A 72,089-nucleotide genomic window follows, 5' to 3' on the forward strand; every position below is an offset into this window, starting at 1 on the left:
TACCCGGCTATCCTCAGTATTGATTTACTAAGATGGCCTTCTATTTTTAATTTTTTCCTTCCCAATCACATTTAGCTATGAAGGTTAAGGTCATTCACAAGGGTTTATACATTTTCACCGTCTTCAAAAGTCATCAATACCCTGAGAGAGCATTTGTCCAAACTAGGACCTGTCCTTCCTGGAGAAGAGAATTTACAAAGAAGCTCTTTAAGATTATCTTAGACAATTAAGAGAAATCATTACTAACAAATCATTGAAAACTGGTTATTGAACAAATGCTTATCACCAGTCTTTTGAAAACAATATTTTGCTTCCTTTCTAATCTACTCTTAAACCTGAGTAAATTCTGAAGCAGCATGTCCCATGAACTCCATGGAGAATTAGGAGATACTATGTGTATGTAGAAATCTGTGGACAAATAAGTTTGGGAAATACTGCAGAAATTTGTTTGATTAAACAGGTAGAGTCCTTAGTGCATCTAACAGGAAATGGATCCTTTTACTCTCCATAAATGAAACTAAAACATAGTTTTCCCAGAATTGTTCAATCACAGAACAGATTTGTTTTTAATTGAGTAGGGTGAAAGTCAAGCATTTGTAAAGTACCTTGGGGGAAATAAAAGGTGCTTTGGGGTTCCTGATTTGAATGAATTCCTTTTTCAGCCCATAGGACCATTGGCATAATCTGGTGTCCTAGAACAAATCTGATGGATATTGTTGACTGAACACATTCTCTTCATAATCCAGCAAGTTGCCAATTGGCAATGAATTTCAGTAGGCAAGTGCAAAGTGAATTATATTGGTATTTTTCTTCAGTTTAATAAAAACTTTCAACAGGCTTTTGGTCTGAAGGCCAGTCATTATTTAAGCTTTCTGGACACCATGCAGGAAAGCACCAAGAAATGCCACATGCAGCCATCAATACATGGTCTCCCTGGCCTGCTCACTTTTATTGAAAAATTATTTAAAAGTTATTAAATAATATTCTCAATGAAATCCATTTGGAAGACACAGGAAAGAAAAAAAAGCACCAATCATTCTGATACTCTAATATAGACATCATTAGCCTTTTGATTTATTTTGGCTGTTCTATTTTCCCTATAAGTAAAAAATGTTAAGTATATAATTTTGTTTCTTAGTCTCTATGTAATAGTATATCACATTTTCCACTGAGTAGAGGTGAGATTGCCTCTATTTCACTTATTTGGTTTTTATTTCGTGTTGTTACACAAGCTTTTTTCTTTCTTTCAGAATAATCTTGGAATCTGTTTCCAGATGCAAAATAACTAGCAAGTCATTTTTGAGTGTGAGTAAACAATTCCTTAGAACTAATTAGAGCTGTCATTCATTCTGCAAAAATCTGTGTCCGAGTCATTTAATTAATCACTGAATCATTCAATGATCTAAGTCACCATAATTAATACTGTGCATGCCTCCTGATGAAAATCAAATTGGTTATGGGTACATAATATATAAATATATACAGTATATCTAATATGTCTATATCTGTAATTTATATGTAAGTAAAAATAAAAACTACATCCACATATATAAATACATATACATCCACATTTTAGATAATGAAACGAATAAATTAGATCAAAAGCATATATGATAGTTTCAGCTTAGAACATAAATTACTTTAAATTATCCCATTTAAAAAGTCATTAAGGAGTGAAATCCACTAAACTGAAGAAGTGCTTATTAATATGGATTAGCTTGATATTAAATGTCATTAAATTTAAAAGAATAAGCCATATTCTTATAGTGGCACCTGAATGAATTGAATTTTCCTCGCCTTTTTTATTCATGCACAGAATCCTTATTTTATTTTAATGTTTCAAAAGTCAAAAGTGTAAAAAATATAATGAAATCTCTCTCTCAATCTTATTGTTCCCTTACAATGCCCCAACACTAAAAAGGTATCTTTTCTATTTATTGTGTCTTTTCAGAATGCTTTATTAAAACAATGACAAATAAAAATTCTCAACACCTTTTTACATAAAAGGTAACACATTTTACACCTGACTCAACACCTGTTTTTTTTCCCCACTAACAATATATCCTGGTTATATTTTCCTGATGATACATGAGCAGCATCCTCTTTTTTTCAGTTTCATAATATTACACTGTATTGATTATACTGTGATTTATTTAACCAGATTTATATTGATTGATATTTTGGTTATTTTCAATGTTTTACTCTTGCAAACATACTGCACTGAGTATATTACACATATGGAATACCCAGAATTGTAGTGGATGAATTCAAAGACATCTGCATCTGTATTTTGTTATAGAAATTGCTCTCAGTAATGACTCTACCCATGTACACTGTCATCATAAATAAAATGCAGCAATTTTAACTTGTTTGGGCATGCTTCTTATTATTTGAGAACATGTAGAAAGCATTGCTTAATTTCTTTCTTTTGTCTAATTGCTCTGCCTAGAGTTTCAAGGACGATGTGGAATAGAAGTGGTGAAAGAGGACATCCTTGTCTTGTTCCAGTTTTTAGTGAGAATGCTTTCAGTTTTTCTCCATTTAGAATGATGTTGGCCGTGGGTTTAGCATATACAACTTTTACAATGTTGAGGTATGTTCCTACTATCCCTAATTTTTCTAGTGTTTTGAACATGAAGGTGTGCTGTATTTTGTCAAATGCTTTTTCTGCATCTATTGAGATGATCACATGTTTTTTAAGTCTATTAATATGATGAATTATGTTTATTGATTTCTGTATGTTGAAGCAATCCTGCATCCCTGGGGTGAATCCCACTTGATCTTGGTGCACTATCTTTTTAATATGTTTTTGTATATGATTTGCCAGAATTTTATTGAGAATTTTTGCATCTATGTTCATCAGGGTTATTGGTCTGAAGTTTTCTTTTCTTGATGTGTCTTTGTCTGGTTTTGGTATCAGGGTGATATTAACCTCATAGAATGAGTTTAGAAGGGTTCCCTCCTTTTCTATTTCATGGAATACTTTGAGGAGTATTGGTGTTAATTCTTCTTTGAAAGTCTTGTAGAACTCGGCTGAGAATCCATCTGATCCTGGGCTTTTCTTGATTGGTAGGCTTTTGATGGCATTTTCTATTTCATTACTTGAAATTGATCTATTTAAATCATGTATGACCTCCTCATTCAGTATGGGTAGGTCATATGTCTCTAAAAATTTTTCACTGTCTTCAATATTTTCTATTTTATTAGAGTATACATTTTTTAAATAGTTTCTAATTATCTTCTGCATTTAAGACATGTCTGTTGTGATATTTCCTTCTTCATCTTGTATTTTAGTAATTTTTCTCTCTTTTTCTCTTTGTTAGCATGGCCAGAGATTTATCAACTTATTTTCTCAAAGAACCAACTTTTTGTTTTGTCAATTTTTTCAATTGTTTCAATTTCATTGATTTTTAACTCTGATTTTAATTACTTCCTGTCTTCTACTGCTTTTGGTGTTGATTTGCTCTTCTTTCTCTAGGGCTTTGAGATGTAGTGTTAGGTCATTTATTTGTTGATTTTTTATTATTTTAATGAATGCACTCAATGCAATAAACTTTCCTCTTAGTACTGCCTTCATAGTGTCCCAGAGATTTTGATATGTTGTACCAGTGTTCTCATTTACCTTTAAATTTTTTTTTATTTCATCCTTGATTTCTTCTACTATCCATTAGGTAGAGGGAAGTGATGGAAGGGGAGGGGAGGGGATGTGGGGATAGGAAAGACAGTAGAATGAAACAGACATTATTACTGTATGTATATATGTGAATACATGACCAATATGATTCTACAACTTGTGCACTCAGAGAAATGAGAAATTATATCCCATCTATGTATGATATACCAAAACGCATAAATGTACTTTTAAACTCAAAGTGTTTTAACTAATTAAAACAATTTTTTAAAAAAAGAAAGCATTTCTTAACAAGGGCAGGATTTATATTTTTTATTTTTCAGTTTTCAGTGGACACAATATCTTTATTTTATTTTTTTATTATTATTTTTTTAATATTTATTTTTCAGTTCTCGGTGGACACAACATCTTTGTTGGTATGTGGTGCTGAGGATCGAACCCGGGCCGCACGCATGCCAGGCGAGCGCACTACCGCTTGAGCCACATCCTCAGCCCTTTATTTTATTTTTTTATGTGGTGCTGAGGATCGAACCTAGTGCCCCGCGCATTCCAAGCGAGTGCGTTACCACTTGAGCCACATCCCCAGCCCCCAGGATTTATATTTTGATGAGGTTCTGTATTTCTATCAATAGATGTAAAATATCCTTTAATTTGTTCAAGTCAGCTTTTGTTTCCAACAGGAATATTTTTAAACATTCTTCACATACCTCTTACACAATTTTTGCTAAGTTTATTTGTAGTTATCTTATTGTTTTGCTGTTATTATAAATGGTATTATAATGTAATTTTTCTTTTATTTTGTATCAAGGTATGTCAACTTGAAAGTTATTGCTTCTGACAGAATAAGTTTACATCCAACTATTTTTGAATTATCTTTTTGTTGACAGTATTTCACTTAATAGTCTTGGTTGTTCTGGAATCATCTAGAAATAGAAGCATTCTCCTCTCCATCCCAATTTTTATAACTAATTTACTTCTCTTATGTACTTGTATTGCTTGCCATATTAATTGTTATTTTTTTCCTTTGATCCTAATTACCACAAAATGTTGCAACTTAAAAAAATGCACTTATTATCTTACGGTTCCTGTGTATAAGTTCATTTATTATTTTTGTATCAGTTTCACACTAGGAATCTGGATATGGTATGTCTGGATTCCTAGCTGCGCCCTTTGGTTCAGGATTTCTTGTGGAGTTGCAATCACCATATTGGGGTGAGGAAGGCCCTGATGTCCTATGTGATGGATAGACCAGGGAAAGATTCACTTCCAAGCTCACTCTCATGATTGTAGGCAGGAGACAGCTATTCAAGGGCTGTTGGAGTGAGGGCCTCCGGAGCTTGAAGGTTGTTGATCTTTGCCACAAGTGTCTCCCCAGTAGGGCAGCATACTTATCCAAGAAGGTGAATTATTACAGGAAAGACCTCAGGTTACCCTTATTCCTATCACAGGAATATGTATATATAGTGGAATAGTGTCCAAAGTGCAACCTAGAGTTATAAAATGTTGGCAAATGTCACCAAAATGTAAGTCTTTTCTGAAGTTCTGCCACTTTCCCGTTTTTCTCTTCCACCTGTGCATAGAAGAGGCAGAAGTCATTTCCCACGCTGTCATTTTCTATTACTTGGTTTGTATTATTGCTTGTATCATTTACTTTCTTTATGGCCACCTTCCATAGAAAACTTTAATAATAAACAGTAAAGCAAAGAACGATCAATATGTAAAAATCGAGTCCAGGAAAATGCAGAAGAGCCCACTGAAGAAGAGTTAAACATGCACGTGCACACTATATCTTATCAAAAACGAAGAGTGACAGAAGGAGTGTGTTGTGCACCAAAATTGGCTTTCCTTCTTCTTGGGCACACAGCTAGGTTCTGTACTCCCCTCCCAGGCCTCCTTGCATTTAGAGGTCCTTTGTTAGAACCTCAGCCAATAGGATCCGAGCAGAACTCACTACTACTGCTTCTGACTGTGACCCATAAATACTTCCTGTGTGCATCCTCAAGACTCTTTTCTCCTTCTTCTTGACTGAGAAAGGCATGACAAGGATGATATTGGAAGCTCTGTACCCTGGGGTGGCAGATGCTCAGTCATTATAGATCCTTCAATGACTATTTGGAGAAGAGGTGCCCAGCAAACCCCACACAACTGTCCAGGACAGTCATCTGACTAGTTACAAATGTAGATTGTGTTTGACCCATTAATCAATTTGGGTGTATTTATAACTTCAGGCTAGCATCACCTAATGCATGTGATTGACACAAAGCATAATGAACCCAGATTTTATATTTGGATTTCATCGGGTCTTTTAACAGGTGAGAAATGGTCTACACAGACATTCACTCAGGAAATAGCAACTAAAGGTATGCCTGACTTCAGAACTGAAATAGTGCTCACTTTCAACATTGGAATGGGGCTCATCTGGAACAAGGAGTTGGTTCCTTTTTCCAAAGGGTTAAGCTCTGAACATTGGGTGGTGTTGCCAGTGAACCTCGGGAAACTTCTGGGGCAGGAGATGCCCAGCTGAAGGGTGTCATCAGCTCAAAAAATACAAGACTGTACCTTGAAGTTGAGAAGCCAACATTGCCTGTGAGTCACTGAGTTGAAACAGGAAGAAGAGTTTTGATCAGCGTCTAGAGTCAGTTAAATTGTCAAGATCAAGAACCTGAGGGTTCTTGCAGGTCAATATGGACGTCAAAAAACACAGTGACTCAAGTTGCTGGATTCAAACCCCGCTTTACTTCTTACCAGCTATGAAATTTGGGGCAACTTATTAATGCTCATGGCTAATTTATTTCTTCTATTATAAAACCTCAACAATAAAAGCTGCATAACTCAAAGTTGTGAAGATTAAGTAGATGTAAAGGTCTTAGTTCGGTGCCTGGCACTTGGAAGCATCGTTGGTTCTGATTTAACACTACATGGTGTGCCATGTGTGGGGCGGGGAGAGTTGGTTTGTGCTGTAAAGTACCTGTAAGAGCCTCTGAGCAAGTGCACACTCCACCCAATAGGACCTCTTTGGATCATTATTCTCTAAGGAGTGCTTGTCTCCCATTTATTAATATTCATGGTCAATTTACTTATTCTTCCCATTTATTAATATTCATGGTTAATTTACTTATTCTTCCATAAAACCCGAATAATAAAACTATATGTCTCAAATTTGTGAATATGAAATAAAGGGCTTAGTTCTGTTTCTGGCACATTGTAAACACTCAATAACTGGTGGCCAATTTAATTAAGATGAATGATAAGGATAATGGAGTAAATCCAGGGGAAATCATGATCCAGCATAAACCAGGAGTCTGGCTAGAAAGGGGTGGAGAACCAGGGATTTCAGAAATTCCCATCTGAAGCTATGGTCTTACCCCACCTGGATGTGCAAGGTCCAGGTGTGGAGTTGATGCCACTTTCCCTACCACCTCCTGTGATGTACCACCAACGGTCATCATGACCACGTGGCATGTGGGATCATCCTGACGATTTACAATGTGGAGAAGATAGCGACATCAGAAATCAGCCATCCCTGGGACCAGGCACCTCTAAGACCTGCCAGCTCCGCAGGGGACTACCAGGAAGTCTAAATTTATTGTATTTATTAATAAATTAAGGCTGAGGACTGGAGTTTGCATGGGTGTCAGAATCTCATGCCCTCTAAATATCAGCTGTGTGATTCTTAGATAGTCTCTAAACCCTTTTTTTCCTCCTCTATAAAATACCATATTTATGGGGCTGGGGATGTGGCTCAAGCAGTAGCGCGCTTGCCTGGCATGCGTGCGACCCGGGTTCGATCCTCAGCACCACATACCAACAAAGATGTTGTGTCCGCCGAAAACTAAAAATAAAAAAATATTAAAATACCATATTTAAGAGCGACATTATCACCAAATAAGGTAACATGTTATCTTATTAAATACCTAATAGGACAAAGCAATTTTTTTTATAGTGCTGGGAATTGAACCCAGGGCCTAAAGCAAGCTAGATAGCACTCTACCATTAAGCTATATCCCCAGCCCTAAATCTTTTATTTTCATTTTTTATTTTTTTATTTATAGATGATAGAAGAATGCATGACAATTCTTATTACACATATAGAGCACAATTTTTCATATCTCTGGTTGTATACATAGTATATTCACACCAATTCGTGTCTTCATACATGTACTTTGGGAATAATGATCATCATTAATAACCATCATTAATAACCCCATGCTCCCTCCCTTCCCCTCCCACCCCTCTGCCCTATCTAGAGTTTATCTATTCCTCCCATGCTCCCTCTCCTTATCCCACTATGAACAGCCTCCTTATATCAAAGAAAACATTCGGCATTTGGTTTTTGGGAATTGGCTAACTTCACTTAGCATTATCTTCTCTAACTCCCTCCATTTGCCTGCAAATGCCATAATTTTATTCTCTTTTATTGCTGAGTAATATTCAATTGTGTATATATGCCATATTTTTTAATCCATTCATCTATTGAAGGGCATCTAGGTTGGTTCTACAATTTAGCTATTGTGGATTTATTTACAATGTGTTTATTGCTGCTATAAACATTGATGTGGCCGTGTCCCTGTAGTATGCTGTTTTTAAGTCCTTTGGGTATAGACTGAGGAGAGGGATAGCTGGGTCAAATGGTGGTTCCATTCCCAATTTTCCAAGAAATCTCCATACTGCTTCCCATATTGGCTGCACCAATTTTCAATCCCATCAGCAATGTATGAGTGTACCTTTCTTCCCACATCCTCGTCAACACTTATTGTTGTTTGTATGCATAATAGCTGCCATTCTGACTGGAGTGAGATGAAATCATAGAGTGGTTTTGATTTGCATTTTTCTAATTGCTAGAGATGTTGAACATTTTTTTCAGGTATTTGTTGATTGATTGTACATCATCTTCTGAAAAGTGTCTCTTCAGGTCCTTGGCCCATTTACTGATTGGGTGATTTATATTTTTGGTGTTTAGCTTTTTGAGATTAGTGCTGGAGATTAGTGCTCTATCTGATGTGTGTGGGGTAAAGATATGCTCCCAAGATGTAGGCTCTCTGTTCACCCCACAGATTGTTTCTTTTGCTGAGAAGAAACTTTTTAGTTTGAGTTCATCCCATTTATGGATTCTTGATTTTAATTCTTGTGCCACAGGAGTCCTATTAAGGAAGTTAGGCCTAATCTCACATGATGGAGATTAGGCCCAGCCCAAAAATCTTTAATGCATGTCAGTGGAAGGGGAGAAATGGTATTTATATGATCTGTGTTGATGGGCTAAGGGGCTGGACTGGGCATGGGAACAATCCAGTTTATTCCAAGAACCACTCTTTTTTTTTCTTTTTTTTTATTGATTGTTCAAAACATTACAGAGCTCATGATATATCATTTTTCGTACATTTGACTCAATTGGGTTTTGAACTCCCATTTTTACCCCAAATACAGATTGCAGAATCACATCTGTTACATACTCACATTTTCACATAATGGCATATTAGTGACTGTTGTATTCTGCTACCTTTCCTATCCCCTGCTATCCCCCCTCCCCTCCCCTCCCCCCCCATCTTCCCTCTCTACCTCCTCTGCTGTTGTTCAATTCTCTCCCCTTTTTTTCCCTCCCCCTTGCCCCTCATAACCTCTTATAATTTTGTGTGTCATTGAAGGTCTCCTACCATTTCCATATGCTTTCCCTTCTCTCTCCCTTTCCAAGAACCACTCTTGGAAGCACCATTGGTTGAGACTAAACACTGAATGTTGTCCCATGGAGGGGTGTTGGTTCCAGTGCTGCGAAGTGCCTGTAAGAGCCGGTGAGCAAGTTGCAGTCCATTCAGCTAGGCCACCTTTGGAGCCATCATGCCCTAGAGTCTTTTCCCAGAGTGTGTTTCTCCTAATTCCACAGCATTAACCTTGTGTTTCCAGAAGGCTACTGCTCAGCCACAATTTAGGAAACCTGGCTCCTCTCTGCTCCAGGTGTCACCTCATAGCCTCTATCAGAGATCACCATTGCTCCATCTTGCCCTGGCTCCTGGTTCACAGGCCAAACCCATGGGTAGTTGTGCCTGTACCTTTTCAGGTGCTGGGAATCCCCTACCATATCCCTCCTACCTTCTGTCCTTGATGAACCATTTAGAGACCCCTTTCATGCCTCTGTATAACCTTATATAACATTCCCTCAGTTGGGAATGTCTGTTCCCTGAGAAGTAAAGGGATGAGGTAGTTGAGTCATGCTGTCATTTGAAGGTGAGGGAATCAATACAAAATCCAAAAGATGAAGATCTACTCCTTCAACAATTAGAGTCCATTCGCTCATCAACTCTTTCCAGGACTTTTACAACAGCCTTCCAGATATTTTTCCTGACAGCCTCTCCCCACTCAAATCTATCCTCACAGCCTCCATTACTAAACTGTCCTTCATGATAGAAAGTATGGCGAATCATTTATCCTCAGGACTCAGTATCTTCATGGGTCCATGAGAATGTGTTAGGTTATATAAACTCTCATTTCTGAGTTTGCTCTTCAGGTCTGTGATTCTAAGGGATCTTTTAATAACCTTCACCATCTTATGGACTCAGGTGATGCCTATGGGGACATTTCCCTGTCCCCCATTTCTCCTGATCTTAGGAGAAACTATGGATTATATCCTATATACAACTAATGTCAATGAATAATTAATTAATGCTCTTGATGCGTAGGAGAATAGACAGAGGTTGACCACAAGAGGAGAGAGATGATGAATATTCTGTGCTTGTACTTCAGAATGGAAGTATTTGAAGGACTAGAATTTAGAGCAGGAAAGCCTCTAGCAGGAGTGGCCCAAAAGAAGCCACTGCCTACCACCTACAGGGAGAGAGGGGGCTGAGCTACTTTATACTTCAAATAGTAGTGGCAATAGCCAGGAAGAAGCAGTGCAGTATCAGACATTACATGATAAAAATCCATCAAGTCTGAATGAGAAAGCAAGGGGTCGGGGGTAGGAGAGTGAGTCACAGGTATGAGTGAACTATATGCAGAATGTAATTTTGACTATGGGCTCCCCAGCCTGTGACTATAGAAATTCGATGGCATTTAGATATGACTTCAGGTTCCAACTGTAACAGGAGGTATTTGAACTTCACAAAATATCCCTGAAGTTTTTTCGGGGGGGTATGGGTCTGATCAGCCAGCCTTCCCCAGGAACTACCACTGAAGTCTGCTTTCTATTGTCCTCGGGATGACATTCACCATCTAGTAAAGCAAGAAGCCTCCAAGGCCTCTGTTTCTCTGGCTCATTTAAGATCTAGACATAGAGCATTCTGGTTTTTTTTTAATTTACATCTCTGCAAAAGGTATTCAACAGGGTCCAGGGCAGGATCTCCCCCCAAACCCCCAAATTAGGTTTCAGTGATTCTGAGAACCAGGAGAGGAAGGATGCTCCTGTGTCGACAGCCAGGATCCTCTCTCCCGGGGTCCCATCTTTTCTTCACAGATGCAGGAACAAGGATGATGTGTGTGGAGCCCTGGGCTGTCTCCATCACTCACATCCAGTTCAACTTGTAAGCCTCAGGGCAACGAGTGATGACATCATCAGCTCATGATGTCACAGGAGAGCAGCAGAGACTGAGCCAACAAACCTGCCAGTCCCAAGTAATGAACACTGATTCCTTGTGCTCAGACCTGCCAAACATCTCTCCAGGATCCATGTATTAATGAAGCACCAATCCCTCCTTCTGGGTTCCTCCTGTGATCCCACTCACATCCCCACAGACCTCTACCACATCACACCCGGGAGAGGCCCACAGTGCTGCCCACTGCCCTGCCCACGTGTGGCCGCCACTGCCTTTTCCTTTGCAGAAAGTGGCTTTGCCTCCTAGTTGCACATGTTTGACACTGTGATATCCTTTTTGATGATAAACCTCTCATTAGTTGGACTTTTTCCAATTTTATGTAAACCATACTGAGAATCCGTGATACGGATTTTGAAAACAACCAGATATTTTTATAGGCACCAATGAGGGATAAGCTGAACATTTTCTCATCTGATCACACATTTAGTTCTTAAAGACATAATTTTTCTTTATATCAACCTGTTTTTCCATTTGATTTTTGTGCTTTGGGTTGCTCACAGTGTAAGCATTTTTTTTCCATGTGTGTTCATGGGCAAACTTCCTCCTCCTCATTTTACCTTTCTTCACTTGTTGCCTGTGCTTTCTTACTTTAAAAAAAAATCTCTTTAGGAGAAACTCAGTTAAAATTAATATTTTATGGCCTATTTTCCCTTTTAGTTTTTAAAGTAGCTCTGATGCTTTTCTTTTGCCAACATACTATTTTTCCCCCCATTGGATGTGATTCACTCCATATTTTCTGCTCATTATTATCATTGATATTTTCTGACGTCTAGATTTCCTCTCCTTGTAGACAGTCACAGTGTGCTCCACAATGGTAGAAAAGATGGTTCTGATTTGTCATCTGAAGCACAGAGACATTTGGTAATAAAAATAGTACAGAATGAGGATGCTGAGTCCCTGCACAGAGTAAGTCATTGTTGGAGAGGTGACCCCAACAACATAACATAGCTTACAATGGTGCACCTATGCTGGTGGTTGATAAAATTCAGCCTGGTCTCAGGGGGTGGGAGGCAAATGCTACTGAGAGTACTCAGGAAGGATCATCATTTACTGCTGGTAAGACAAGAGAAATAACACTTCGAGGTCATTCTTGGCATTGCCCCAAATCCCGATTCTCTTCAATCTGCTTGTATCCTTTTCTATCAAATAAACCACACTTCACAAAGATCTTTTGAACTGTGACAGTGTCCTGTGATACCCTTTTCTGACCATGTTGGGCTACGGGTTTGTCTCCTTATAGGAAGAAAACCGTCCTGCATTTTCAAGCAGTCACTTGTAAAAATGTAAGCATAGACCTCACATAATCTGAGCTATCATTATGTATCCTTTTCAGTAAAATGATTTCGGAAATTCGGGTTTCAAGCAATTCCATTGTATCATCTTTTTTGCATCATTATGAACTTGCAATTCTCTGATGCCCTAACGCAGCCCTGTTTCTTTCCGTCTAGAATTCACAGACTAATTCTGATTCTTTTCCTTGTCCTGAGATGTGGAATCAGCTGTCCTCCCGAGGGACGCTGGTTCCTTTTATCAGAGAATCACTTTAGAAGCCACAGGCACTAGGGCTACAAATAGCTTGTTCCACATTCCAACTGGCAGGATGACAGCAAAATACCCAACGGCACAAATCACTGTAAGCATAAAACATCCCTTTAAGAAACATCCATGGAGTCTTATTGACATTTCCAATTCACCTTTAGTTTAATAAGTTCTTTCACCTTACTCTAATTAGAAAGTTTATTAATCTGTTTTTTTTTCAACTCTTGGACAACTTATTTTTCTCCTTTTCATTAATGTTAACAACCATAAAAAAGTTATATATTGTTATACCAAATCATGGGTCTAAATTTCAATGCTGCCTCCCCCAAATTCAGGAGACTCCACATCGTTTCTTCTTTCTTGACCCTCAGCTCAGCCATTCTGAAGCTGGCTTCACAGTGTGCAGGTCCCATCGATTCTTTGGTCAACATCACTTTAGCACCAATATCAAAGGAAAAGAGTCCCAGCCTCCATCTAGGGAACCCCAAAGAAACTAAGAGTTCAGAACACTTGATATGATGCATAGATATCCTGTTTGCTTAAAAATAATAATAATCAAATTCTCAATTTAAAAAAAAATCCTCTATCAATTTTCTCCATGTGAGTTCCCCAATTTGAAAATACATATTTTATAAATTTTTCTTTTAGCACTGCCTTTGTATATTTATGGATCACAGTTTACAGTGGTAAACTCTGCTTTCACAGAGGCCCTTGGGTAGATACTGTGGTTCCCTTATACCAGCCTGTGCTGATTCATGAGAATCAACTGTGAACTTGTCTTCCCCAGGTCTGCATTCAGGGACTTCATGTTCATAGTTCAAAATCAGCACCATGGAAATATTTACACCAGGGAAAATAGCAAGCACTCCTATATGTGTAGTAAGAATTGTAATGCTTTCCACTGCTGTTGTGTAGTTAAAAAAATTTTTTAAATTTTTAAAAATAAAAAAAGAAAGAAAGTAGCAAGCACTATAAATCAGGACTTTCTACCTAGAAACCCCATTGTTGAACATGTACCAGGGCAACACACCTCAGTTTTCCCACAACCATTCAAACTATCAGAACATAAAATCAGTTAAACATCTAGAAATATCAGTCATAGGCCAGACATTAAGGTTGTGAATTTCCACTCAAGGAGTTCACATAAAATAGCATTTGAAGCTTCATGTGATTTCTACAGTATTTACTGGGTTGAGTTCCCCAGGACCAATCTTTAAAAAACAAAAATTGTAATTGGATGACAGCACATTTTCCTTATGATATCCAAGGCACGTTACATTTAGCTATCCACCAGTTTTCAAGTAATTTCCAGATATGTTTGATCCATCCCCAGAAGGTTTTATTTCCACAACAGACAAACAGAGAATTTAGTAATTTCTGGTTATTAACATTACTGGGAGAATATCCAACTTTTTGCATGAGTTAATACACACTATTCTCTCCCTTCCTGGTTCGTTCTGTGGTCATTGTGTGTTTTCTGGATGAGGAGGAGGACAAAGCCCAGCAAGCTCTGGATATATGGTCTAGCGTTATCAAAATCCAAACAGGCAACAGGGATATTAGGCTTCCTTACTGCATCTGGGTGGGACTGGACCAGGAATCTGTTTCACTCACCAGGGGTCTGCCATGTGTTTCCTCCCTGTCTCCACTCTGTCCACTCTAAATAAATCATGCTATTTATCCTCAGGAAGGTACTGGCCTCAGGTATAACACCACTGGAAATTGTTCTAGTAGAGGTAAACTATTTGTTGTTGATTTAGCACCTAAGTTTAGGCAAGAAGAACATTTCTACCTGAAGGTTCTGTACAGTTAAATTCCCCTGCCTTTATATTGGTACTTCCAGAGGGCCATGGAGTCCCCAAGTGAGGAAATCAGGACACTCTGGCCTCAACCTCCAGCTGCCTCCAAACAGTACTTGCGCCATGACTTTGACCCTTATCTCGTCTGAATCCACTACTCTTCCTCCCTCCTCTAGCACTTTCCTCTCACCCCACCCCATGCCTTGAACAAGACTTCTGCTGACATGGCCCTCCTACTTACTCTCGCTTCTTATGCTTGGCCAGGTCTGGCTGTGCTCATTCAAGGACACAGAGCTGTGACCTTTTGAAGCTTCAGGCATCTGCCTGTGCTTGGCCACACCAGCTCCCAGCACAAGACTGCTCCTAATGCTCTTCTCTCTCTGATCCTCTGAGTTTCCTTCCACCCTAATACTGTCCATTTTACATCCCTCCTCACTCTGCAACATTCTATTATCTTCTACTGTTTCCTACTTATTACAATGAGAAGGTTTGGGTGGTGGCGAGAGCTGTATTTCTAGTTCTTTCCTTTTCTTCCCCCATGTCAGAAGTCATCCCACATCACGGTCACAAACCCAGATACAAAACTGATTCAAGACAGACATTTTTGTTTCCTAAGATTTATAACCTTGGGAGACACCTCAGACTTTTCATCAGTCGCCCACTTCTCCCTCCATCTGGCTAATTCTGTTAACCATGCAGTGTTTAGTTTCAGTTATTTCTTCAAATCAGGAATTATTTCTAATTCTTCTTTTTGATTTCCTAGATGATGATTTTTTGATATCCTCTTATTTTGTTGTCAATTTTATTCTATTGCATTATAAGGAAAGTATGAGATCATATGGCTTCTGATTAGTGGGCAATAGGCAATACGGTATTGTGGGTTGTTACAATGTATACAAAGTGTGTCATGTTGCATGTATCATTTACTGCTTGCTTTTTAAACTCCTCATTTTGTTTTCCAAATTTATCTACCTCATGCGGGTAGGTCTGATTCATTGATTTTTAACTGCTGATTGATTCACTCATTCTCTGTTGGTGGACATTTCTTTCTTTTTTTTTTTAAATCGCAAACAATGATTCATTGAATAGATTTATGTACATATCATTTTCCTAAAAGTGTAAGTTTTCTCTAGGAGGGAGTCCTAACATCATAGTTGTTTGATTACAATAGTTTGCCTTGTTAGTAGCCCCAGATTGCGCCCCAGGTGGTGTTATAATACATAATTTCTCATCAGTAGCTTATGAGAATTTTCCTCACATCCTTGCCAACACTTGATAATAATTTTTTTTATTTTTGCTATTTTGATGGTTGTGCAACATAAATTTTTTTCATATCCCTGAAGAAAGGCATAAATCTTCAAACTGAAGAAACTTGAGTCCTGAACAGAATAGAGATAAATCCATACTTAGTAATATCATGATAAAGTGTCAGAACACTAAAGAGAAAAAAAAATCTTAAAAAGAACCAAAAGGAAAATATAATTTACTTACAATAGAAGAACAAGTAGACTGGTAGCATATTTCTCATTGGCAATTACAGAGGAAGACAATGGGGTGAGATCTTCAATGTGCTAAGGAAAGAAAACACTTTCAGACCATAATGAGTCAAGGGCTCGTTGCCTTTTATCCCAGGATTTCATCTGTACTGTATGTATGTGTCAAATTATCATACTATAACCCATAAATATGTATACTTCTGGGTTGAACCTTCAGTGATTCTACCAAGGATCATAACCATGCATTCCCCTATTGGCCTCCCTAGCTTTTTAAAAAATATTTATTGCAGGCTGGGGTTGTGGCTCAGTGGTAGAGCACTTGCCTGGCATGTGTGAGGCACTGGGTTCGATCCTCAGCACCACATAAAAATAAATAAATAAATAAAGATATTGTGTCCATATACAACTAAAAAAATATTAAATATGTATATAGCATTTGACCAAAAGGGAGAAATGATATCCGAAGCAAGGCAAATCCTAGAACTTCATGCCCCCCAGCATTATCACTGATCCAGAGTCTGCATATAAGCAAGGAGAGACAGGAAGAATGTCAATCCTGAGCCAGCTCAACCCCAGTCTCTCCAATCCTTGAAGATGCATCATCTTTGCTTCTATCCCTTGTATCTGAGAGAGCTGAGGGAACCTTTTTCTGAGATTAAAAATGACTGAACAAAAAGGGTCAAATGGGACTTGGAGAAAATGACAGACAGAGAAAGAGAAAAACAATTTAAAGGGTTCTAGTCAGAGATGGCATTTTTAACTGACTAGAGTTGTAGAAGTCATAGAGGGCAGGTGGGGTATATAGCTCAACCACTGTGAAAGATGAGAGACAGAGGCAGCCACAAAAACCATTTCCCATCAGTGGGTAAACCTTAACAGACCCACATACCAACACTCTCTAGCTCAGGAAACAGAGTGCCTCAATTTCTCTAGATACTCCTACCCCAACACAGAAACCATGTAGATCTTATGAGTGTCCTTACGGTACATGTCTTCCGTTATTTTTTATTAAAAATACAGACAACATAGTCCATTTAAATCATGGAATTTCTGAAGCTGAAAGCTTCTTAAAGTGCCTTTAATCCAATTCCTCCATTGAATAGATTAGTGAATCAAGAGACCACAGGTGGAATTGTTTAGAATGACCTCATTAACTAGTGACAGACCTAGAGAGAGAACTTGGACCTCCTAACTCCTGAGTCACTTCTACTTCCCCTCACCACACTATCTCTGCATCCAAATGAACTAAAAATTTGGAGTGATTTTGCTAAATATCTGATATAATGATCTGCCTATAGCAGGCACTTACTAAATGCTGTCTATCTAATGGGATTTTCTTTCCTTTTCTCTCTCCTCTCCATTTTTCCTCTATGAGAAGGTTCTTGGTTTTGATGATAAAGCTTGCTATCCTCAAACCCTGCCTTTGCAATGGGAGACAACACCCACTGGGCACCAGAAATGTTAGCCATACCTCACACCACTCCGTATGCAAATGGAGCAAGAGAAGGTGGCTCAGAGGAGACAGTACACTGACATATGAGAATCAAATGTGACCAGGGCAATTTGGGGTAGCGTCTGCTCCTAACCTAAGCCTTCCTTGAGTTCAGTTAGAACTTTAGCATCTCCCCCAAAAGAAATCAGACTCTAAAAAAACGAAGGCTTCAAAAGGCATTGAAGAATGAAATCTCTCACAATCCACATGGTAAAACTTGATACAAGATTTCTATTCTCTTCCCCAAGTCTTTTTGTTTGTTTGTTTGTTTGTTTTTGGTGTGTGGGTGTGTGTGGTATTACACTTGAATTTGCACTCAGGGGGATCTCACACATGCTAGACGAATATTCTACACTGAGCTACATCCCCAACCCTTTTGTCCTTTATTTTTAGGTTCTTACTCAGTTGCCCAGGCTGGCTTTGAACTTATGATCCTCCTGCCTCAACTTCCCAAGTAGCTGGGGTTACAGGTGTGCACCACAGCACCCTGCTTCCTCACATCTTGTATTTTGGTAGTCTCTGCCTTCTTCCTTCTCCCACATAATTCTGAAACATCCTCATACTTGGCCCAATGCCCTTGACTTTATCCCAGGATTTCATCTATACTGTATGTATGTGTCAAATTATCATACTATACCCCATAAATATGTATACGTCTTACATGCCAATCTAGAACATCTTTTAGAAACTATCAGTGAAAGCAAGTTAAGAAGGTAGATTCATCGGTGACGTAATGATCCTGTGGAGACCTGGAGGGCATGTTGGGACTGTGGCACCAGGTCTCTGGGGCTTGGAGAGATCTGGAGCTAGAATGTACCTGTTGTGGGTCAGCAATCCCGCCGGAGGCAACGCTGGTTGCCTGGTGGTGAACAACTGCTGAGTCAGGATGGTACTGTTTTAGGCAGAATCTGTGTGTCTTCCTTAAAAAAAAAAAAAAAAAAAAAGGGCAGTAAATCACTATGTCCCTAAAATGCGCCTTTCTGTTCCCCAAAACGTAGCCAATTAAGAGAACAATTTTGAGAGTGAGTATGGGCCAGGACCCTGGCTTTCTCTCGTGCATGCTGGGAATCAGGGCAAGTTAGTGCTATCTGTAGAAAACTACTTTCTTGCATGTGCACCAAGTTCCTTGGGGGTGCTGACCAAGAAACAGTGGGCCAAAGCAAGCTAAGTTGATGCTGCTTCTGTCACCTAACCTATAAACCTCCCTGCCTGTGGTAGCTGGTGCAGATTAGAGCACTGTGGAGAGGGAAGTGCTCGTCCAGACCGCCGCCCATGGACAAAGTCATGGGGGAGACGAGGTGTTGTTTTCTGGTGAAGTACTCGAGGCACTGTGTGAAATAGAGGTGCCCCTGTCCAGCCTATGGCCACTGGACTTTCTGCGGAAGCACCTGTCCAGCTCATTGTCACGGGATGTTCTTTGTACGCCTTTCTCAATAAACCTTATGCCTCATATCCCATCTCCAGGTGTCTTCTTTGGTCTCCTGGAGACTATCCCACTGCATTAAGCACAATTGGGTTGTGTATGTTTCACTCAATTAGCAACCAAGGACCAAATCTGGAGACAGAAGACAGTAAAATATGTATAAAGTCCAGAGCAATGAAAATGTAGAAAGATTAGCAGATCTGCTTTTAAAAAAAAAAAAATCTGTGAACCGATATATTCTGTGAGTTTAAGTTGTAGAAGAATAGATATTATGGTCAGAGGTGATCGTGTTGGGATGATGTATGAAGGCAAGAAATGAAAGAAAGATAGGACCTGGAAGGAGGGAAAGGGATGGCAGTACAGATTGATTTGAGGGGTACAGGGAACCCTGGAGTAGAGAGAAGGCCATGGTCTCTCTTTGTCCCTAACTGTTCCTGCCCCCACCTTCCACCTACCAAAATCAGTGAGCAAATCAGATAAGATCTCAAGTCTCAGAGAGAAGATCAGAAAAATAATGGACTTGAGGTTTTGAATAAATACTCTATGTGACCCAAACTGCTTGATCTTGCTATTTGAATGAGAGGAGAAAATTCATAGGGAAAGAAATGGACGGGATCATTTTTGAAAATAACGAGTGAGTGGACAGATTGCCACAGTAAGAAGACAAAACATCAGGGAAGTCCGATGATATCAAAATCCACACTAACAAGAAAAACCCACACCATTTATACTCTTAAGTCAAATAATGAGGTGTCAGCAAGGCGTCAGCTGGAAGAAAAAAAAAAGTGTTAAACTTGAGAAATGGTTATTTTTTTAGTTTGCAGCCAAAGCTGCAGATGAAAATAAATGCAAAGAATCTGCAGCTGGCAGTAGAGATTCTTAATGATCCCCATCAGCAAGAAACCAAGGTCTGCTGAAGATCTGTCTCAGGAAGCTGAAAGAAAAAGCTTTCGAAAAGAAGGAACAGAAGCTGTCAGCAAAGGGAAAAGTGAGTCTTCTCAAAGAATTGAAGAAATAGAGAATGATAGTGAAAATAGAGGATGTAAAAATTTGCTGGATCACGGTGAGAACAAAAACCAGACCGGACCACCAGACTTTTTTCCTCTTAATGCAACAAGATTTCTTTCTGGAGAGAAGACAGAGGCTGTTCTACCTGAGGCAGAAATTGGAGATAGCAAACCCAATTGATGTGCCTTAGGAACCAGGGAAATAAAGCCAAATCCAGGAAATTCTATAAACAACTCCCAACCAATCAGAGGAGCTGAAAGGTAGGCTAGCTCCCTGGGACACTCCATGTAAGGTTGAGATGCTCTGTCCCTCATGATGTCATTTATCTTGATCTTGTTGTGGAAGACACACACATGCCTACTCATGTTTAGTTGTGAATGGGCTTCCATCTGGAAAGAGAGGGACATAGGAGTTGTTGGGAAAGCTAACCTCTGATTTTTATACAAATGTGATTTGATGAATAAAAATTTTCCAGAATGTCTATTTAGTCCTATGCTCTCTAGATGATAGGATACCCCACCATCTTGATGATGGACACAATAAGCTATCTCCACTTTATCAAATACATCTGCTTAGAGCTCAATCTGGGTTGTACTTGGTCCACCAAGGAAATATTGTTAATATGTCATAAAATGTCTGTCTCTATATTGACCCAGGTATGATTTGGTTAGTCATGAGTGGCCTAATAAGCTCTTTCTGCATTAAGGGCAGGTTTGGTTAAAGTTGATGCAGATAATGTCCCATCTTTATCAGGAAGGCCTGTCATGAGCTCATACAGAATGGAATTCTGCCCCCTGCAGCCACCTTCTCAAACACGGACTCAGACACTCTCCCAATTTTTCTTCCTTGTGATTTTATATCACTTCACAAGACAAACGAACCTGCTGAAGGGACTTTGAAATTCTGACCCTCTTACCATAAGAGGGTACCTCTTTTCTGGGTGTTAATTACTTAGGAATATCTACCTTTCTTTTTTTCTGCGAAATCCTTATAGCTTTTGTGTTCTAGAGAGGATCCTGCCAGCCTCTCCAGCCACTGCCACTTACTCCAGAGGCTTCTGGCCTCAGATTATGGATGGACTCTTGGACCCTTGGGACAGTTCATGTGCTTCAAAATCCAATCAAAATGTTACTTTGGTAATTAGACTTAACATTGTTTTAGAATTTAATTTTAGGAAAATTCTTGAGCCAAATGATTCAAATCCGATAGATATTTGATTTACTGTGAAGTAAAGCTACTACTTGAAGCTATAGCCCCCACCCTTTTCTCTACTTTCCTTAGCCCTATTTTATTTGTTTTTAATTTAGTTTGTATAGTTAATGTAGCTTATGCGACTGGAATGGATTTTTAGTGCCATGTTGAATACAATCTTTTGTACAAATTTGTTTTAAAGTTATAGGAATAATTATCAGCAGTATTTTCTAATCTATGCTCTTTTGCACACCTGTACTTTGGATAAACCTAGCTAGTTGACCAAAGTCAAATCACCAAATGGCAATAGGTGGATTGTTCCCTAAGAGGATATAAGTAGTCACTGAAATACCAGTCTACTAAACCCAAACCTATGATGTAATACCAAGTATTAAACTCTTCAATTCAGAAAAATGTTTAGAAAATGACTTTGAGAAGGATGATATCAGTATTTGCTTTCAGCTGTGAAGGTATGTATTGTCAGATTCTTTTACTCCAGTGGGATCCTTTATCTATGTAAAATCAAAAGTCAACATGGAGACTAAAATAAACTTTGGTTGGTAAAGAGGAGTGACCTAGGTTGTCTCCACCTCCCTCTCATCTCATAAAGTGGCATTTCCAAGTATCCCAGGGCTCCATCAAGCTTAGTTTACAAGTTTATAATTTGCAACATGATGGAAGTAAGATCAAGGTCATGGTTTCAATCACTCTGGGGGCTGTGACTACTCTCCAATTCACAAGTGCAAAATACAATGTGGTGTAAGATGGATGCATAGTTGATACTTGATTTAAAAAAAATCATTATTATCACTACCCTTAAGCAACTATTCAGGCAAGTGTGTACTTATTTCACAAATAAGAAGAGTACACAAAATCTCTCCAAATAATAATTATGCAACCTACTCTTGAGTCAGTACTGTCTTTATCCATTCACTATATTCTACTTAAGCAGGCAGTAAGAACCTGTTAATGGTGTTATCAGCACTGAGACATGAGCTATGGAGTCAAGCTGGAAGCCCTCCCAGGACCCCTCTAGCCCTGAGCTTCCATAACCCTCTGGTGTTAGAACTGCACACCAGATAGACATCAAATAAATTATTATCTTTGACTATATAATCTAGTAAAATTTTTATAGATTCCCATAGTCAAATTTTCCCCATGAATATTTATTCCTTGTGAAGATGAAATTGTGACTTTATTTCTCTCTTTTATCTTTCATGAGAAACCATGATGGTGCCAAGTTTAGATCTATCACTTAGGTTTAAATATGAAGTTGTGGGCAAGTATAGAGTGGCAAGATATTGGCTTGAATTTTAAATTAATAAATAAAAAGAAATTAAAATTCATCCAGGAAAATAATTATTCTAGAAGATTTCAAAGATGTGGGTTGAAATGATTTCTCTATAATCCTTTCCTCTGTCCTCAAATCTCTGGCTCCCACCACCATCACCACCACCACCACCATTGCAAGCAGGCTACCTCATCTCCTACTTTATAGAGAAAAATCAAAGCCACAGGCAGGAACCACTCCAAACTCCTACTATTTACCCTGCAAAACCACCAGAATTTATACCTTCCTTCCCCCTTTTCCAGTGAAAAGCTCTCCCTGTTCTGTATCCATTCCCCTCATCTGTACCCCCAATTCTTACTTCAAATCTCTTAGGTTATTACTTCCTTCAACTATATGCTCCTCTTTCTTCACACACCCACTCTGCTGCTTCCTTCCCAGTAGCATTGCAACATGCACAAGTGTCTCCTTGGTCAACACTCGAGCCATTGACTTATTCTGCCACTTCCCCTCATGGTCAAGCTAGGTCGAGGGAATTGCATCTCCACTCATGAATTCTCTTCCCTACCTTCCATTCACTCCACACAGAGAGCCCTGTAGTTTCCTTGTTGATAAATACAACAGATGCCTTTGACTTCTCAAAAAAACTAGACTATTGAAAAGTTATTCTTATTTTTTTAAAAAAACAACAACAATCAAACATCCATTCAGTTAACAAGTTTTATTTTGAATTCTTACTAATGCCAGAAACTTAGGATGTAGCAGTTAAGTCGATGCTGATGATCCTGGGGTTTACATTAGAAAAGGAAAAGAAGTCCAGTATTAAACAAGTCAACAGATGAACAAGACACGGTGATAGAGTACTAAGGAAGTGGACGAATCTTGATGTGATAGAATAACTACCGAAATGGAACTTTATTTTTAAGGGAAGCATCTCCGAGATGATGTTTGAACTGGAGGCACCTGGACAAAGACTGTGGGCCACAGAATCAGAGCCAGAATGAAGAGCAAGAACACAGCCCTGCAATAGACCAAACACCAGGTATACAGGACCACAAATTGTTCACATGCACAAGAGGAGAGAACAAAAAGAAGACATGGTCCTGCTGGGAAGGAAAGTAAAGGGTCTCTGAATCATAAACAGGATGAACCGCTCCTAGTAGAACCATGATCCTTGTACCCAGTAGGCTAAGGCATGGCCTCCCTGACCTTCCAATGGCCTCCTAAGTAGAAAAGAAATGATGGAGAGATTGGGAAAGAGGAGGGGAATGACTCTGCTGCTGGCATTTTTCACCCTTCTGTCCCAGCTTTGGGATCCAATAAACAAATCATCTAAATTTGGCCTTAAAACAAGCTGAAATTGCTTCTAGAGCAGACCCAGATGGAGCCTGAATAGAGAGGCATCTAATCCAACCCCTCTCTTTCCACCCCGCTCTTCCCACAACTATGGACTGAGTAGAGAGAGTGGCCCAAGAGACCAGGGCCTCTTAGGCTTTGGATACATTAGAACCCTAAATCCAGGCCAAGTCCCTGAAGGAGGAGTGTTAGTGTGGTCTTTGTTCAATGAGCTTCAGTGGTCAGCTTCCTCAGGGGGACATGGGTAAGGAAGAGCTCTGCAATATTTGTGCCTGGGAAAGAAAATGAGAACCCAAAGACATTCTCCCAAAGCTAAATTCACACACACACACACACACACACACACACACACACACACACACATGCTAGTCCACAGGAGCACAAAGCTGATCTGAGGGCCTTCCGTTTGACTCAGGGACAATCTCTCTTCCCACAGCAAGTGCTTGTGTGTAGGGGATGTGTAGGGACCAGGTGGAGTAGGAGTGAGGGTTCGTTCTTATGACCCTGATCAGGAGCCCATACTTGAGATCAAAGTCCTTCCCACGAGTTGGGGGCTGCAGACAGTGGGAGCAAAACAGAATGGAGAGATGGGAAGTCAACCCCCAGCCCTGACCCACTATAACTGAGTTCATCTTCCCCCCCCCCACCAACATACACCGTGGAGTGGCCTCCTACACAGCAAGGGAAGACTTGGACGGCTTAACCTCCTCTAACTAGTCCCATCCCACCCTCCGTCCAAGATAAACTCCTCTATTTTTCTTAATCCCACCACCCAGTGAGACAGAGATGTCAAGGGGCCAGGCAGGGAAGGCACTGAGGCACCAGGCCCAGCTCTCCCGGGGATCATCATTTGGAAGTAGAACCCTCTGAGCACTCATTCTAGTCCCACAAAAGTGCCCTGGGGCCATATGTCTATGTCCTGAAGTTAGGAGGGACAGGTGGGCAGCAGGAGAGGATGGCAATCAGACAACATGGTTTAAGCCAAGTAATGCCCAAGGCCACACAGTTCTAAAGCCATTGATTCTCAGTTGAAAAGTGTCCAGCTGGACCAGACAAAGCTCAAACACTCTGCCTAAGTCTCCCATCTCCCAACACTGGAGTTTCAGGCATGAGCCACTGTACTCAGAAAATAGGAAAAATTTTAAAACAATATTTTAGAGCGTGTGTTCTCATTTAATCTGGGACCACAAGATGTTCACTAGCCTCGAATGAGGTTGGAGACGGGCCTGGGGGGAGGGGGGGAGAGTAGGTACTCATTCATGCCTTTTCTCTCTGCTTCTGACACAGCATGCTAGCTATATCTGACACAAATTTAGATAACTCCTCACCTCTCAGGATTTCTTTGCATTTCTGAATTATATGAAAGCCTGATATCTTACTCAGAAAATAACTCACACCTTCCCCAGAGTCAATTGTGCCTCTCCGTGCAGGGAACTGGTTAAGGTGTTCAAATGGGAAATAGATAGCACAGGGGAAGAGAGGAATCCAGATGAAGAATTCATTACAAAGAAGGTCAAGGATCAAAGTCAGGCTCAGCAACAAGATGCCAGGGATGGGGGGAATAGAGGTTTGGAGGATAACATGTAGGCTGGCACCTGAGCCATGCTTACTCAAAGATCCTGGAGATCTGAGCACATCACGGGGAGGAAAGGACTGAAGGTGAAACCAACTGAGTTCTGGAATCCAAGGAGCTGCTGGGACCCACTAAAATGGGGGCAGAACACACAGAGATGCCCCTTCTCACCTCCAGGCAGGCTGCCCTGAAACTCCCATATCATGGGAATTTGGGGCAATGACAGTTGCTATATCAGCAGGTGTCTGCCCCTGCATCATATTCAAAGCCAGGTAATTGGTCCAAGGGCAGATGGGTTGCGAAGCAGTGAGTCCAGGGGCTGAGGCCATCCATTCACTTGAAACTCCTTTATCACTTCTTTCTTGGAGTTGGCTTGGTTCTTCTTCTCAATCTGGTTTACAAAGAGAAAAAGAGAAATTCATAACATTGGTAAGTGAGGTCCTCTCTCTCTCTCTCTCTCTCTCTCTCTCTCTTTCTCTACTCCCACCTCCACTACCATACTCAGTTATTATAATTATTTATTTGTAAACTACCTTTGAGTAGTCTTTTTTTTTCTAAGAAATCCAGTCTTTGACTCCCCCTCTGTAGTTATCAATTCTGACAGCCTGTGGTCTAAATTAATATGATAATTTTTTTCCTGGACTGAGACTGGGAAAAATATTGTTTAAAAAATTCTCCTATTTTCTAGGTGAAGTGGCTCATGCCTCTAATCCCAGTGATGAGAGATGGGAGATATAGGCAGGAGAATCACAAGTTTGAGGCCAGGCTTGTCAACTTAGTGAGATCCTGTTTCAAAAAATAAAAAAGATTGAATATGCAGCTCAATGGAAGAGCATCTCTGGGTTCAATCCCCAGTACAAAAAAAATTCTCCTATTTGCATATAATAGTAATTGTTGCTTTTCTGGTTACTTGTTGCAGATCATTTTAAAACATAAAAATACACAAATGGAATTCAATTGCACCCCAAGCCTGGAAAAATGTTCTACTACCCATCGACATAAAGAATTGACACAGAATATATGCACTCACATTATGAAATTTTGGTCATGTTCACATATTCCTAACTTGATGGGGAAGAGACTACATTGTGTTTAGGAAAGGGATAAATAACATCCAACAAATTCATTATAAATATGTAGTCCCATAAAAGGATTGCTCACATTCTTTCTAACAAAAGTGTCATATGACATCTCCTTCAGTTTATTAGAGAGCAGAACAATTTGTGACTGTCTTTGAAACTAATGTCATTTGAATACCTTCAGAGCATCCTCAAAGTTCTTGATTAAAAGAATCAAAGAAATAAACAACAAGGACCATGCATTAGAAATGTAGCACACAAAATTACATACAAGAGGTTGTGAGGGGAATGGGAAAATAAACAAGGAGAGAAATGAATTACAGTAGATGGGGTAGAGAGAGAAGATGGGAGGGGAGGGGAGGGGGGATAGTAGGGGATAGGAAAGGTAGCAGAATACAACAATTACTAATTGGGCATTATGTAAAATTGTGGATGTGTAACCGACGTGATTCTACAATCTGTATTTGGGGTAAAATTGGGAGTTCATAACCCAATTCAACCTAATGTATGAAATATGATATATCAAGAGCTTTGTAATGCTGTGAACAACCAATAAAAAAATAAATTAATTTAAAAAAAAGAAATGTAGCACACTTTTATTCTAGAACCAAATTTTTATGGCTTTTCTTATAATTTGGGAGGCTTTTAAAATTAGAAATAAAATGAGCTGGGAGTGCTGGCACACACCTGTAATCTCAGCTACATGAGAGGATGAGACAGAAGGAGAGCAAATCTGAAGCCAGCCTGGGAAACTTAGCAAGACCCTGTCTCAAAATTTAAAAATAAGCTAGGCATGGTGACACGTGCCTGTAAACCCAGTGGTTCATGAGGTTGAGACAGGAGGATCACAAATTCAAAACCAACCTCAGCAATTTAGTAAGACCCTGAGCAACTTAGCAACTTAGCAAGACCCTGAGCAACTCAGCAAAACCCTGTCTCGAAATAAAAAGTGAAAAATGGCTAGGGATGCTGCTCAGTGGTTAAGCATCCCTGAGTTCAATCCCCAGTAAAAAGAATTATAAAAATTATAAAAAAATTATTATAATAATAATAAATAAAAAGGGATGGGTATATAGTCCAGTGATAGAGAACTTTTGGTTCAACAAATATATATATATATATATATATATATATATATATATATATATATATATATATATATAGAGAGAGAGAGAGAGAGAGAGAGAGAGAGAGGAGAGAGAGAAATAAAATTATATTCAAATATAAACAATAGTACCTTCTGGGTTGCCTCTATGATCTTTAAACATGGAGCAAACTACATATACTAGTATTTCCCACAGATACTGCTGAATATAAAACTCAGATGCTGAGATTAGCATGAACACCCACAGGTATCAGTGCAATCAGTCACTGTGGCATCTTTGATAATATGAGCATCTAATTATCTACTTGGCACTTCACTGGCATTGGCAGCCACCCTGATGGCAATGGGCTGGCCAAATTATTCAGCAATATCCCCTAAACTCCAAATCAACCAGCGGAGGAGACTGAGTTGGAGAGGATCTGCTAGTAGTTAGGATTGAATGACAAGATGACAAGATATTCATTAAATAACAGCTCTAAGAGTATACACTTACTGAGTACAGCTAAATAATGAGCTAAGTACTTAATAATACTAATAGGGTAGATAATATCCTTATCTTACAGATTAAAAAAAAAAAGATAGGACTTTGAAAAAGTAAGAAGCCTGAACAAAAGGAATTCACAGGCAGCAAAGCTTAGACTTAAACCTGATGCCAGAGACCTTGCCCTTTCCACTGTTCCAGACTTATTGCTAGGTAAATTTATAGGCCTCATTCAGTTGACAACATCAGCCATGCCCTGAATCAGGCCCTAGAAATATGAATGTAAGATTCCCTGATCCTGATTCCTGTGCTCTCCTGCAAAGATATGCACAGGTAAATGGACTGGTGAACAAGTAGAAGCATTAACAGAGCACAGGAACAGGGCACCTATCTACTTAGCAAGGAGCATGAAGCCTCTTAAGTCAAAGGGTCATTATCTCAGGGCTCCTTATTACTGACAATAATTACGATTCTCTAAATACAGGGACGGAGTTCTCTGCCTCCACAAAATACCCCATGCACCATTCCCACTGTGACCAACACCAAACAGGAAAAAAAAACACAACAGTTCACTATTATATAAAAGCTAACATCTATATAAAATGTCCTAACTATTGTATCATAAATAAATAAATATCATAGCTTTGAAAGGCTAAATTTCCGAGACTCTCCATATAGCAAAACAAAAGAAACAAGTCAGGCCCATGTAGAATTAGGGAAGAAAGTGTCACAATTGTTTAATCCATATGTGGATGATTATTATGTGATTGCTCTTCAAGGCATTAGCTTCTTCCAATAAGTGACTAGCCCTAAAAAATGAATTGGAATTGAATCCATCACGTATTTAGAGTTTTAGTAACTATCTGTCATAAGCATCAAGGTGAGATCAGTACCTGATGATCCTAGGGAAATACTGCCATAGTCATTCTAATAGTAATAAAAACCTCTATGATTCTGTAAACGCAAAGTATGTTGGTGCCTATTCTCTACTTTGATGATAAAGAATATCAATCAATGGCACATAGGAAAGTTGAGCCGTATCCTTAAATGAGGTTTTGAAGAAAGCACAGGAATGAACTGATAATTCAACCCAAGCACTTAATCTGGTTAGGCTCAGGTTTAATCCCTTTTAATGATTCACAAAGCCAAATTAGCAAGAACTTAATCTTGTCAAAATATTTCTCTAAATTGCAAATATTTTAACCAAAACAGCAGCTTAAAACATATAGAAAACATAGGCATACAGATTGAAAAGGAAAATACAAAGCTGCATCTATTCAAAGACAACATGATTATCAATATAGATAACTCCAGATTCTACAAAAACAAAAAGCTGGAATAAGTAAGTTTAGCAATATTACAGGAAACAAGATCAATATAACAAAGTAAATTATGTTTTATATATTATCAATTGGAAATTGACATAGAAATAGTACTATTTTAATAGCACCAAAAAGCATAAAATAGTTTTAAAACAAATAAAATACATGCAAGGTTTATATGCTAAATATTATAAAAACAAAAATACCCAAATAAATGGAGAAGTATACCATGTTCATGGATCCAAAGACTCAGTATTGCTACAGTTGTCCCCAAGTTGATCTACTAACTCAACAAAACCCTTTTCAAAATCGTTCCAGGATATATTTGTAGAATTTGACATGGTGAAAATTCATATGGATAAGTAAAGAACAGCCAAAACATTTTTAAAAATTAAGAAAAATGTTGGAGATTTACACTAACTTATTTCAATACTTACTAGTAAGCTACAGTAATAAAGTGGTATATTGGTGAAAGGAAAGATACATAAATTAATAAAGTAGTATAGAAAATCTAGGAATAAACCAAAACATGTGAGATCAGCTGATTTTGGTAAAATTGCAAAGGTAATTTCAACAAATAATGCTGGAATAATTGGATAAACATATATAAAAAAATTACACTTCAACCATACCTCAGTCCCTTTACAAAATAAATAACTCCAAATGGATAATAATGTAAATGTAAAACCTAAATTTTTAAATTTCTAGAACAAAACAAGGATAAAAATGTGAGTTTGTGCTGGGAAAAGATCTTTTACACACAACAAAAAAACTGACCCATAAATGAAATCGATAAGTTTGGCTTTGTCAAAACTGCACTATTTTTTGTAGGTCTTGATAATTCCAAACTCAAAATAACATAAAAATATGAATCTCTCCTTCCATAGTTGCAAAAGGACAATACAGTGGTTTCTACCCCATTGCTAATGGAACCATCATGGATTATCCAGCTAGCGGTGCTTTCCTAAACTTTAGAAGCACTGTGTTGTTGTGCCTGGCCCAAGATAGTGAGTAGTCAACCAACCACCAAAATGGGGCTTGCTTCAATTTTGAGACTCAAGACTACATATAGAATTCTCTGTTTCCTAGAAAATAAATCCCATGGAGAACTTAAGTCTACTTACCTTTTCCTCTAACCATTATCTTTCCTAGGTTTTGATCTTATTATCTGATAAAGTGAGATGAAGAAATAAATAAATGACTAAAGGAGAGAGATCTAGGAGATAGAATCACTGGATGTGGGCTGAGGTTGGAGGTGACCAAGGGCTGCCCTTGGAGTTAACAGCAGCATCACTGAGGGATAAACCACTCATAAATATCATCTGAGCAGCTCAACCCAGGGCCTACTTCATTTCCCTTAATTTTTAGAGCTTGGTACAGTCCTGTTCACATGGTCTTGATGAATAGGCTTGATAAATACATGCAGAATACATTGGTTTTCCAGGCTACTAAGGTGCGGGGCTTGGTTTGGTGCATTATAAGACATGTTGTCAAACAACGAGTCAAAGGCACACAGCACTGCCCCCATCTGTGAGACTGATGGGCTCCAAATGACAGCCATGGTGGTTTTCAAAGAACCACAGATCTCCAGCTACCCAAAGCAGAACACTGAGGAACCAAAAGAAATTCAGCCCAGAAAATGCATGAACATTAAAAGCAAGGGAAAACTTGTGAAGTACTAAAATCTTTTTCAAAAACTGAGAAAGCAGGATAAACTAAATGGGAAATTCCAAGGTTTCCTCTTATCAAATTCAGGAACACTACTGTATTCAATCAGGATTCTGGGAATCATTCCAATCGGTTTCTAAGATTAAATTATGTTCTGGTTTTTGAGAAGACCTATTCAAGGTAGTGATTACAAACCCAAAAGTCCTCTCTCAGAATTGCCTAACCTCTCCAGGCAAAGCCTCCGGGGTGGGACCATTTCAGAAGGCAAGTCTGATTCAGAGAAGCTTTTTCTATCCTTTTTTTAAAGCATGCCTTAGTAGCTCTGCTTACGGGTAAATTTTTCCCATTAACCCACCGCCTACTCCTTTGATTTGCAATAGTCAGCTGGTATCAATAGAGGAAATATATTATATGGCAATGAAGCATATTTAATGCATTACCTTAGGACCTTTGAGATGCTAAGAAGAGAAAATAAGTCTCTCAGGTAGGGCTCAGAGAGCACACAAGCAAAGTTATGAGACATTATGAAGGTAGCTTTTGGGGTGCTCTGTCCCCAGGTACGGGGCCATGGCTGAGAAGGCAATGGTAGTCTGTGGAGGCACCTTCTCTGACACTCACTAAGACAAATTAACCAAGGGAGTCAAGACCCACCAACACCAGGATGTCTTGAATTCAGGTGAACACAATGAGCAAAGCTGGATCCACACAAATGCATGGCTAGTTTTGCTTTCATTGTCTTTAACATTCCTCTCCAAGCTCTCTCCAGCAAAGAGCCAGCACTGAACTTACCGCAGCTGACATGCCTCTTAGAAAATTAATTTCTTCTGCTCCCACCTTTCCTAACAGATGAGTTTCTGCATATTAAAACTTACCTGGCCTTGCTACCTTTTACTCCAGCCCCTTGGAGGGACCGAGTGAATGCCTGGGTATCCTGAATACAACTTGCTACTGAAGTTTTAGTGACCAGCCTGTTATTTGCTTTGCAAATTAAACTCACCTGATCCTGCATCTTTGTAATGCTTTCACTTTGGATACCATAAATTTGGGTACTTCTCACATCTTTTACTACATATCACAGATAATCTGGATCATTAATTTATAGATGATTTAGGTCAGAGTGGTTCATTATGTACTCTTTGTTCTTTGTCACTACAGTTGTAGGAAAGGCTGTTCGTTGATAATGCAGATCCCTCCCCCCCCCCAGTGAACATGCTTCCCCATCGATTCTTCTTCTTACTAAATTAGTAAACATCATGTAACATCTGCACCCAGCAACGGGCTATACAGGTGCCAGGTATCAGAGTTGATATGAGAATATCAAATACAATTAACACCCACTACCGTCTTATATAACAGATTAACTTTCCAAAATTATAAAAGGACTAAAAAGTTGGCGGGCCATGTGTAAGTAAGCTCAAGATCCAGGGGAAATCTTTGTGCCTTCCCTCAATTTTATTATAAACCTAAATCTATTCCAAAAATTAACATCTATTTTTTAAAAAGGAAAAAGCCAGCCCCCTAAGAGCAATGGACATGCACCTCTCTGGATCTCCTGTTCCTCTATATGAATCACCTTCTTCTTTTTTTCTTTTTTTAAAGAGAGAGAGAGAATTTTTTTAATATTTATTTTTTAGCTTTTTTCGGTGGACACAACATCTCTCTTTGTATGTGATGCTGAGGATCGAACCTGGGTCACAGGCATGGCAGGTGAGTGCGCTACCACTTGAACCACATGCCCAGCCCAATGAATCACCTTCTTCTAACCCTCTATTCACCCTAACCTAATTTTCTCCTTGGAGCCCCAAATTCCTGTGCCAATACTCCCTACTCAAAGGACCTCAAGGTCCAATATACACTCTTATTATGGAAATACTAGAGCACTTACACTCTGTACCTGACTAATTATTCTCTTACTGGGTCCTGGTGAATCATAAATGCCCTTGCTTGTTCACCTCCATATTCTCTTCCCTACTACAGAGCGCGGAATCCTATGGGTATGCAGTAAGGTTTGCCCCTATGACTAAACAGATGGACTAATGAGTAGCTTTGCCACTGAAATTGACACTTGATCAGGATGGGAGAAGGTTCCCACTGAATTTCTCCTTTTACACAAACACAGGTATTCCAGTAGTCACCCTTCCTCCTCTCTGAGGCACAAACATGGAGGTAATCATTTATTCAATCTGTGACTGTGGTCAGTAACCTTAACTGGTCACTTCATGATTTCCAGTTCTACTAGACAAAGGACCCGGCCAGGTGAAATGCGGACCAACAGTGAGTGTCTAGGAGGAAAGCAGAAGCCACACCAGGTATTTCCAACAGAGGGGATTTAATGCAGGGCCTGGGTTACACACGTCGGGGAAGGCTGACAGCGGGCCATCCAGAGAGCCCCCTTGTCTATAAGGACAGGCAACAGCTACTAACCTTAGGGCTGGGGGAAACAGAAGGGAAGAGATGGTGTTACCAGAACCTAGAAGCTTTGCTGGGAGACCCCCCGCGGCTGGCGCCTGGCCCTCTGAGGGGGCTGCTGCGTGGTGGTTGCTTGGCCTTCTGGGGGGGGCGCTGCTTGGCTGGAGGTGGTCGGACCTCTGGGCGGGGACGCGGCGGACGCTCGGACCTCGGAGGGGACCGTGGCTTGGCTGGTGCTCTGACCACCGCGGGGGGCGCCGCTGGCTGTGGCTTGGGCCTCTGAGGGGACGTGGCACGGCGGCTGGTTCTGAGAGGGCCAAAAGAAGCTGGAGGCTGGAGGCTGGAGGCTGGAGGCTGCAGCCAGGGCTCTCCTCGGCTGCTCAAGGGCTGCTGACGGGAGCTGGAAACAGGGGGGAAGGCCCTGCTCCCCCTCCCACCTTCCGATCGCCCTCGAGCGCCTTCCAGTGTCCGGACCTAGCAGGGAGCTAACTGTCAGGATCCCGGATTGCGGTTCGCGGAGCCCCAACCCCGGCATCACGGAGCGCGGAGGCTGGGCGCGCAGGGAGCCCAGAGACGACAGGCGGGTGCCCAGCGCCGGCGCCAGGGGCAGCGGGGCCACTCACTCACCTGGTCCTCTGGCAGGCGCAGCAGATCCAGTCCTCCTCTTTCTTCTGGTAGAAGCAGCCGCTCTTGCAGAGGCTGTATTTCCGATCCACGATCTCCCGCTTGGAGTTGAGGAAGGTGAAGGGCGGGCAGCAGTGGATGCTGAAGTGCTCGGAGAACTTCTGGTTCTTGGAGAGTCGGGGACCCTCCTTACCCATTTTCTGACTCATCTCACTGGAGACCGTCCACGTGGGAGAGATGGGGAGACATCAAACAGAGCTGTCAGGAAAGGGAGGTTTCCACCCAAGGAGGCCACCCCCCTGTGACTCCCACTGTCCCAGTTAATATTCAGGGTGGCCCTACAGAACGAAAGCCTAGAAACTCAACGTCTTGCCCAACTCTACAGACGGACACTAAATGAATGCTTATGGATGTTTATCTTTGCATTTTTAAAGTCATGCTTTATAGGAGAAAGACTATTCCTTATGTTTCAGAAATCTATACAGATAGAAAAAAATCTATACAGGATGGCCAAACATATCTTTGGCTAAATAATATAGATTTAGGAAAGGCCATTTGTCTAAAAAGCAAAAAATAAATAATTTATTATTAAAACTCTAATCACTATTCATACAATAAAATACTACACAGCAATGAAAAAGAATAAACTGATACACATATTTGAATCTCACAAATATAATGCTGAGCAAAAAGAAGTCAGACACCAGAGGATGTGAGCTGTATGATTCACTCTACATGAGGTTCAAAAATAGGTAAACTAATCTATGACGATAGAAATCAGCATAGTCATTCTTGGAGAAAGTGGGATCTGACTAAGCAGAGGCCCAATAGAGCCTGCAAAGGGCTGAAAATGTTCCTTCTTGAAGTGAGAAAATTGCAGAAAATGTCCCAACTAACACTCCAAACACTGAAGCACACCGGGAACTTAAGTGACTATTTATCAACAAGAGTCAGCAACTATGGTGGGTCATAAGAATGTGCTGGGCACTGAGAACACTCTGCTCTTGACAAACTCAAGGTCACGTTGGAAGAGATGTGCAGTGTGTAATTACAAAACAGTGAATTGTGGGCCAACAGAAATTGATACAAAAGTTCAAGGGCAGCAGAGAAGGATGAAGACAGAAAGTATGATATGGATTTTTAAGGACAACTAAATTACATTAAGGAGATTTTTTTTAGATATTTTTGTTCTTTAATGTGAGATCTTCTGCTACAGATAGGAAGGAGGGCTGAGAAACAAATAGCATACAGGTAAAAGATAGGTTTTTGCACTTCAGTTTATGATAATCCAAATTATGCATTACATCTGTTATGTAGGTTACAAATGCTCTTCCCTGATGTTTCATATGCCTTTATCATGCAAAAATAATTATTATGTAAACAAATTTATTAGCTCTTATTCAGCTTTTTATATTTTCTCTTAGGAAGGTCTTCTTCCCTAATTTTTTTTTTTTTTTTTTGAGAAGTGGCATTGAACTCAGGATAAGTTGCTTAGTGCCTCGATAAATTGCTGAGGCTGAAACTTGTGATCCTCCTGCCTCAGCCTTCTGAGCTGCTGGGATTACAGGTGTGCACCACCATGCCCTGCTGTATATTTCCATTTTAAAAGAAAATCTCTGGATCCCACTCCAACATCTATTTGCCTTCCCTATTACTTTCCTCGTTTCAGTAGGCAAAATGATCAATACTGTTTTTCTCCAAAAATCATCATTTTTCTCTTAAAATCATCAATGAGAGATGTCTATAGCTCTCATTTATTTCTCATTACATTCCACTCTGGCTTCTGCTCCTTTCTCAAAAGAAATGGATCCCCAAAGACCTCCATGTTGCTAAGACAGTTGTCTCCTTATTTGGTCCTCTCTCCACATAAACTCTTCCTTTTTCTGTAATACCATGTTCTCCTAGACTTCTGTCCCAAGCCCCTTCTTAATATCCCTTATAGATTCACCTGCTTTATGAAAAATTTAATGTTCAGTCTGCAAGGTGTAATAAATACTAAATCATTAGTGGAATTACCATCAACCATTCAATTCAACATTTATTGTATATTTAGGTTGCTCCAGGCACAGTGCTCAGTTGATGTAGCAGACACAGAGTTAAATCATGCTTAGTCACAACCTCAAGAAACTTGTCCATCAGCTGGAAATACAGGCAAATTTGTGACTAGGATGCACATAGTGTGTTAATGACCACAAAACCAATTTATTGACCTCAAGTATGTAAATATCACTGAGAGGTGTAAGGGAATGAATCAGGTAAACATCCTGCTCACAATGAGCTCAGAGCATTGAGGGAAGAATGTGACACAGATATCAGGAAAAGCAATAGAAAAGACAGAATGCTCTGGAACATGAGACTATACAGATAAACCTGGCACAGGAAGTCCACGAGCAATAGGTAACATACTGGGCAACAGAACCAGATAAAACTTCATGGAAAGAAACATTTCATCTGGCCTTAAGATTTGTGTCAATCAGATATAAAATCTTGTGGAGGGATGGAAATGTTGGTCACCTAAGCAAAGACACACAGGGATGAATTGTTGTATCTCTGAGAGCCTTTTTCCTGAAATGCAGAGTGGAGTGTAAGCAAGGGAATAGCTCCAAGGTGCAGGTGATGAGGAAGGAAAGGACCGACCTGTCACTCTAAAGTGTCGAACCCTAATGACTGAAATCATCCCATCAGTCTGGGACACCCTGAGTTTAAGCCCAGGGCACCCAACAGTGGGGAGCTAAGCTGCCATCTTGAGATACTTCACCTATAAAAAAAAAAAGAGGCACAACCTTGGGATGGATGAGAAGATGCTCGTGAAGTGAGTGAGGGGCCAGACAAGGTTCCTTGGAAGAGAGATGGGTCAACCCTCAAGCCAAGGGAGAGGAGCCAAGGAAGAAGAAGTAGCAGGGATGTTCAGAGGGGAAGGACGATTCATAACCTCTCAGAAATTTCCCCATTTTCAGAATGAGGAGCTAGCCAGCAATATGCAAAGAAGCCCTTTATCCCAGCAGGCATTCATAGACCAACAAGAATATACCACAGTGAATCTCACCATCAGGTATATTCACAAGACACTAATCAAAAAGAAAAAAAATGATCTAAAATTAAATAGCAGAAAGATCAGTAGAGTAGAGGGAAGGAAACAGGGAAAGAGAGAAGAGGGGTAAATACTGGGAACTGAATATGAGCAAATTATATTTGATGACTTTTTAACATTTATGTCAAAATGAATAGAAAAAATGTTTTTAAGAAAGTTAAAGAAAGGCATTAAAAAATAAAAAAGTCAAAACCAAACATTTTTTGTATATTCTTTTTCATATGCTAAAGACCTGCCATATCCCTACCCAAATCCCATACATGTTGCAAAGTTCAGATCAAGTGTCTCCCACCATGAAAATTGCTAAAATAAAACACTTCAGGTCTAGCCATAGCAGTAGCAATTTCTGAAGGAACCAAGCATACAGGGACTGTCACTGTGCTTTCAACAGGAATCTCAGACATTCTCAATTCTCCCTGCCTTCTTGGGGTCACCGTTTCCCAAATGGTCCTGGTACCCATTACAACAAAAAATCTAGCACGTGCCCCAACTTTCTAAGAAATGACTGGCATGGGGGAAGAGGAAGACTTTGAGTCTGCTGTGACTCTGAATTCCTACTCTGACTGAATTCTCCATTGGCCAGCGAGTGTAGGCCCACTCACTCTATGTCCATCTCTTCTCCCAACACATCATGGGAGGGGTCTCGATTTCTCAGTTCCTGGCTTCCTTCACCCCCTGCCTTCCCCACCATGTCCAGCAGGGGGAGTCCTCACCTATTGCTATCCATCAGTGCAAGGTCCTAAATTTAGGACAAAGAAATCATCTTACCTAAAAGAACACTGCCATTGTCCTAGGACAACCAGCTAGAAATTCATCCAGCTTTTAAAAGAACATTCCCCCTCTTCCTTAAGTCAAATGTTTGTATTCTGTGGAAAGCTCTAGCATACCAACTCTTTCTCCCAGTAGCAGAAATATGGAATTTTGTGGGTACATGCTTAAGTAGTTATGTTTACTCCTTCCCAACTCTACCCCACAGCACCCTCCAACTTAGAAAAGTTAAGCTCTACATGCTAAACAAGAGCAACATACACAAGTCGTTCTTTCCCAACAAACCAGTAGGTTAGTTAACAAATACAGGCATATAACTAACAGCAGAGAAAAGAGGTGACATTTACTGAACACCTACTGTATGGTAATTGTTTTATATATTTTATTTTTCATAATGTGGTATTATGATCAATAAACTTAAAATGAGAATCTAAGGAACATGACTAAGTTCAAAAAGCCAGTAAGAGGCAGGGGATTTGAGTCCACAATGGTGGACGACTCCACCTTCTTAATTCTTAAATTAGTTCCAACACTGATCTGTACTCCTTCTCCTCAACCCCACTCTCTGTGGAGCAGATGTTCAAGTGGGAGGCACAGACTGGGCTTCCAGGACCTGGAGATGGGTTAAGGCTGCAGAGACTCATGGCTCAGTGTCCTAAAACGAAGAAGACTGAAAGCTGGAGAAAGACTTCACACCCGAAGGGAAAAATGGAAAATGGAGTTGGAGACTTCACAACAATATGGTGGCCAGGACCTTGCTACCAGGGCGAGAAGGCTCACCTTGCAGGACTAAAATGTGAACTTGGAGTGGAGCTTGAGAGAATGAGACCCACAGGTCTCCCACAGCTCCTTGCATTACAGTCCTTCAGTAGAATTTTTAAAAATCTACATTCACTGCTAAAACTCAGAAAACCTGAATGGATGAAAATAATACAAACTCCTAACCACTTGAAACAATTATTTTCAACAATCATCTTTTTTAAGAATATTTATATGTATTTGGAACAGTTATTTTTTAAGAATAAATACATAGTTAATAGAAAATAGGCCATAACTTAGGTATTGTTCAAATTTATCTACTAGAGTTGGAAAATCGCTTTTTAAAAAAATATTTATTTTTTAGTTGTAGTTGGACACAATACCTTTATTTATTTATTTTTATGTGGTACTGAGGATCAAACCCAGGGCCTTGCAGGTGCTAGGCAAGCGCTCTACCCCTGAGCCACAGTCTCAGCCCTGGAAAATCATTTTTTTTTAAGTGTTCAATTATAGAAAAAATGTTATCTATGGTATTTTCTTATGGTTGCTTAAATCTATGATAAATTTATAATTTTCTTAGTTGTAGATGGAAACAATATTTTATTTATTCATCTTATACGGTGCTGAGGATCGAAACCAGTGCCTCACACATGCAAAGCAAGTGCTCTACCACTGAGCCATAACCCCAGCCCTGATAAATTTATATTTATAACCTCCTTTTTTTATAATTATAACCTCCCATTTTTCTTATGCAATCTTGACAAGGGTTATCTACTTTGTTATTTTTTTCAAAAACAAGCTCTTGGTTTTCATGTCTTCTCTTTTTTCTCTTTTCGGTTTGTTAATTTCTTTATGTGCTCATTATTTCTTTTCTTCATGGGTTTTCTTTAGGTTTATGTTCTTGTTCTTCTTCATTCTTGAATAAGTGTTTCTCACACATGCACTTATGGCTACAACTTTCCCCTTCAGTTCAACTTAAGCAGCCCACCACAAATATTAAATTTTTCATCCTTGCTTCCTTTCAAATATGGATGAGTTCTCCTTGAATTCATCAATGAATTTGTAAAATCTATTGTAAAATTTCCATAAGAATACAGTTATTTTTGTTACATTAACTTCAAGTTTCAGTGCATTTAGAGAAAATAATGTTTGATAATGCCTGATATTTTTTGAGACTTGCTTTATGGCCTAGTACATAGTCAATTTTTTTTAATGTTCCACGTGTGATTCAAGATTGATTTTTCTGGAAACCATTTGCTAGTTATCTGATGAAATTTTTTTTTTTTTGTTGTTGTTGTTGTTGTTTTAATGTGCACAATTTACAGTCTAGCAATTTATTTATGGGTGTGGCTGCCATCTTGGACCATGGCTGACAAATGGAGCCATGGTGAGTGACAATGCTTCTTAATATATTATGGATTAAGAAATGAATGAATTTCATGAATTAAGAAAAGAATGGATTGAATGTTTAATTTATACTGAGGGAAAAAATTTTAAGTCGACAAATGAAGCAAGAAATATCAAATATATTCAAACTCAGCTTGAATATACAAAAAAAAGGGTGTAACTTTTAAATTTTCTTATTATAAAATGAATGCAGTGATGATTACAACTCATCTCGTGGTTGGGAAAGGAAGGGGAAGGGAGAGAGTTGCACCTCTGAATTTGTGGTGCCTTGATCACGCCTGGTTTAAACCATCTGTTCCTAGTGAGTAGTTAGTTAGAATTCAATTCCCTAAAAGGACTATTTCTCACCTCCCTCCATTTCTTCTCAAAGTAGAACAGAGTATGGAGATACCTGAGTGTACTCAAGACAATAAGCAAAGGGGTGGCCGTTCTGGGTGGTGGTCTTCTCTGCTGGACTCTGCCATTGGGAGTCTTGTCGGGCCTCACTTGGTGTAAATGACATACACTGCTAACCATTTGACCTCACCAAGGCCACTGGTCAACAGGCTTCCCCCTCAGTAGCTTCCTCCTCTGGTTCCCTCAGCTCTTCCACATCCATTGGAGGAAACCTCTGGTCCCCATGCAAGCCATGCACTGCTCATAGGGAATGAAGAGCTGTATCTTGGGGCCACTGGCCTAGACAGCACCCAGCCACACTGTGCCCCCACTCATAGGCCATGCCAGATGGGACTGAGGACAGGCCTCCCCCAGAGGCTTGCAGCCCAGCCACACTATTCCACTAAGGTGTGTCAATCCCTCTTGCATACATGCATACGATAGCAAACCCATCCGGATGACTCTACCACACTGAGCACATCCTTCACCATGGTTTTGAGGTTTTATCTGGAGGAAACAGAGAACATGCACATCTACTTTGGGGGTAAACCCAAGTCAGTGCGTAGGGAGCCGTGTTGTTCCTGGTGTTGAGGTGAGAAGGACTCCTCAGAATGTGACAGAGAAGGAAATGGAGAGGGGAACGGGCCTCTTCCCTTGTCTCCTTGATCAAAGCAGAGCAAATCTGGTTTAAAAGGAAAGAAATCCATCTTCACAGTGGGCACACCGCCTGCTGGGATATTCCTAAGCTTGCATACATTCCCCCTGCTTGTAGGCATGGTGTGGCCCTCCGTTTCGTCCCAGCCGCCCGCCTCCAAAAGAATGCATGAGTAATAAAATGCCCAATACCCCTCTGTTGAGTCTTCTAAGCTCTTTCTTTGGGATCTGTAAATGGTACACAGGATCTTTTTCAGCCCCAGGGCTGAACATCTGCCTCTTTAGCTTTTGCTCTCTCCCTCCCCCTTTCCTTTGAGCTAGAAGGACTGTTTTCACTTCCTCCTCCCAATCTTTGGCAAAAACTCCCTTCCAACATGTTCTTTTTCTACCTGAGGACACAAAACATAAGGCTTGGTTTTCTTGGCAGAAGGGATAAACATTTACAATGTAAAGGAAACTCTAAGACATGGATCTCTCTCTCTCTCTCTCTCTCTCTCTCTCTCTCTCTCTCTCTCTCTCTCTGATACTGGGCTCTTTCTCTGATACTGGGGATTAAATCCAGGGGCCCTTTACCACTGAGCCACATCCCCAGCTCTTTTTATTTTCTTAAATTGATACAGGGTCTCCCTGAGTTGCTTAAGGCCTCTCTAAGTTGCTTAGGCTGGCCTTCAACCTTCAATCCTCCGGTCTCAGCCTCCCAAGTTGCTGAGAGGACAGGTGTGCACCACCAAGCCCAGCCTGGCATGATTCTTGATATGTGAACTGCCAGACCATTTGGAACTAAGGATAACAAAGAACAAAAATGTACTTTAACATCCCTAAAATCTCACCCATTGGGAAACATGGGTTACTAATGATGGCTAATAATAGCACTCTGAATTGACAACTCACTGTGAGTCAGACACTCTTCTCAGTACATGACATTTATTAATCCATTTAACCCTCACAATAGTCTTAGATACTATCTCGAGTATCTTTGTTTAATAGATAAGGAGACATGTCTAGAGAAGATAAGTGAATAAGAGCTAGGCATAACTCATGAGTGGCCAGTGAGACCAATTGTCTAGGGTGACCCACACCTGTCCATACAGCTTGGGGGATCTTGGCAACATCTTGACTGGTCATGCACAGTCCAGAGAATGACAGTATCACAGCATACCTAACACTAGAGAAAGGATGAGGATGGTTATAATAAATTATCTACCCCAGAACTCTTCCTTTGCTCCCACTTTAAGAGACAGATAAAAAAAGAGTCACCCCTCAACAACTAAGAAGGTGCTCCATGGGACACAAAATCCCCCATAAATTTACAAAGTGCATACAGCTTGAGTAAATGAGATCATGTTCTTCCCAAAGTATTCCCTTTTCTTTTCTCTGAGTCCTTCCTGTCCATGACAGCAATTTCTCCTTAACGCCCACACTACCACCGTCTATGCATTCAGATGATTAGGAATAACTGCAAAGAGAGGGGAAGTAACTAGGAATTGCAAGTCCCACATATTGGTTGCAAGAGCAAGCTGAAAGGCCGAACGTTTAAAATACCAAATCATCCGGAAGCATGAAAGAATTCACTTCAAGCACTTAAAATATTTATAAATCTCAAATGAATTTTTGCTAAGCCCTGTTTCCATTTCACAATTTAATATTTACTGTCTGAAAATCAATGCCCTTGATCTTTTAACCTTTCCTTCTGTGAGGGGACACAGGAATGAAATGCATTTCCAGGAATGATAGAAGAATATGCAGGGAAAACAGTAAGTGGAATTTTACTTACTAGAGGGAAGATGGTTGGAAAATCCCAAGCTTAACTTCTGCATACTTGCCAGAAACAGAGGTGGTAAAGAAATGGCCAGAATGGAAAAAAAGTGAAGTATTCATTATATTTTATCTTTCCTAAAATCAGCCTAGCTTTTCAAAGAAGAGAAGGTGAGTGGGGAAATCTGGGCATTTTCATAAAGATGCAATGTAATCAGTAAGAATTTGATCTTTATTTAATTGTTAGCATTTCTTGTAAGTCCTTAGTCCTGAAAATACCACATACTCATTTGAAGACTAAGTCGATATTAGGCAGCCCTCTTAAAGGGTGCTTATGAGGGAGTTGGAATGACCTAACAAATACCTTTACTAATACCAACTGAATGCAGCAGGAGGCTAGGTCACTTATTGTAGGCAGCATCTCTGGAGAGACAGCCATCCCAGCCAAAGCCAGCAGAATCGGGGTGGTGGTCCACCTCCAGAGTGCTTTCAGCTCCCTCAGGTACCCTGATGCACCTCCAGGAGTAGCATCTGCAGCAAAAGACTGGGTCAGAAGCCAGGATCTTCAGGAAGGGAGAACCATTCTCAGCACTAATTACAGATAGGAGCCATTAAGACAACTTATTTGTGGACCCCACAACAGATCCATCATCAGTAAAAGCTGAGATGAATGGGTTGACCCAGCTGCTGCAGAATCTACTCTGGAGGTGCATCAGGGTACCTGAGGAAGCTGAAAGCAAATGCCAATGTAGGGTACTAACACTCGGCCACCTGCTGGAAGATGGAAAAGTAAAGTTTTGCACATTTATTTATTCAAATATTGATTGATCACTTATTATATGCCAAACAGATGAAGTCTAAGATGTTTTTAAGGACCTAAGGTGCTGATGATACCACCCAGTAGAGTACCGGTACATGCTGCGCCAGTTGTAGACAGACAAAGAAGGCGCCTATATTCTCGAAGCTTAGGTGATTGAAAAGGAGATGCTACCAGCTCATCTGTCACCTCATGACTAGTCTACTGCACATATAACTGAAGAGTGATTAGGGCTCTGGGGGACAGGAACCAGGCTCTAGGAGGAAATCTAACGGTGAGACAAATGTAGATTGAGGGGCTAAGAAAGGATTCCTGGAGTGGTGACATTTAATTTGAGATCCAGAGGATAAATGAGAACCATTCACATGTGGGGGAGGAGAGAGTTCCAGACAGAATCCCTAAGACTCAATGTGCTTGAGAAACCAGGAAGAAGGGGCATGACTAGAGCACAAGGAGAGGGGGTAGAGGGGGCCCATCAAGCAAGAGCAGGCAGAGCCTTGAAGGTGAGCTAAGCAGCAAAACAAACAGGAAGGTGCTAGAAGGTCTGACCAGAGAAGGTGAATGTCTTCCCATTTATATTCAGTGAAGATCGCTCAGGTTCCTTGCATCATAAACTGGAGGGAGACAAGAGTGGAAGCAAGGAAATCAGGGAGAATGACAGGGAATCTGACTAGGGCACGGCCAATGGAGGTGGATTTTGGAAGCCAAATTAAGAGGACTTAAGGATGCATTGGCCATGGGATTTGACAGGAAGACTGCCAGACTCAGGGCTTAAATGCCTAATGGAGTAGTGTGCTGAGGGGAGGAAGGCTGGGGGAGGGGAGCAAAAGTACAGTTTTGCACATTTATTTATTCAAATATGAATCGAGCACTTATTATATGCCAAACAGATTAAGTCTAAGATGTTTTTAAGGACCTAAGGTGCTGATGATACCACCCAGTAGATTTGCCTCGGCTAGAAGCATCAGCATACGCTTCAAAATTTCTAAGGGTCTCAGTATAAAGTGAGCAAGGAAGGAAGCCCAGGGATGACCAGGACATGTAGATAGATTCAATGCAGGTAGGGAAGCAAGGACGTCCAGGGAATTTCCAAGAGAAACTAGGTAGATGGCAAATCATTTCACTAAGATAGCTTGGTACCCCACTTTGGTGTTATTGATAGATGGTGGAAATTTCATGAGACGGGGCCTCATGAGAGGTCTTTAGGTCATTGGGAGGCATGACTTCAAAGGGCCTAGTGGGACCTCAATCCATTTCTCCTTGTCTCTTTCACTTCATGTTCAGGAAGTGAGCAGTTTTGCTCCACCACCCCATTCCAAGTGCCACACTGATTATGAACTGAAACCTCTAAAACTGGTTGCCAAAACAAATCTTTCCTCTCTATCAATTGCTATGTCTTTATCATCGTGTGTTTGTTCTGGAGACAGAAAGTAACACCATGCATCTGTAATTTCATGCATTTTGGTAGATTTGCCAACTTGCTCTCCATGGAGTTTGCAAAATTATCATTCTACAGACAATATATGAAAAATGACCATTTCCCCAAGGCACAATAAAGTGGGTTATCAAACCCAAATGTTTTGTCAATCCAACAGGTAAAACGTTTTGTAATACAAACCAGATGACATCAATCTCAGACTGGTTTAAATTTGAAAGGCATGTAAATATAGTTTACTATAATAATAGATGAAAGGGGAAAATATGATCAGTAATAAATACTAAGAAAGCATTCAGTGAAATTCAGTATCCATTCATGATGAATATTCTTAGCATAGTGGGAAGGGAAGGAATTGCCTTCTGCTGGTAAAATCTTGGAAACACTCCATCCAAATCAGATTCCCCAACAAGGAAACCACCTATCATCATTTATTATTATTGGTCAACCCTGCTCTTGAAATCATCATCAACACAAACACATTAAAAAAAATTTGAATTAAAAAGAAGAAAAAAGAATCCAACAAGATTTTTGGACATGGATCAACATATAAAAATCACTGTCATTTTCATAGATCGAGGATCAGAAAATATAAAATAAAAGAGACCATCATACCATAAAACCACAGGGCACCTAGAGAGAGAAATATATCAGCTAAAAGAAACACAAGAGCCTCGTGAAAAAAATTTACAAAATATTTTTGAATGCCAAGAGAGAAATATGCAACACCATCAATACAGTGCAAGTAAATCTATAGATTTAATGTAATTCTAATCGAAATCAGATAATCACGAAACTGACAGGATGATCCCATGGGTCTTATAAAAGTAGGAAGAACCAAGATTAACAGAGATAATTTTGAACATGAAGAAAATCTTGTCATTCCAAATATCAACACTCACCATAAATTACACTCATTGACATAATAGCATATTGGCTTGGGGGAAAAAAAAAAAAAACAGCAGATCAATGGAGCCGGATAGAAAGCCCAGAAACATCCACGTGTGGAGCGTGGCCTGGTTTGTAATAGATTAGGAGATGGATGGACTACTTAAAAGAACGACAAAGTGAAATTAGACCAAAGGTCCAAGTAAGAATCATAAGAGCAAAGACAGGGCATGAGACACAAACCAGCAATATTCAAGGGCTTAACTTCCTTTCACCTCCAGTCTCACAATAGCTCCTTTTTGCAAGTGAGAGAGATGGAGAAGTCAGGGTCCTAAGGGGGCGCATCGGTTCAGGAAACACTGATGGCCCTCCGCATTTGGCACCAGGAACCATCACAGGGTGGTGAGCCCCTGGCTGCCAATGAAACCCCTGGCTTCCTGCTGGGGAATAATGCACAGATGTGATGGCAGAAGAGCTAATCCAGAACGATCATGGGGTGGGGGTGCTTCAAACCTTCCACTGCAGGCTCTGGTTTTCTTTTACATGACCCCACTCCAGGCTTCTAAAAAACTGCTCAGCCCCAATGCTTCCAACTGGGACAAAAGCAATTGATTTTCACTGCAGAGGAAGTTCATTCCACATTCACCAACCCCCTTAGAGGCCTGTGGTAGTCCCTAAAGCCTTGCTAATCTTCGCTCAGGCCAGAGGCTAATGCCTTCCTCGGTGTGTGTAGATTTACACAGTAATGACAATGGCTTCTGTGTTAATCAGTCCAGCACAGCAAAAAATACAAAAAGGCAGGACCTGAACATTGGTCCTAACTACTAAATGCTGTTTCTAAAGATCATCTTCTCCATTTGTCCCTGCTTATTCACTTGGCTCCTTGGCAATGATTATGTTTACAAATGAGCACAATAAAAGTTGAACAATAGATCATCGGTAACAAACCAGTGACAGGTAATGGAAAATTTCTTACAAATATTTATTTGGAATCAGGGTGCTTTTCCACAGAGGACAGCAAGATGCCAAAAAATCCAATACTGATTTGGGGACCTGCCAAGACTAAGAAAAAGTAATGGAAAAGAGGGTTCTAATTATATTGGAGGTCACTACCCACTTGGGGACACAAAACAAAGGCTTGTTGGATGCTCTCGTTGCTTTGCTTTGTTTTGGGGCAATGAGGACAAACTAAAGTGGTCCAGGGACCACTTTTAGTGGCCTGTAGACAACTACTTCCTGGAGCCGAGCAGAACCCCTTTCTGATAAATAAGATCTACTTGACTCTGGCCACTCTGGGGAAAGAAACATCTGTGATGAAAGATTGGTGTCCCAAGCACACAAATAATATATTTTAGTAGCTGTTTTAGGAGTCAAAACCTCAGGCATTATAGTGGAGGCAGAAAAGCACCCAAGAATTATGGTACTCTGCTAAATGTTACACAAATAACATGACCTGCTTTGTTTTCTTATATGTAAAAGAATACAATGCATGGTTTTGGTTTATGCAAATGAACATTTGCATTGCCATTGTGTGGGGATGAATAATCCTGTGATTTTCTACAGGCCTGGAAGGTAGGAGGGTCTTTCTGAAGTGATCGAAGGTATCCAAATGGAGATGTCAGATGGACAGTCAGAGAGGAAGTATAACTGGATATGGAGTCTGAAAGCTGCTGGAGTGTGGGTGCCAGTTGAGCCTAGAGGGTGGATGGCACTGTCTTGAGAGCAAGATGTGGAATGAGAAACAACTATGACTGAGCCTTGGGGCACTCCAAGTTTGCAGCACAGTGAATGGCAAAAGATAAAAGAGTCAGAAGAGTAGGAAGAAAGTGGGGAACATGTATCATCATGGGAACCAAAGGGAAGGAATGTTTCAAAAGAGGGAGTCAACAGCCTCGTAGAATGATTCCAAGAGGTGGGGTGATGTAAGGACTGGAAAACATATTTAACTGTGTGGCGTGGAGAGAATTGGTGACGTTAACCAAAGTTGTTCACATGGAGCCGTGGAAACAAGAGTTCTATTTGAGGGTTTGCTAAAGGAATAATGGCTAAAGATTTGGAGAGAAACTACAGACAATGCAGGCCAGAAGTTTGAGAAGGGAGTAAGGGAGAGTGTGGTAGCTGAAGATGCATGTGTTTTCCAGAAGGCTTTTTGTGGGGGCAAAGGGGTGATTGGTTGGTTATAGTGATGGGTTAGTTTGAGGCAATGAGACACTTGAGAACAGGCATAGATGCTGACGGAAAACGTCCAGCTACAAAAGAGGAAATTGAAACTGAATCAGAAAGAGGAAGTGATCAATGTTCTGGGGACAACCTTGAGGAGCTAGAGTGGTTGGCCTTTGTAAGAAGACAGAAAACAGTTGACTAAGCAAAGTTCTTATCTATTAGCTTCATTTTTTTTCCCAGTGAAATTGGAAGCAAGGGTATCAGCTATGAGAGGAGGAGATTTGAGAATAGAATAAGTTTTTTATTTTTAATATTTATTTATTTATTTATTAGTTTTTGGTGGACACAACATCTTTGTTTGTATGTAGTGCTGAGGATCAAACCCAGGTCACATGCACGCCAGGCGAGCGCACTACTGCTTGAGCCACATCCCCAGCCCGAAAATAGAATAAGTTTTAAAGAGATTTTGTAGAAATGTGCCAGGGTACCAGGAAGTTTCCAGGGTCTAGATGAGATCACTAACCATTGTTGGGTAGTCTGCTCCACCATGTTTCTCTCCAATTATTCTCAGCGGTTTGCATAGACATGGAGAAGATAGATAGGTTGATCCAGGGCTGAGATTTGCCAGTTAATTTGCAAGAGAATAATTGAAACAATGAATCTTAGAATCTACCAGTAATATAAAGAAAAAGAAGGTATAAAAGAGTGATTGATGAATACATTGGTGAACAAATTCATAAAGAGACAGGGGAAATGGAAAGGCAAGTCAACTAGAAGCACCTAGTGAAGAATGGTTGTAGTGGGACACTTAAAAAGCAATTTGGAAAAAAAAAAAAAAAAGGAAGGCTGCAAATGAAATGCTAGATGTTTGTGCTATTTGATTGATGCAGTGGTTTCAAGTATTGACAAGGTCCACAGCGTGACAATGGATGGAGGAGACTGAGTATAATTCACTGGAGGGTTGAATTAGCTCATTCGCATTACTATTAAAGTCATCCAAGTTGACAAATGGAGTTGGGAGTGGAAAAGAAGTGAGGGCTCTGATAATAAAACCATCAGTGAATAAGGAGGAGAAGTGACCGAGTGAAGACCCCCCCCCCACCATAAGAAATGGACGACAAGCTTCAAAATGTAGAGATTTAACTAGAGAGTGAAAGTCTAGCAGCCTGAAAGGGGGCAGGGGAAGACACTGACCAGACTCTCAAACCTGGAGCTATGTGAAGCACGACACGGCCCCATTCGAGAATGTTATTCTCAGAAGACTGGGGAGATTCAGTTAAGACAAAGAAATGGAAGGAATTTCCCGAGTGGAGTCTGAGGACATAAGGAAAATTAGTCTTGTTCATAGGATGACTGTCGTGCACAGTACATAGGTTTGTCGAGTGTGAACAAAAATGGTGGCTTGCGCTAAAAAACACTCTGATACAGAGATTTTTTTTTTTTTTAATATTTCTACTCCCCAAATCTAGAATGCTGTGAGACACCTGGGCATACCGCAAAAATGTTTAACTCTTCTTGAAAGTTCTTTTGCTGATTCTACTGTGAAATTCTGAATACTCGTACTCATTATGCAACAATTTAGATGCAGATCCAAAGGTGAAGAATTTCATTTGTACCTGTATTTTCATGCGTACACATCTGGTGATTAAATCTCTGTTATGAGCTTGTCTTGGTATCATTGGCTTCTTTTTGTCCTAAAAAAAATGAAGCAGTAGAATGCATCTGGTTAATTAGTGTTTTGGTTACTCAAGTTGTAAATAATGCAAGTAGATTTTGTATGGAGCTCCACTCTCGCCATCCTAGAAAGGATCATGATGTTTGATCTAGATGTCATCTGAAAGTCGGGGTTGGGAGAAAGACATAGTCACAAAATCACATGCAAACTTTTTAAAGCCACCTTACCTTCAAGAAAAAAAACGGCATACTTCCAGTTTATTTACTATTACTAAGTAAAACGTTTTTAGTCTTTTTTTCTATTTCTTCTAGTAAATTTGAGCTCCACAAGCCTGGTTTTTGCTTATTACACTAGTTAATAAAATTCTAGAGTCTGGCTCTAAAAATTCAAATATTCACAGTCAAAGGAATCAGTAATGGGTTAAAGGAAAGTTCTCCCTTAGAGCTCTGAGAAGACAGATGTGAAAACTTTGACAGGCATCGGTCTTATATTCCTTGTAATTCCTTGTAATCATTAATGTGATTAATCATAAACTTATTATCTTCCTCTCTTGATATATAGCAGATCTTGGAAGTTTCATTTGAACAAAGGGGGTCTTAAAAATTATGAAGATTCTAGACATAAAAATAACGCCCAAAAGAAATTTGTAATGTGGATTGATTATCTTCGTAGATAATTTGCTCTTCCAGTAATAATGATGTAATTGGTAACCCTGTATAATGACTAACCACATAAGTCTTTCTGAGTTTTAACTCAAATCAGGTAAGAATTACTAGCATGTTCTACCACCTGCTTGGTAGAATAATTGAAATTCTTGTTGCTTGTTTGTTTGTTTTTAGACAGGGTTTCATTAAGTTGCCCAGGCTGGCCTCAGAGTTGTGATCCTTCTGCTTCAGCTCCCAAAATCCCAGGAATGTAACCACCATCATGCCTAGCTCTAAGTCGGCAAACTTCTTTAAAAAAAAAAAAATCAGTTATGATACAGTACATAGTAGCAGGTCTCAAATTTACACTCCCAATGAAAACAATAAAATTCATCAAAATACACAAAAGAATTTTTTTAAGGCACTGAACAGTAAACACATCAGGGATATAATCCTTGAGAGAAAGGAAGTGAAGTAGGCGAACCACACATACACTGGTTTTTCTCTAAAGATGTTTTCCAAACTGTTATGCAGGGAGAAAGAGCCAATGCTGAGAAAGGAAGAAACAGACACAAGAGTTAGGGGATGCTAAGACATAAAAGGGTTGAAAACCAAAATTACTAGACATTTGAAGAAACAAAAGGAAATTGAAAATCAAGAGACAAAATGATCAATGGAAGCAGACCCAGAGATTACCATTATTGATATGTGAAAGAAATTATAGAAAAGATGAGCACAATGGATGAGAAGGTGAGAAATTTCAATAAGGAATACAAAAACATTTTTTAAAAACCAATCATGATATAGGGAATAGGAGGGAACTCAAGATGGAATGCAGATGGTGACAAATAAATGTGACAAATTAATGAATCGAATAAAATTAGTCATATAACTATGCTGAACAGAAAAGAAATAAATTATTTCTGAAAGGATAATTCCAATTAATGAATGCATATGCAATGAAGAAAGTAATAAACCACCATTAGAACAACATAATAATAATTTCTTCAAGCAACATTCACTAATGAATGCTAAATTTAATAAGTGAAAGTTCAATGAAAAACAGGATATTTGCAGAGTCTTAAGATATCTCTTCTCCACAGAAATATTTATTAATAAATATAAAAAATAATAATTTTATACTGGAGAAATTTAGAAAATACCACCTTAATAATATGAAGCAGGGTAACATCATCAGTAATAAGAAAGATCATCATCATTTACCTAGATGTGACACACTGAAAGGGAACATCATCTCTGGGATTCTTTTCAATAATTCATAACCATGACCTATTTAATTGTGAAAAGGCACCAGAAAAATTCAAATGGAAATACATTTTACAAATCATTTATCCATGTTCTTTAAAAGTCTCAAGGTCATAAAAGAAAAAGAAAGATTGAGGAACCATCACAGAAAAAATAAAATTAAAGAGATCTCTTTAATTTACAGTATAAATGCAATGGGGCATCCCGGATTCCATCCTGACATAGAAAAGGGATATTAGCGGGTAAAACTTGGGAAATGTGGATGAGGGACGTAGTTAGTTAATAATGTTGTATCAATGTTAATTTATCAGTTTATTAATTGAACTGCATGGATGTGTAAAATGTTAACATTAAAGGAAGCTGGGTGAAAAGCATGAAAAGTGGGGCAGGGGACCAAAAACATCTTGCTCTTTTTATTAACAAAGCATAGAGATATGTACAATGCATAAACAATATGTCGTATATCTACAGAATTAAAATTTCATGGAGAAGGAGAAGCAGTTAGGGAATAAATGGCTCCTAAGGGAACGATGCGTGTACTGGGGGTGGTACAGATAATTTCAGAGTCTGCATTTTGTTTAAGGTCAGCATCTGTTTCATGATAATAACTTATTTAATCTGTGAGAATTCCTAAAAACCAGCCAAGTCAGGAAAAGGGAAGCTATAAAACATACTTAGACCTTAGCTCTCTGTGCTTCTCTTTATTCAAATATAACCATAAAATATGGTTCTGCCTACCCTGGACACTTGTTAAGTAATATTCTCTTTTTCCAGAAATACCCTCCTGAGCTTGCAATGCCTGTTTGAGAATAGAAAATTTCAAGTCAAACACTCCTCTCTCAGAGAAAAAATTTTCTGGTCATTTAGTTAGATTAACAATAAACACCGTCATTTCACAATTATATAGCTTCCTGGGATGCTTCTCCTTTGCTTTTATTATTGTTGGGGTTGCATACGATTTTTTTTCCACTACCATGAAAATGTAAACTTTCCAGATGCTAGCTCATTGCCTGCCACATGGACTCTCAATAAATATTTGAGTGAGTAAATGAGTGAATGAATGAATGAATGAATGAATGAAATGTGTCACAAGCTTGTGAAGAACTGAGAATAAATACCTGAATGAAGGCTTCCAGTTAACTCAGAATTCCTCAACTTCCTCTAATTAACCTGGTATTGACACCAAGTTATCTATACACTCATAACTAATGAACATCAGCGAATAGCATTGGTGGGCACCAAGGAACTACTTGGAAACTTGAATGTTCATTTTAAAAATTATATGTAAGACAGAACCATACAGGAAAAAAAAAGCTTTTCAACTACAGAAGACATTGTGGTTCTGAAGTCCCCAATTTATTCAACATAAGTTAGTTAGCTTCTACCATTCTATTCACTTCTGAAAACCAAGTTATCTTAAATAAATATTGACTATAAAGAGAAGGTGATGCCCAAGCACAATCTAGTTTTTCAGTGAACTGAAGCCCTAGGAAGATTCTCCGTGTCTCTCAGTACCAGTGTCTGGTCCCTTGTGTTTCCTACAGGGAGTCTGAAATAGACTGTGAATGCATCATTTATCTTAATTATATAAAAGGCAATTGTTACTCCCTCTGACTGGAATTTAATGTTTGAGGTTTACCTGCTTAACTTACAGTTTTGTCCATTACTACTTTTAGTTAAAATTTCTTAAGCCTACTAGACGGATATATTTGCCTCCTCTAAGTCATAAGTTTCCATGTGCAAGTGCCAGAGCCAACTTTCCATGACAGGATCAGCAAGATCTCCTGTGCCCGTGGGCTGTACATATATTTTCTCCTGCTCATGATTTACTTTTTGCCTTTGGATCAGTAAGAGAGCCAGAACCTTGCCATTTCTTTTCCCTATTCTCCTTCCCTCACCATCTCTCTCTCCAGAGATATCATTCCTTATTCCACTTTGGACAGCCTGGCCTTCCCAGACCACGAGCCTAGTGGCGAAGGCTCAGGACCCACACCAGTCTTGGGAGGAAAAAGTACACTTCCCTGTTCCTGTGTCTCTCGATTTCCTCTGGCAACATAGATGGACCTTCTTGGTCTTTCCTCTAAAACAAACAAATATTCAGACTTGGGATGTAATAAATAGGGATTTGGAAAAGGAAGAAGGAAGTCTCAGTACAACAGTGTCATAAGTGAGCGTCCAGCCTCCTTAACCAAGGTGCTCTGCATTTACCCAGAGATCTTGGACGGTCTTTCTTGGTTACGGACTAGAGAGGGGGAGTGAAAAGTGGGATTCTGTCACCAAAGTTACACATCAGGGACCTAACATGATGGAGTCCCTTTCCCCCTCAAAAAAAAAAAAAAATGTTTGTCTTCCACGTTAGACCTTTAATACCTTGCTTTTAAAATATAATAAACCAGTTTCTAAACTTAAGTAATTGACTTCAGTTATCTTGAAAAACATTTTGCATGAAGGTATTGTGAAGATCCCTTCCATGTGTCTCTGAGGGTAAATGTTATTATTATCCCATGTGAGAAACTTTAAATGAGTATAATATGAGTATTATTTCAGATTTTTTAAGCCAGGTCTTATGCCTTGGTTGATTGGTAACTGCTACTTATTCTGCTCCCTGATTTCTCTGCAAACTCTAGACTATACATAGGAAATGTATGTGCTCACTGTATATTTAATATTCACGTTTGCATTGACCCTAAGCCCCCTGCAGTAGGCTGAATGGACTGCCCCATAAATTTCCAAATCCTAATCACTGAAACTTCTGAATACCTTATGTTATGTTATGTAACGAAAGAAACTTTACAGACATAGTGAAGGCTAAGGATTTTACAGGGAGATTATTCTGAATGATTTGGGTGAGACAAATAATATAAACCCTTAAAAACCAAGAACTTTCTCTAGCTGGAGTCAGAGAAATGCAACAGAAGATGAGGCCAGAGTTACTCCAAGCTTGAGAAGAGCTCAACCCACCATTACTGACTGGAGCAAACCAGAGACCTGAGCCCGACAACCACAAGGAGTGAGTTCTGCCAACAACCTGCGTGAGCCTGGATTTCAGAGCTTCTTCTAGGCAGGAGCTCTGCAGACAACCACTTCGTGTCCTAGTGAGACCCAAAGCAGAAGATATAGACAAGCCCACAGGACTTCTGATCTACAGAACAGTGAGGTCATAAATGGGAACAGCCTTCAGACACTATGTTTGTGATAGTTTGCTACACAACTCACTCCTGTAGATCTCTGAGAATCCAGTCCTCTATCTTCCTTATTAATTTTGGGGCTCCCATAAAAAAAATAGTCACACTTTCCATGAAGGCCTCTGTAACAGATGAACTGGATCTTAAATGCTGTTATTCCAGCCTCTAAATGTTGCTCTCCTTTCCCATGTTCATTCACTCCAAATGTGGACACTAACTGTATTAATTGTATTTTCTTATTTTCTGTGTTCATGATGCTCTGGCATTGGGGGTCTTGCTGATCCTGGAGAGACTGCCTTCCCCAGGACTAGTTAATTCCTAGAGATAGCCAATGACACCCTGGTAAGCTCACCTTTCATATGGAAATCAACCAATCCAGAGCCCAGATTTTCCAACTACCTCCTTTATTAAGCTCTCACAGGATGAACAAATAATCCTCTGTCCTGATGTCCCCAGGGCCAGATCCCAGTTAACTTGGAACAGATCCTACATCTCAGAGTCCCAAGAAATTATCCACACTACAATTCTAAGCCTTCCTATCCCTAACTCTGAATTTCCCACTGTTCCCCACAAAACCACAATAAAAACTTCCGCCCCTGCTTCCCCCTTTCTCCTCTTGACTCCTGACCAAGGAAACTGGTACTTCCCCATGTGGCCCTTTTCCTCTAATTTCATGTCCCCATGTCCCCCTCCTCTTGGGATCTGTTATGGTTTGAATGTGAGGTGTCCCCCAAAAGCTCACAGATGAAACAATGCAAGTTTTAGAGGAGAAATGATTGGGTTATTAGAGCCTTAGTCCATCAATCAGTGAATTAATCCCTTGATAGGATTAACTGAGTTGATAACTGAAGGCAGGTAGGGTGTGGCTGGAGGAGGTGAGTCATTGGGGGACGTGCCTTTGGGGTTTATATTTGGTATCTGGCAAGTGGAATGTCTCTCTGTCTCTGGATCTCTCTCTCTCTCTCTCTCTCTCTCTCTCTCTCTCTCTCTCTCTCTCTCTCTCTCCCCCCCCTCCCCCTTTCTGATCATCTTATGAGCTGCTTCTCTCTGCCATGCTCTTCTGCCATGATGTTCTGCCTCACCTCAAGCCAAGGAATGGAGCTAGCTGTCTATGGACTGAGTCCTCTGAAACTGTGAACCTTCAAATAAACTCTTACTCCTCTAAAATTGTTCTGGTCAGGTCTTTTAGTCAGAGCAATGAAAAATCTGACTAAAACAGGAACTGTAACAAACTTTCCAATGTCGCTCATCTCCTGATCTGTTGGCCTCACCCTATCTGATCAATAACAAAATCTCAAGTATGTTTTTAAACAGGATGCTTCCTTAGCCACCCAGAGCCCAGCTGACTCTAAAGCTTAAAAGGTAACAGAAACAACAGATGCAAGAGTGTCCTCTGTGCCAATGGAAGAAGTCACTGCTGGAGCCCAGGGTACAGAGCCTCATTCTTTGGTCCCTGCCCAGCAGACTCCTAGGTTGTCAGAAGATTAACTCCCATCCACAATTCCCTCCTGGCCTTCTGAGCCTTCCATGTCCTGACCCTCAATTGTTTTGACTGAAAGAGAGAAAAGGGGTCTTCATGCCTTCATTTTCCCCAAGATGATTCATCTTGGAAAAACATAATCCTTTAAGTATGTAAAACACTTTACCAAACCACAGGGTGACTTCCATGGCCCAGATAAGACGGTCATAACAGCTAATGCTTCCTTTTCCACTAGCCAAGCTTCTTAGCCTTAAATAGCACCCTGTGCAGAACCCAAAAAATCTTCCTTTAATTTCATTGTTAGGTAAGAAAACATTGATCTTCCTCATCCAGGGAACGTCCTGTTAAAGTTCCACTTCACCAGGAAGCTCACTTAGCAGGATAATCAACTACCTCTACATTCTGATTTTTGTTAACTCCTGGATCTTCCCTGAGGGAAGAAATGAATGCTTTGATTTGCATATCTAAGGAATGCATTTTAATAACTTAAAAAAAAAAATAAAGGAAGCCTGAAAGGAAATCAGGTCTACATGTAATGTCCCAATCAGGGTATAAAGTTATTTTTGAAGTAGTTTATTTCCAGCCCACCTTTTTAATTTTAATTTTTGTACCTTTAACATGTGCAATATACTAGTAAAATAATAATAATAATAATAATAATAATAATAATACCTGTCATCCATAAAAATTCTTAGTTTGAGTTGTGGGCTCTGCCATTTGCTAGCCATGTACAATCGATCATAGGCTGATCCCTGGATCTCAATTTTCTCATCTGTAAAATGTGGATAATATTTCCTACCTCACAGATTGTGTAGAGAATATTTTAAGAATGACTGGTGATCTCAGAATTTTGACTCCTGGTGACACAAAGGGAGAGTTCTTTGCTGGTATGTGGCTTCTGGAACATAGAGGAGATGCTTGATCAGGGGCCTTCTCGCAGCCTCGGCAGAGCTATGCCTCCTCCATTACTGCAGACACCCTGCCAACCTGCTAAAGGATGCCAGGGAGCTGGGTGGCTCCTCAGGACAACTCTTCCTTGAACAGTATCAGCAGTTGGCTGAGCTTAGGAAGGAAGGGCCACGCACAGTGCAGGAGACATGAGCCCAACACATGAAAAGAATTTAAATGAAATACCAATCTAAGCCTACCAAGTTCATGGACGCCGTATCAAAGCAATTGCCATTTATAATCAAAGGTCAGCTCTGACACACTCTGGGTAAATGCTTGGGAATTATCTCTAAAATTTCTGGATTTATAACTTTTTGTAATTTCATGTACAAAGATTTTAGATAACCAACGATTTAAAATCTGAGTGACTCTCAGATAAATAAGACCTTGAATTAAGAATTTTTTAGGATCAGTGGGGCACTGTGGGGCACATCTATAATTCTAGCAACTCTGGAGACTGAAGCAGGAGGATGGCAAGTTTGAGGCCAGTCTCAGCAATTTAGTGAGGCCCTAACAATTTAGAAAGATCCTGTCTTAAAATTAAAAAATAAAATAGACTGGAGATATGGCTCAGTGGTAAAGCACTCCTGGGTTCAATTCCCAGTACCAAAAAAAAAAAATTGATAGAAATGGTTCAATTTGAATATTCACAGTCAAAGTGCAATCATATTCCTTCAAAAACTGTGACCTCAATTATGAGGAAACTTCAGACCAAAACCATTCGGAAGAACATTTAGCAAACACACTTCAAAATTGTCACTGTCCGTGAAGGAGAATAGCTATCTCAGGTACAGTTCCAGATTAAACAACACCAAAAAGACAGAACAACTGAAGTCAGTCAATCATACTGGATTGACAGCAGAGACAATTGATGAAGTCTAGATATCTCTAGATGAAATCAAGGTATTTTTCTGATTTTGATGATGCCTGCAATTTAATCTCAAATGACTCAGCAAAATATAAAATGTATTATTTGTTGTTATAGAAAGAGAATGACAAAGCAGATCTGGTACAATGTTCACATCTGGGTAAGCCGGGTGCAGTCTGGAATTTTCATACTATTTGCAATTTTTCTGTAACTCTGAAGCAATTTTTGAAATCCACTCACCAACAATTCCCCTGTCATTCTAAATAATCACCAAGCAGCATCTCTGCACATCTGGCTGCAATCTGTTTTCTGTCTCCCTATTTTATTCACAGAGCATTAAAAATTCTCCTTTTCTCCATGTTCAACCTAGTACCGTAGCCAAGTTCATGACTGTATTCCCCTGACACATCATCTTTTCTTTGCTTTTTTTTTTTTTAATCAACTATAGAACTGAAAGACTCCCTGTGATTTCTAAGAGATTCTGTATGTGACAAGGCATCCATGTCTTTCAATTTAAGTTTGCTGGGTCTACAGGGAGCACAATGCTAAGATTTGGTCTTTGTTGCTCCATGAATATCCCACACACATAAATCCAGCTGTATGGGGGAAGCAGTTGCACTCAGATAAGAAAGAAAACCTCATTTTCAAATCATGACAGAGTATCAAAGAAGAAATAGGGATTAAAAAAAAAAAGAACTCAGTAGCACCATTGATCTCACTGCAACAACAGGGGTCTTTGAATCTGAAGAAACCTGAGTTAGGATTCAGAACCTCTCCCCAGGCTCAGACAAATCCCAAACATTAGCACGAACGTTCTAGGAAGGCCCACATCAGAAATCAACCTGCTGCTCCTTCTTCCAGTTTCATTTTCCCCATTCTTTTCTGTCCTTCCAACCTTGACAGCTATTACAATCCGCTGTTAACAAAATGGTCCATATGACCCGTTCACTTGCCACTTGAGGATGAGGTACAAAAGGAAGTAAGACGAAAGCCAGAGACATTCTCTTACCTTCAGATAGCAGTAGTTGCTGTGTGTCACAGGTTCCTTGTCTGTACCAAGGTCCCTGAGGGGTTGAGGCTACCTCAATGCATGCAGAATATATAGGGAGAGATTATATATCTGGGTTTTTTTTCATTACACAAGGTGTTTTTGATGGGTCCTCCCAGCCAAGATGCACTTTAAAACAAAAGCTACACAAAGACTACAAAAAGGCCACACAAAGTTTAAACAAAAGGCTAAAGAAAAACCAAACAAAAGCCAAAGAAAGTTTAAAACAAAGAGTGAAACAAAGACAAACAAAGGCCAAACAAAGACAAAAACAATGACCAAAACAAAGAGCAAAAGAAAACCTAAACAAAAGCTAAAGTAAGCTACTGGCCATATCGCACATGCACACACACCCATGCACCCACAACCCATCTCCACACTATAGCCACACACACACTCACAGGCTCAAACTCCCATGTCCCATGAGAAACCTCCCCCATCACCAAGGCCCCTTCCAACCAGCTCTAGCCCGTGTGCAACCAAGCTAAGTCCATCCACACCACACACCAGCTCACCCCACACAACCAAGCTCTCCTACCCACACGCCACACCAGCATAGTAACCCACCCCACCCCAGTACATCATACTGCACCCCATATACCCCAAGTAAAAGCCTTCCACCATGAACTGTGTTGGAGTCACACCAACAAATTCCTGTCTTTGGGCTCCTATTTTCATACTCTAGGCAGATAAATACCCATTTACATTCCCCTCCCACTTACACACACACACACACACACACACACATACACAACAAGACTAACTACCCTCACATACACACACCTTTGCACACTTGACTTAACGAAAGTCTCATCTAGTCTAATCACAACTGAGATTGAATTTGGAAGATTCTGTGACAGTCACCTTTATGCACTCAAAATTTATTAAAACTTCTATAAACCACCTATTATGGTAGAGGGTTTGGTGAATAGTGAATATCATTCAATTTACATGATGGCATTGACTGCGATCTTCAATATGTTCTTATCCTTTTCTTAAAATGTGGGAGCTACACTATCAAGTCCTATAACCCTCTGTGCTCTATTAAATGTCATCGGACCAGAGGGAGGATTAAATCAGTTAAGAGGCGTACACTTGTTCAAACGGTACATCCCACACGTGAGTAGTAGTAAGTGCCACACCATGTTAGCGCTCATGGTCAGGGCCCTAAAGAAACTTACAAACAAGAGTGACTGGCACTTGCAAAGTCTTCCTTTCTGATCCCCAAACTACTGGAAATCAAGATGTTTTTAAAAACCCATCTTTACTAAAGGACTCCTCTGCTTCTCAAATCTCAATGGCAAAATTTTGTGGTCCCATCTTCAATCTACTCCATAATAAATGGAGTGATATACCATTTATGCAACCAAAGTATGGAGGGTCCACAAAATGCTCATTACACTATCTCTGTCTGCCCTTCATGCAACAGTATTCTCAGTTCCAGAAAAACTGCTTAGGAGGCCACATCTGAGTCCGTGTCACTCCTGTTGAATGGCAGTCTTGTGCTCCCCACAAGGTAAGACCTCCCAGGACTCCAAGTGAACTCAGCCCAAATTAATGCTATAACTTGCTAACATTTCAGAAGACTTCCTCACAGAAAGTATGGCTGCAACTGACAAACCCCACATGTTAAGGTTGAACTGTGTCCCTTTGCCTTCCGGATTCCTGTGTTGAAAACCTAATGCCCAACACCTCTCTGGGTGACCTTATTTAAAGACAAAGTCCTCACAGAGGTAGTCAAGCTAAAATAAATCATTAAAGTAGGCCTTGATTCATGTCTTTATACAAATTTGCATACATGGGGGTGGGGAGGACATATATGGACAGATGGGAGAAGATGGCCATCTACAACCAAAGAGAGAGGCTTGGAAAAGATTCCTCCCTCAGTCCTCAGAAGGAACCCACACTGCTAAAACCTTGATCTCAGGCTTCTGAATTGGACAATTATAAGAAAATATATTGCTGCTGATATAATCACCCACATGATGGTATTTTGTTACAGCAACCCGAACAAACCAATACACCATAAGTGCCAGTAAATGCAATTTTCATTCATTTCTATATTCATCAAACACTTGTGAAACCTTGGCACAGGACAGTCACCTGTAATCCCAGTGATTCAGAGGCTGGACAAGAGGATGGCAAGTTCAAGGCCAGTCTCAGCAACTTGGCAAGACCTTGTCTCAAAATTTAAAAATAAAAAGGTCTAGAGATGTAACTCAATGGAAGAAAGAGAGAGAGAGAGAGAGAGAGAGAGAGAGAGAGAGAGGAGAGAGAGGTGCTAACTGCTCATGGTGCTACTTCATCCCACTCCATCATTTAACTATTTTTTAGTTGTGTATTTCCATATTGCTACGTTATTCACACAGCCATTTATATGCTGATTTATTGAAGGCTTTGGCTTCCTTTTGAGGATTATTTTTCTTACATTTCACTTCTTCCTCTTCCTTTCCCTTCCCCTCCCCCACTGAGTGAAGTTACACCAGTCAGTGTTTATATTACTGTAAACAAGTGAATGTTCGTGCCCACAGTCTTATGATAAGCCATGATTGTTCCTTCTCTTTGTATGACTTTCTTTTCCCTGAAGTTAATAATTGTCCTGGTTTTGCTTTCATTTATTTATTTTAACTTGCTTAGGTTTTAAAATTTACTTATCACTCATTTTTCCAAATACTCCAGCAGATCTGTCAAATATCCATTAGTGATTTTCAGGCATTCCGATGCAGTAATCTCTGTTCTTCTGTAATAATCTGTCCTCCTCTCTGGTGTTAGGCCCCCCGCTCTCTGGTCCTGGGGCACTGGTTCTTCCTCCCATTGCTTTGCTAAGATGGAGTCATCTTGTCCTGGACTCTAGGATATTCTCATCTGTGACTTGCCCCTGCCCATTCTTTGAGACTAAGCCCTCCAATGGCCTCCTTAGAAAGAAAGGGTATATATAAAGAAGATTTTTCCAAGTGCCTGCTTACTGAAAGCTGCTGTATTCTATCCTCACACTGGTTGCCTACTCGGATATGGAATTCTAGGTTGAAAAGTATTATGAATATATTGCTTTTCTCTATTTTTTTTTCTCCATTGCTGTTTTGAGAAGTTCTAGACCTTTCGGAATCTCATTTGTCTATTTTTTTTTTAAGTTTTTGGTGGGTTTTATTCTGAATTATTTTATTTTGTGGCTTTGTTTTTGTTTATGTGAGAGTAGTTTGGTTTTTGTTTTGTTTTTTGTTTTTTGCCTACAACTTTTTTTTTCCAAAAAACTTTGGAAATTTTAAGGGTCTTTTTTTTATTATTTGTTTTAATTAGTTATACATGATAGTAGAATGCATTTATGCACTTTGTTATTCCATACATAGATGGGGTATAATTTCTCATTTTTCTGAGTGTACATGTTGCAGAATCATATTGGTCATGCAGCCATATATACATACAGTAATAATGTCTGTTTCATTCTACTACCTTTCCTATCCCCACATCCCCTCCTCTCCCCTCCCATCACTTCCCTCTACCTAATCTAAGGTAGCGCTATTCTTCCCTACTGTGTTCCCACCTCTTTATTGCAAATTAGCTTCCACATATTAAGGGTCTTATTTTAACCTGAAGTCCTTTGAAACTTTACCATGCTATTCTTCAATGTGAGGGGTTTGTTTTGGTTTTTGCTTTTGTTTTTTCATTCCCACTTGAGGGTCCATTTTCATTTGGAAATTCATAACATTCTATTTTGAATTTTTTTTCTGTATGTTTTTATAGATTTGCCCCTCTCCTTTCTTCTTTCTTTCTGAAATCTCTGTCATGTTAACTGTCTCGAATGATGATCTGAATTGTTTCTTATTCTTCTCACTCATTCCAAGCTCCCAGCTCTGTTTTTCTCTTATCAGACTTTCCTATTTGCTTCATTATATCCCTCTTACTGAATTTTGAAACACTCTGTTTTGAAAAATCATATTTTTTTTAATTCTAAAACTTCATTCTTGTTTGGTGTCTCTTCTTTTTAAAGCACATAGTTTTCCTCCTAAAATGTGGGAAAATCACAATTGCATAAGGGAAAGGCAAACCTTTTGTTAGGTAGATTATTGAAAATTAGTATAAATGAATAAATGGTCTACAGAGGAAAACCACCTTAAGGAAGGAGATGTGTGTGACACGGGTAAGATAAAAAGACCCCTGAACACACATAAAGTCATATCAGCAATTAGTCAATGGTCATTTACCTAGAAAAACTGTATATCAAAATATATGTTGTAAAAGGTTTTTTTTTTTAAATTTTAAAATATCCTACAATCATACTACCTTGAAATGCCTAATCTCATCTGATCAAAAAAGATAAAAAACAAGCCAGAGATTTTCAACGACCATGCTGTGCTGTATAAATACAGCAAAATGAGTGCTTTGTTTAATAAGCAACTATAAGGCCATTTTGAGTGATTGGGAGGTATATAATAATGAGTCTGTCGATCAAATCTGAGAAAAACAAGTCTAAATGGTTCCTCCTTTGCCCTTCCACCTTTACTTTTGGTGTAAATCTGCCTCATCCAAGATTTTGACCTTGACTTTACAGATTTGTAGCTACATGGTTCCCCACTTTCAAAGATAAACAGGGGAATGTGATACCAACTGAGCTGCCAGTCACCCAGACAAAGCCTCTGTGTGTTCCCGAGCTCCACACCCAGCGTCTCTGTCTGCCTCCCTCTGTTCTGCTAGGGCCCAGTCACAATTGTGTTCTGGCCAGTGATGACTGGCATTAAGAATGGACGCCGTGTTCCCTCAGTAAGGGACTGGGTTTTTTCCAATTTGCTGTGTTGAAACACACTCAGCCATACCTCTGCTATTAAACATCCAGCACGCGATCCATGTATTGGATTCATTTAATGTTATCACTGGGGAAGGAAAATGTGGATGCAGGGTGGCAATATGCAAGGATTCTAGCAGAAGGAGAGAGCTAGGAAGAGAATCTGCTAGTGTGCTGTGGGTATGCTGCAGAGAAGGAGCTCTGACTCTCATTTCTGACATCAGTTACCCAGAGAAATGTGCACGGTGAAGCAGGACCCAGCATTCATGGAAAGAGTCTTTAAAAAAAAAAAAATTATTTTTGTCTTAATTCTGTGTTTACCAGGCAGCCAAGCATCTGGTGGTTAGTTAAGAAAGTGCCTTGAGAAAACTTTCTCAAAAAACATGCTGCCACTGTGAGTTAATGGATTGGAACTAATGACCACATTCTGTTGTTTTAGACTATACCTATACATGGCCTATACACAATCAGATATCTATAAATAGAAGCTGCTGTCTCTAAGTTATCACCCCTGGTAAAGTAAAAATCTGATTTCTAAACTTATTGACCTGAGGTGCACAGTAAGGTATAGACAGCATATGAGTCTAAGTCTTCTTGGTTCAAACTATTGACTCAAATGTTAATCTCCTCTAGAAAAAAAAAAGACTCACCAGACATACCTGGAATCAATGCTTAACCAGCTATCCGGGCACCCTGTGGCTGGTCTTGTCGGTTCCTACAATCAACCATTGCAGTACGATTTAGCCTACTTCCAGCTTATACCTCCCTTAGAGTATGGTAATTACTGACTGGCGAAATAATTAATTGCAAACTTTCTGTGAGAAATGATTTAGCACGCTTCCTTCACAAAACCCTTTACAAGTGATTTCCTTTTATGGGACTCATCGGTGAATCCTGCATGCAGATCTGTTTTTAATGTACTCTTTATTTTTATCCAAATTTACCAATGACTCCCCCCCCCCATTTGCTAGGAGTTTCTCAGCTGGTAAGATGATTTTAGAAAGATCTCTATCCCGTTTGTGGCATGGTAGCACCAGCCCACACCTTGCTCAGGCTCTCTCTCCTGGACCAAGATGGCTCCTCTCAACAGCACCTGCCTCCTGGACTCCATTGGCATTGGGCAGGTTTCTCAAAGACAACCCTGAGCACAACCACTCCTGCAAGATTTCTTTTTCATAAAAATGGTCCCAGCCAAGTAAAATTGTCACAAGAGTTCCAAGCCAAGTGACTTTTCTTTCCAGGCAAATTCAGCAACGTCTCCATGAAGGATTCACCATTGGTTCCAGGGAAGGAGTCACATGGAACATCACTTGTAAAGGCCTGTGTGAAGGGGAAAATGCTAAATCACTTCTCTCGGATAGTTTACAGTTAATGATTTTACCAGCCAATAACTTTACCATATCTTGAAGAGAGGTATAAGCTGGAAGCATTTTAAACCACACTGTCGTGGTTAATGGTAGAAGCCAACAAGACCAGCTATGGGGTGCCCAGCTGGCTGCTTAGGCATCATTTCTGCATGTGTCTGTGAGGGTGTTTCCAAGAGGAGATTAACATTTGAGTCAATAGACCCAATATAGAAGACTTCCCTCTTCAGTGTGGGTGGGCATCATCCACTTGCTGAAGTCCTGACTAGAACAGAAAAGCAAAGGAGGTTGGATCTGCACTCCCTCTGCCTGGAAGCTTGAGCTGGGACATGGATCTTCTCCTGCCTTCTGAGCACCTGGAGCTCAGACCTTCAGACCCAGATTGGAATCTACCCATCAGCTGCCCAGTTCTCAGAGCTTTAGCTGCACCAGGCTGTGCTGGGTCTCCTGGCTGCTGGTGACAGATCTGGGGATTTCTCAGCCTCTATCATCAAATGAGCTGAAACCTTAAAAATGAATGTCTTCCTATACATATATATCATCATACATATATCCTACTGGTTCTGGCTTTTCTGAAAATCCTAACTCATATAACTTGAAAGCCTTTACCAATAAAGAAAACTTCCCATATTTTAAGTAAAGAAAAGAATAATATCTTTCCACTTTCTGGAAATACAAGAATGAAATTCGGTCCTTGATCAAACCAATATACTAAACATTTGTTAGAACTGGCTGCTATTTTGTAAGGAAACGTCTCAATTTGTTTCAGGTGTCACCTGTTGAATCATGTCATTCTGTGACACTGTCCTTTTCACACAGAGCGATCCATATTTTCACAATCTGTTAGATGTTACTGTGACAAAATACCTGAGATAAACAACTTAAAAACAGGAAAGATTTATTTTGGCTCACAGTTCAGAGGTTTTAATCTATGGTTAGTTAGCTCTGTTGCTTTGGGAACTGTGGTGAGGCAGAACAATGTGGTGGGAGCATGAGGCAAAGGAAGCTGCTCACCTTGTGGTGGGGGGTGGGGGCAACAAAAAGAGAGAGAAAGGGGCTGGAGTCTCTATTTCCACTTCAAAGTCATGCCCCCAAGAACCTAACTTGCTCCCATTAGGCCCCACCTCCTAAAGTTTGTACCACCCCCAATAGATCAAGCTTTCAGCACATAGCCTTGGGAGGCCAAATAAGTTTCATACCATATCCCACGGTGACCATGGCAAGTGGGGCTATCCTATTTCACAGTTAGATTAGACATTTCAGAAAAATAGATTTAATTTGATCATGGGTCCATCACATCACCTTCTCTCAACCCCTCTTTGGTGACCTGTGTACTGTGTTTCCTCCACCTAAGCCAAGACCCTATGATATGCCACAAAGATGGAGCTCAGATGACATGTCATACAGCACGATGACATGTCCTCTGGTCCCCAAACTCTGCCAAGAAGCCCTGGTGTGGCTCCTGGGATGCCATGCAAGAAGAACAGAACAGCCAATTTCTGTCCAGCGCCCCCTGAACCACTGGCTTGAGATGGTTCAGCATTTCAACAGCAAGTTATATGTGTTTCTTTAGATGATGATACATTTTTATGAAGCTGAATTTTTAGATGTTTACTTAATTTTAAAAACAAAATAAGTATTGCAGGAATGTGGGAGGTGGTCATGCTGAATGACTAGCATTTTCCTTCCCATGATTGGAAGAAGCTCTGTAGGTCACTTTCGTAGTGACCTGGTCACTTTGGTAGTGGCCTGGATACTTCCCTGATCCTTGAAGTATCCGAGTGTGTCTTCATTAGTGGGCGTGCCTTCCTGCAGCCCCATGGTTGGAGCTACACTCACCTGTTCCTTTGTGGTAATTCCCCTTTGCCCTGTTTTGGATAGAATGTTCTATGGAAACACTCTGTGTGTCCCCTTTCTCTTGCTCTGCCCTTGGGTGTGACCTTCCTAGATGCCAGTCAACCTGCTGACAGCAGACACCAGGAAGGAGACTCAAACCCCTGAAACCTGACCCCTGGCCTCATTTGAATGGCTTCTCCTCAATAAAAGGGTTCAGCATGCGCGCGCTCGCTCGCTCTCTCTTTATGAGGACCCTTCAGGTCAGAGGAGCCGTGACAGGACCTCCAAAGTAAAAGGTATCTCTGTCTCTTGTGTGCTTATTTCATGCAGTCCAGTTCCCCTGGAGTGACCCTGAGTGTTTTTGACGCAAGGAAGGCGACACAGGAAGATCAACATGGAACAAGAAACCAGAACCGTGATGTCAGAATCTGATTCCAAAGTTTGAGGAGTGATGCATCACACAACACAGATACCCCATTAATAAGTAATGTGAGTCATTTAAGAATAAGATAAAAATATTATCTTTCTTTTTCATTTCTGGGTATTTTTGTTGTTGTTTTGAAATCACTACTACATTGTTAGAACACATATACTTATGAAGATATTGGGACCTAAATATTTCATAAAAGGAAATATTAAGTTTTTTTGGCATTTTGGTTTTGTTCTGTTTTGGGGGGTTATGGTAGTAAAGAATTGTAGAAATTCTGAAAGCTCCTTCAATCAAGAATGTTTAAGAATCTCTGGTATAGGGGCTGGGGTGTGGCTCAGCAGTAAAGCGCTTGCCTCCCATGGGTGAGGCACTGGGTTCGATCCTCAGCACCACATAAAAGTAAATAAACAAAATAAAGATACTGAGTCCATGTACAACTAAAAAAGTATTTTTTAAAAAAAGATTAAAAAAAAGAATCTCTGGTATAAATTGCATGAATAGGATGGCGGTATTCCTCAAGAACATCAAATCTTCATTTGAAATAGGAAATTATCATCTGTGGAACCCCTTAAGCCATTCTTAAGATAAGTTTTTATGAAGCTGAATTTTCAGATGTTTACTCGATTTAAAAAAAAAAAAGGATTGTAGGAAAATCAATATGGAACAAGAAATAAGAACAGTAATGCCAGAATTCGATTCCAAAGAGATCCACGTGGAAAACTAATAGACGTGAATTTTTCTATCTCCTTGATTTTGGACACACTGGTAGGCAGACAACAGAAGGCTGGAGTAGAGTTTCTGAAATCTCCTGGGCCATTGGGGAAGAGCAGTGCATCAGAAACCGCTAATTGCCCGGGCACCACTTCTACCTTCCTTTTGTAGTCACAGAACCCCTTCCAGCGTTGGGTGGTAATGCGCTCAGCTTTAAAAAGAACCCACACTTGCAACTGGCTCTGCTCACGGCCATTCCAACGATGCCCGTGGAGGCCTTGAGGGGCTTTCGTGAACATGCCTTAAGGGACTCAGTCAGCTGGCAGATGGCTTTCAATCCTTCCTTTCCTTCTTCTTCCTGCACAAAATGGGATGTTTCAAATGTCTACAATACGAATGTTTCAAATGGCACTCTGGTGGCTTTCCTGCAACTGTAAACGTAAAAACTGAGGTGGGCAGAGAACAAATAGGAGGACCCTGCAGAGGCGGAAACTCCTGGTGCTTCCATGCAATCTGAATTGCCTGGCAGAGAATGCACACTCAGAGTGAAAAAGGTGCCCCCACCTTCACCAAGCCACGGTTCTCTTAGGCATGTGTAATTAGCCAGGTGATTTCTAATGATATGAACCAGTCTCCATGAGGAAGAGAGGAGACAAGGTTGGAACTCACCCCTATTTGTAATAAATATTCATGTCATGAAACTTTAATGCATCCATTATTTTATTTTATTTATTTGATTTTTTTTTGTTTGTTAGTTTCCTTTTTTTGTTTGTTTGGTTTTGGTATCAGAGGTTGAACTCAGGGACACTTAATCACTGAGTCCTTTTTTTAATATTTTAGAGACAAGGTCTTGCCAAGTTGCTTAAGGCCTCCCTAAGTTGCTGAGGCTATCTTTGAACTTAGCATCCTCCTGCCTCAGCCTCCCAAGCCACTGGGATTACAGGCATGTGCCAGCGGTATCTTACTTAAAACTCTATGGTCTAGTGCAGTGGACAGAGCAAAGGATAGAAAACTAATGATCACAAATCTGTTATGTGTGTTTCCAAAGTGATTCTCACATGGAAGCTAGCCGTAACACGGACCTCCTATGCACACCACGTTTCTTTTCTTATCTTGTAATAAGGAATATATTAACTAGAGTATCTGTTTCTTCTTGCTGATTAACAAGTTGCCACCAACTTAGTGACTTAAAGACAACACAAGCTAAAACGACTGCATTATTTTACAGTTCTGGAGATCGAAAATCCAAAAATGACTTCACTGAACTAAAGTCGAGAGTACTGTAAGGTTGCACCCCTTCAGGAGACTATAGGAGAGAAACATTACCTTTCCTTCTCCAACGTGACTTCCTTGAAGACACTGCCTGCATAGCTGCTGCAAAGACGCCTGAAAATTCAAACTAAGAAAGAAAAACAAGACTCAATTCTCCCTGTCAAAAGTCATTTTGTTAAAACTCTGACTTTAGAAAACCTGTAATTGCAAGATGTCTCTACCCCTTTGAGATATATGTAAATTTTTTTTAAGAGCTCAATAAGCCTCTTTCCAGCCTTGCAACCTGAGAAGGTCTTCCTCAGAGCCCTGGATATCATCTTTTTAAAACTTCAGCATCAAGGGACAGAGCACACAGACTCCCAGATAACTTCCCTGGGAGCTCCAGTCCAAGATGCAAAACTACCTCCCATCATAGTGATAGGAGGAGTTAATGTTCACTTTGCATAAATCAAACATGGCTGTCACGGTTACCCGATTGCCCAGTGAATTTAGGGTAAACAGTCTGTGACATCTTGTACACAAAATGTATTCATGATATCTTTGAAAGTTCCTGAACAGTGTCATTTTCTTTCTTCTAAAGCATTTTGGGCCTGGAAGAATGACTTTGAGTCATTATCCCTAAAGAGAATCAAATGTCCTTTTTCTGCTTAAAGTCGGTGTCTTTCTTAAGTCCTCTGGCTTGAGAACTAGTTATCATATGTCTTGAAAACATGGGTGTACATATCTGCCTTGCTTTGTAAAATGGTGAGATTCTTCTGTTTTTGCAATATCTCCAACTACTTGCCTGGGGTGTGCATTACATTCTGGTTTGATGCTAATTTGATAATAAAGCTGTTTCTTTCTGAAGTGCTACAACTTGCATGGCCGTTGTTAATTCAGAAAACCAGTGAGGGGCAATGGGGGATGGAGAAAAGAGACAGACGCACATAGAGAGAAAAAGTTGGGGCCTGGTGGTTCTTCATTCCTGATGAGGGATGAACAACCCAGAGACAGCTCAGCACATTTGTTTTATAGGTTTTAACATCAAAATGGTTTTTCTGTGAGAAAGTTTCTTCAAAGCAAGCAGGACCAAAGTCAAAGACTAGTGGCCCAATTATAATCATCAACTTGCACTCATAATCCACTACCCTTTGCACCTGATGTCTGAATTCAGAGTAAATACTGATAGTCCTGTAGCATGCACCAAACCTCCTTTGAACAGGGCCAAGTTACCATAGCAACTGGGTAGTCTCAACTGGGCCTTTGCTTAAGGAGTTCGCAGCAGAGGCAAGCTCCTGTCGCCAGATAATCAGAGACTGTAATTCAAATCACCGCTCCTGACAGGGATGCTTTCTGGGTTGGCAGAAGATTTTGATTTCTCAACACTTGTTTATGGCTTCTTCCTCTACCTTCAAAGCCAGACGCATGGCATCTTTAAATCTCTGTCTTTCCTCTTCTTCACATTTCCTTTTCATAAAGTTAAAAATGAACTGTCTGACCCAGCATTTCACTGCTGAGTTATCCCAAAAAAATTACCTCCATCCATACATGAATGTGCTGAGTGACTTTGATCATAATCACCAAATCCTGGAAACTGCTCAAGTGCCCTTCACATGTCCTCTACGTGGTGATGGATAAACCAATTCTGGGGCATACGTATTATGAAATACTATTCAGCAGTTAAAAGTGTTGACACATGCAACAACATGCATGAATCTCAAATGCATAATGTTAACTGTAAAAAAGCCAGACACGAAAGGCTACATGCTATATGACCATTTATATGACATTCTAGAAAATCCCATACTGAAGTGATGGAGAAAGATTGATGGTTTCCGGGAATAGGAGCAGGTAGAGGTTGGGAATGGCTATAAAAGAACACAGGAGAACATTTGGGTGGTGGAACTACTGTGTATCTTGACTATGATGCAGGTCACAACATGTATGTGTTTCTCAAAACTCATGGAACTATACAACAAAAAGAGTAAATTTTACTGTGTACAAATCATATCTCAATTAAAATATTTTTATTCAAAAAATGATCAATTATAAAATATAGAAAGAAGGAAGAAGAAAAGAAAAAGGCATGAGACAAGCAAGACAAATAGAAAGTACAAAGTGAGATGAAGAAAATCTTAGTCCATCCTGGCTGCTATAACCAAGTATCCTAGGCTGGATGGCTATGAACAATAGAGCTTCATGTCCCATAGTTCTGGGGGCTGGAGATCCTCCAAGATCAGGAAATCCACATGGCTGGGTCCTGGGGAGGGTACACTTCCCAGATGCAGACCATGACTTCTCCTTCTATGCTCACATAGCAGAAGAGGGCAAGAGAGACTGTAGGTCCTGCTACTATACAGGCACTGTTCCCATTCACAAGGACATCACCCTGGAACCAAAACATCTCCCAAAGACCCTACCCCT

The 72,089-nt window shown here is 40.0% G+C and overlaps 1 protein-coding gene across 4 annotated transcripts; it reads right to left on the reverse strand.

Annotated features, from left to right (window-relative positions):
- Positions 1–14,070: 14,070 nt before the first annotated feature.
- On the reverse strand, positions 14,071–59,405 carry Mobp (myelin associated oligodendrocyte basic protein). 4 transcript variants are annotated; one of them, XM_078038099.1, is made up of 8 exons: positions 59,255–59,405; positions 49,796–49,873; positions 34,071–34,280; positions 33,505–33,750; positions 25,551–25,770; positions 18,358–18,460; positions 16,044–16,123; positions 14,071–15,931 (listed from the first exon to the last, which is right to left on the reverse strand). In XM_078038099.1, exons 3-5 carry the CDS (start codon positions 34,274–34,276, stop codon positions 25,731–25,733), a joined length of 492 nt encoding a protein of 163 aa, XP_077894225.1. In that variant the 5' UTR covers positions 34,277–34,280; positions 49,796–49,873; positions 59,255–59,405; the 3' UTR covers positions 14,071–15,931; positions 16,044–16,123; positions 18,358–18,460; positions 25,551–25,730. The 4 variants fall into 4 exon arrangements, with proteins under 4 accessions (XP_077894225.1, XP_077894226.1, XP_077894227.1 ...); XM_078038100.1 differs by having other exon boundaries at positions 33,499–33,750; XM_078038101.1 differs by lacking the exon at positions 33,505–33,750 and having other exon boundaries at positions 59,255–59,363.
- Positions 59,406–72,089: the final 12,684 nt, after the last annotated feature.

The sequence above is a fragment of the Ictidomys tridecemlineatus genome, chromosome 2, assembly GCF_052094955.1.
Source record: "Ictidomys tridecemlineatus isolate mIctTri1 chromosome 2, mIctTri1.hap1, whole genome shotgun sequence".
Taxonomy (NCBI): Eukaryota; Metazoa; Chordata; class Mammalia; order Rodentia; family Sciuridae; genus Ictidomys; species Ictidomys tridecemlineatus.

Excerpts from the sequence above, each read along its gene's own strand:
- Mobp (XM_078038099.1), bottom strand. The coding sequence starts at position 34,276 with ATGAGTCAGAAAATGGGTAAGGAGGGTCCCCGACTCTCCAAGAACCAG. Across the intron at positions 33,751-34,070 it reads TGCGCCTGCCAGAGGACCAG|AACCAGCCGCCGTGCCACGT; the intron begins GTGAGTGAGTGG and ends TGGCCCTCTCAG. Across the intron at positions 25,771-33,504 it reads TCTCCCAGCAAAGCTTCTAG|ATTGAGAAGAAGAACCAAGC; the intron begins GTTCTGGTAACA and ends TTTGTAAACCAG.